General features: G+C 46.8%; 2 protein-coding genes across 2 annotated transcripts; one reads left to right on the top strand and one right to left on the bottom strand.

Annotated features, from left to right (window-relative positions):
* Positions 1–3932: 3932 nt before the first annotated feature.
* LOC142566667 (high-affinity choline transporter 1-like) lies at positions 3933–61046 on the bottom strand. Its single transcript, XM_075677500.1, has 10 exons — positions 60915–61046; positions 45686–45789; positions 44477–44584; positions 38737–38892; positions 31666–31814; positions 26155–26304; positions 25156–25285; positions 11623–11840; positions 6227–6428; positions 3933–4733 (listed from the first exon to the last, which is right to left on the bottom strand). Exons 1-10 carry the CDS (start codon positions 61031–61033, stop codon positions 4189–4191), a joined length of 1881 nt encoding a protein of 626 aa, XP_075533615.1. The 5' UTR covers positions 61034–61046; the 3' UTR covers positions 3933–4188.
* Positions 17971–19846, top strand: LOC142566847 (uncharacterized). The gene has a single exon (XM_075677748.1). It carries the CDS (start codon positions 18066–18068, stop codon positions 19674–19676), a length of 1611 nt encoding a protein of 536 aa, XP_075533863.1. The 5' UTR covers positions 17971–18065; the 3' UTR covers positions 19677–19846.
* Positions 61047–64250: the final 3204 nt, after the last annotated feature.

The following is a 64250-nucleotide window of genomic DNA, read 5'->3' as shown; positions in this document are numbered from 1 at the left end:
AACCGTTCCGATTGATCTGCCTTGTATCTTTGAAGTAAATGCTTCGCGCGTATTATGTGTCATATAAAGTGCTTTAAGAGGGCACGGCGGATTCCTATATGTGTGTATGTGTTTGTTTATGGGTGGGGGCTATACACTGCCGTACCAACGTTTCATGTTTATATTACATCTCAGAGAGAGTCTTGTAGATAGTTCTAGAGCATGTGGCCACGCCTGGTGGCAGGTACCTCTTGTAGCAAAGCATTGTCAGCTATATGCGTTGTTAAATTCCTTTATGAATTCCTGATACATCCAGTTGTGAACGCTGCGTGGTGACCTTCGTAACACCCACAAGAGGCGTGCAAATGCGCGCGTATTGTAGCAGGATTTATGGAACTCGCCATAGCTGGCGGGACAACTACTTCACCACCAGGATTGCACCCATTGTTCCAGTTAGCACCGTATTTATTTATTTATTTATTTATTTATTTATGTTGCTGCATGTGTTGTACTGTGCTGGTGGTAGAGCTAGTTGAACGTGTTGGTCCTGATGAGCGAGAGTTCATTCATTCAAATAATTTTATTGAGTGCCCTGCGATTTGGTGGGGTGGGCCTGGACCCTGCCTAGGTTTCGGCCGGGGATTGTTGGCACTTGGCGGCTTCCTCGGCTCGCTGGACAGCCCAGAGTTGGGGCTGCAAGTCTTAGCTGAGCAACGCAGACTTCCAGCGTGCGCGGAGGCTGCCGCTGTTTAAGGCTGCATGACCTCAGTGTGTATTATACCCGTACATTTCCATAGAATATGCTCTAGGGTGGCTCTACAGTCGCAATGTTTGCACTTGTCAGCCGTATATTAACTAGGGTGTATTAGGGTGCATGATAACTGGACTCGGATAGGATCTGGTCTGTAACTGCCACCATTCGACAGACTGATTTTTGCTTAATTTTGGTTGCGGCGGCGGGAATGAGCGCCTCTGAAATCTATGGTCTTGTGCAATTTCGTGAAATCTGGTCATTCGATCTTCCCACTCCCACTCGTCGGTAGTCGGTGAGGCGGGGATAACCGAGGCTCGGTCCATAAGCCCTCGAGACATGTGGTGAGCCGCCTCATTGCTACCGTCTGGTATTGTGTGAGCGGGTCTCCAGATGAGATCGATGGACACTTTTGTCGTGGTTATTAGCTAATTTTAGAAGTCTGAGTGCCTCTGGGGAGATTCGGCCGTTGGCGAAGTTTCGTATCGCCATCTCGGAATCACTGATGATTATGTCAGCTTGTGTTTGTGCTATGGCTAACGCGATATATATTTCATCTGCAGTTTCTACGTGTAGCATGTTGATTGTAGCGCACGTGGTGATTTTTTCCTCATAATTTATCACCACTGTAGTGTAGGCACACTTGTGTCTGTATCTAGCTGCGTCTACAAATGTGGTGACCTTGCTGTTACAGAATTTCTTATGTATGTTGCGTGCTCTGCTTTCCCGTCTATCCTGATGGTGGGTGGGATGCATATTCTAGGGTATTGGAGGGGCGGTTATTATGTCTCTGATGTATCTGTGCATATCTACTTTGACGCCATGTTGGGTATGATACCCTATACCTAGGCGATCCAATATTTGCCTACCTGTTTTATTTTTGGACAGGCGTTCTTACTGTGCTATGAGTTGCGCCTCGATTATATATAGCTCATCCAGTGTATTGTGGAGACCTAGCTCGAGTAGTCTATCGTTGCTGGTGGTGATGGAAAGTCCGATTGCTTGCTTGTAGATTTTTCTGATTAAGCAGCCTAATTTCATTTTTTTCACGAGAACCATTGTAGGTACGATGCCACGTATACTATTCTGCTTTTACAAGGCTTGGACTAGTCTAAGCAGACTGCCGTCTTTCATTCCAATATGTTTGTTGGCTATTCGTTTAAGTAGCCGCACGATTTGAGATATGTCGTCTAATTTGCGTATGGTCTCTCCATTGTAGCCGTTACTTTCAATCATGAGGTCCTATACTCTGACCTTGTCAACCTTTGGTATGAGCGTGCCATCTGCCGTAATTAGGTGCATTTCCGGATTGTTTCGTTCCTCGTAGTTGCGTAGTTTTCGTCCACGTTGCGATGGTACATAAATGAGGAGCTCAGATTTCTCTGCCGAACACGCCAGTCCGGTTGCTGCTAGGTATCGTTCAACTGCTCCCATTGCACGTTTGTAATGTGTTTTCAACCTGTCCATCGTTTCCATCGCTCACCCAGAGGGTGATATATTAGCGTAGATAGTATGATTGAGGACATCGATTTCCCGTAGCTTTGCTAGTAATCCGATCAGAGCCAGATTAAAGAGCATCGGTAATATTAGTGAGCTTTGGGGCGTACTTGCGCTTCCGATCTGCGTTCTTCGGAGTTAAGTTCTCCTATCTTAATGTGCGCTTTTCTGTTAGTAAGTCTCGTATATAATTGTATAATCTCTGGTCTAGGCCCAGCTCGTTTATTCTGTTAAATACTGTTTCGTGGGTAACAGTCAAAACCTTTCTTTAGGTCGAATCCTAGGATAGCTTGGGTGTTCCGACTTGTGTTAGCTATACTTTGATGCTTAAGTAGGAGCATTGCATCCTGTGTAGACAAATTTCTCTGAAAACAAAACATTGTAAGCGGGAGAACGTCGTTGTCCTCGAGATAGTTGGTCTCGTTAGGACAACGTGCTCCATGAGTTTGCCCACACAGGATTTGAGTGAAATATGATTCAGGTTCTCCAACAGTAGCCGCTTGCCTGGTTTAGGTATTAGAATAATCTGGGCCGTTTTCCATTGTTGTGATATTGTACCGGTTTGCCAGCATTCGTTCATATACTTGGAAAGTTATTCAAGTTGCTTGGATTTTATTACGTCCTTCCAATTCATTGACACGAATCCCTTTTATAATAGTTGGCTTTGAAGTGTATGTAACTTTGTAGATCTGAAGTCTAAAAACGCAAGTGCGCCGTAATTATCCGGTGCGTTGGTATATTTTGAAACCCTTATATGCGCTTTCCAAGAGCTAAACCTCTAGCGGTGAAACAGATAAAAAAAGAGGCATTCAAATAGGACCGTGTAGGTTCCACAGACCAGTTATTATTCATACATCATCTTTTCGGGCGAGGTAAGTTCCCTCCGTCGGAACGGAAGCCTGACATGCTCGAGCAGTGTAGCAGACAACACGAAGCCACGCCTTCAGGCGCCACTGCATGCACCAGCGCAAGTTTGCTTCGATGGGTGGCCGTACTGACGAGCCTGTACTGCCTGTATTTCATAACGGAGGACCGGGGTGGTATCTGCAGTGTAACTAAGGAATGCGTCTAATTAACGGTCATTCTTTCACAGGCGGCGCTTAGTATATAGTTTGACAAATGTGAGCCATGTTTCATTGTGGATTATACTTTGATTTTGCGGTTCGTGGAAACCGGAAAGCAGGAAGTAGGAAAGAGGAACCGGAAGCAGGTCGGGTCGAGAAGCTGTCGTACAGGATCGACTCAACATTTTTTTCACAATCACTTATGCTGCCTGGACGGTGTCAGGACACGGGTTCCACTTTTTTTATTAGTGTTGGCGTTATGGCTTGTGAAAATTTTAATTTCACCACTCGACAATTCTTAAATGGTCCCACTCAAGCGCGTCCGTACGTACGTCCGTACATACGTACGTGCTCCCATGAGCAACAATACACGGACCAGGGATTCCATCAGAAAGCTGATTTTCTTCTTAGTTCAATATGGAATAAAGACTGCAGTTAAAAGTTGTCATTGAGAAATTTCCAGTGCTCTCGTCGATTCCACGTTGTGCCTCTTAAGTTGGAGAAATTGAGTTTCGGGTGAGTCTGTAGTTCGCATAGTTTTGCTAACGGGTAGCGTGAGTATATTTATGCATGAGTGCAATATATATACATTTCGCTTTCTTTAAATGAAAGGACGTTGAATTTCTATTGCCTCTGATCACAGCAACTTCTACAGGTGTAGCCTTGACTGAGAGGCATGTGCATGCTTTGATACTTCTCGCTGTTAGCTGACAAAGGTTTAGCAGTGCTAGTCCGAAAAAGGCACGTGAAACGCAATTTCCGTGACGGTCCGAGTTTAATAATTTGCGTCAATACGTATCCCGCCGCCTCAGTGAGCGCCGACATTGAAGCGCGTGCGCGCGGGGTGCACGGTGGGGCCCAACTGTCTTAGTGGAGAGATACAAAGTAATTAAGCGGCTACTTCCGCTTCTTCTTCGACTTCTGACCCTTGCCCTTTCTGTGGTTTGCGTGGTTGGCGATCACGCTGCTGGCGTGACATTCTCCCGTCGGAGACTTCACCGCTGTTTGCTGTGCCGCTGCCGATTGCTTCCGCCTCGATACCTCTTCGGGTGCCGTGGTAGCCGCGCCCGAGGTGGTGGGCCCGGAAGGTACATCGCTCGACGGGCTCAGGACCGTCGAACGCGGGGAGGCGACGGAGGCGGAGTCTGGGACGGCGTCTGTGGCTGGAGCAGCAGCGGCCGGGGCGATGGAGCTTTCTTCCCGTTGCTGCTTATCGGGCTCGACGAAAGAGCGGCACACGTCGAGCAAGACCCCCGCGCGAAAGAGGGCCTTGGCGATCGCCGAGCCCAGCAGGAGGCTTACAAGGCTCAGCAGCATGCACAGGGTGCGGAACGGGAACTGCTGGCCTCGTTCGGCGTCGTACAAGGGCAGCTGGATGAGCGCCGGCAGCTGCAGCAAGGGCTCCCCGCACAGGGCCCGCGAGATCCCGCCCACCACGAAACCTGCGCGAGCGCCGCGTGAACGAATAAGATGCAAAACGCTCCTGCGAAGAGGCGGGAGCCGATGCTTCTCCGACAAATACCCCGAGTTGTTACACTGAATAGCAAGGCCGTGCGCTGTATTCGTCATACCGGTTACCATTAGAAATCGGAAGCGGCAGCGACGCTGTATCCATTGCGGGGTCATTAGCTTAGAGGCCCCTCACATCTCTAACGAACAGATTTCTGCCCCCTTGTGCTTATATGCCCCTATCATTCGCAGTCATCAGTTCCGTTAATTTCTTCAGCTTCTTGTCGGTTCCGCGCGTCTCACGTGCAGCCGCAGGCCACATACTATTTTCGGATGAAGCTACAGAATACTCTTGATACGAAACGCGCCCGTATACCACCAAGCTTTACGTTACATCAGCAATTTGAATAAATGAAGTTTATTTAGGCCAAACATGATGTCGCACACTCACAACATACGTTGTTACACCGAAAGACTTACGATGTTGTATAATATCAACGTGCAAAATTATCTCCAGGATTTGAAGTCCTTCTAAACTGAAAAACGGTCTTTATATTTTCTCGCGTCTATCTCTTCCGCTGAATATCAGCGGTGACACCGCGCCGCAACCCAACTACCTGCATTCATGTCGATTTCTGCCTGGAAACATCATCTCAGTGCGTACTGCCCTCTGATACTTTTTTCCCGTCGTGCGATAATCTGTGGGTCAGCCAGAATGTTAGACTAGATCTGTACGAGGACTCCCAAAGTTCCAAACGCGCTCGTCATGAACACCATTTTTTTTATAAGGCGCTAACCAGACATGCTGACTCTCCGGTGCGTTTCCCTTCTGCGAAAAACGATCAATATTTTCTCCTCTGAATAGAATTACGAGGTTCCTAAGCGTACATTGACGCGCATACTTCTTTACCTTTCTCCGCTGACCGCTTTTCATGGGCTAACAAACGTGAAACGTTATCGCTCTATGCGGGACGCGCCTATGCATGTATCAGAAGTTTCTCGAATGTTACTGATAGTTCAATCCGTTCTCTTGTCACCGAACCTTTTGTAATCTGACCGTATGTGTGACGCCACTTGTGTGGTATGTTCTGGAAGGCACCCCTTGCGATTACGCTGGAACCTTCGACGAGTCATGTATAAAAGCCGACGCGCTCAACCCATTGATTAGGTTTCGACGATCGCCGACTGTACTCGCATCTACCGTTGTACTTTGAGTGCTACTTGTTTTGCTGGACACAGGCATGCCAACAAAGACTTAACGTCTTCAAGTCACGCCTTTGGCAGTGTCTTATTCTACGCCGTCACAACAACGTAAGAATATGCACCAGCGTCCTAAGGTATAGTATAGGCACTGCAAACGTCCAAGCTTTTTAAAGGCATCGCGAACTAACAGAACCGCGCATTCGCAGTTTGGCGAGGCGTCATTATTGCGGGCAAAAAAAAAAAAAAGAAGCAACAACAACAAAAATAAGGCGAATGAACTGACCGAGTACAGCGCCGTATGCATTGCTGCGTTTCCGTAGGTAGAAGAGCGCGACGAACTGTGGGAACAGGAGCACGTAGACCATGTCCGAGGAAAGCGACCACAGCCCGAGTACCGAGCGCGCGCTGATGGCCGTGGCCGTCGCTATCACGCCCACTACCCAAATCATGCCGCGCAGCACCAGCGAGATCTCCGTGTCGGAAGCCTGCAAGATCGGGCGCGGGCGGAAAGGCTTTGACAGAGGGCCGAGAACGTAGACAGAATGCGCGTGGTTCAGCTGAGTTATCCTTCTCAAACTCTCTCAACTCTCTCTCTCTTACACGCACGCAACACACTAGACAACACAGTACGCGCAGAAATATAGAGCACACGAAGGCCACCGACAGCGCCGGAGGGGTCTGCTTCGGAGGATCTATAACGAACATTTCACGGTGGCATCGAGGCGCCCGTTCTTCACTTTTGTGCCATTTGACCGCCCACTTTGTATCACATCTCAGTGAATGACGTTGCACTTTTTTTTTTTTCGGCAGAACAGTGGCCTGCCGATCGAGCATGCGTTTTCTTTCTCTTAGCGCTAAATCAGAGCTGTAGTCCCACGTATACGCATTGAGACGTCTTGCATGTGCTTTCTCAACCCGGCTCTGCGTCATCCTCCGTAAATGAAAACTCAAACTGAATCAGCGAATCCTGACAGGTGCCCTTTGACAACCAATGATGTGTTTCAGTACGCGCGATTTCCCGACGTCTCTCTTGTGTCACGTTGCGCACAAGCATTGCAGGTGAAAGGAACTTTGATGTATTTTTTTTTTGAATAAGGGAATATAAGAAGTTTATTGAGCGGATATGAAGGCGAAGAGTGATTGCACGACCGGCAGAGTATCGCGAGTGGTCTGATTCAGAGCGTCTGCAATGGGTAGAAGATGTGCAAAGATTATGGATGTGCGTAAATACTAATATTGCAAGTGGAATAAAGGTGACTAAAAGTCGAATATTTTCTCGCAGTTCTTCAGAAGCTTTTGCATATCTTGTGGCCAGTTCTTGAACACCGAACTTTTTGGCACTAGATGCCTGAACCCACGAATTTATTTTTACTTTAATGCAGTTCCTTTGAGTTCATGAATGTGTTGGAGAAAATAAAGAGAAACCTCACAGTTCCCATTTGACTTTGTTTTGTTTGTGTGTGTGTGTGTTTTTTTTTACTGTTTCGTCAAAGCCATCGTGCTCGCTTTTTGATATCAATGTGTTCTTTTGGCTTTCAGTTATCCCCGCAGAGAAAGGTAGGAGTGCCTACTTGCCATCGCGCCATACATATGGCACGTCCAGCTATAACGATTCCGGGGATGCGATCCGCCAGCCTTCTGCACTGTCTCTCTTGTGCCGTTAACCTCCTCTCCTCTCCGCGCCTTGCAAACGCACTTGCCTGTTTCTTTATCCACTAGGTGTTGGCACGAAATATGTGCACCGACGAACGGGCCCGGCAGCAAGGGGAAAATCGTGCAGATCGGACGCACTGTGGGAATCGATGCAAGTATAAAGCTTTGGCAAACCAGCAGTGCGAAAAAGCACGTCCGCATAAGAGACGCGAAGTGGAAGTTGCGCGAGAGTAGTCGCTCAACACTTGTTTCGCATTTCGCGGGTATTTATTTCAGGCTTGGAAAACACTTTTATGTATCGCGTGTTAGGCAGCAGAAAGGTGCATGGGAAATTTTTCAACATGGCCTACAATTTTCTGCTTGACGCGTTTGCTCCCAATCCAACACTTCAGCAGATTATTACTTAGTAATAATTAAATTATTAGTAATTAGACGAAACACACAAATAGTCTGGCTCGCTCCAAGCGACGGCAAAGTGCATTACCTGGGTTTTGCCCAGCTACGTGGTACTTGTATATTTTAAAGTATTGCCACAAGTGATGTGTACATATAGGGGGACGGTTTCTATAGAACTGTCATTCGATCCGACGAGCATCGACTGCGCGCGCTTCACACGTCGCTGCCTTAATTCAGCTGGCACAACTTTGAACTAAGTGTTAGCTTTTTTCGTGTTGCACGCAGTCCCGCCTTGCGTACACCCTTCCGTCCCACGTGAAATTATATCATGACATTCTCCACAATGCATGAAATTGCTGGTATGAACGGCTCACCAGAGGGAAATGTGTAGATGATAAGAGTTCCAAAATACTTCCACAGGGCAACATTAAGCTTCACTGTGCAATATTGACAAAAAGAAAAAGGATTAGGGGTCTCCATAGCTCGTGAGTTCCCAATGTCTTTTGTTTGCCACTCAGCATGAAATACAGGAATGTTCCATTCCTCTATGCCAACTTCCAGACTACATAAATTTGACTTAGTAATTATGAAATACCAAAAAATTAAATGCAGCACGTCTGTTGGTTTCGGTTATGAAACAGAACATCGCGATATTTTATTCGTTAGCTTTCAAAAAATCTTTAGCAGGTTTGTACAAACTGTTAGGCATGCATCAATAACTGTGCCAGCTGAGTACATACGCAAAAATGTCTGCCGTGATTTCGATATGCAATCTCGAGCTGGTGCCGAAGTTTTCACGGAGATTGATCAACTGCAGAATTTTGCTTGAAGGCTGAAGCTACAACTGCAGCGATATAGGAGGTAATGGTGGTAGTAGTGGTATTGCCTGGTAATTAAACACCAGAAAAAACAGTGTCTTGGCAGCGCGTAACAAAAAACCACTCGAGTTCAGATTGATCCAGCCCGCGACCCACGGCCGGCATTTTTGTTTTTACTGCGCGTGCCATCTGTACTGGTGGCGATATTTTCTGTTTTTTCATCTTAAAACCTTTTGTGCGCAAAAAAACAGGGGACGAAGAATAGGAGCAACACAAGGACGAGCGCTAACAACTAGTTTTATTTTTGAAGAACCAGCTGCTTAAATACCCACAGATCTGCGCGATCTAGTTAACAGAGCACGCCTATAGCGCATATAATACCCACAGATCTGCGCGATCTAGTCAAGAGAGCACGTCTGTAGTACATATAAAACTTGTAATAAAAAGACGTGGACCAAAGCAACCCGGTCAACATAAAAACAGTAAGGTGCATGAAACATTTTCCGAGCACGTTTCCGTAAATGCCGGAGTGTAACGTGGGCTACGAGGAACGCCGCAGTGCTGGGATCCGGATTGCTTTATTCAACTGAAAGTGTTTTAGCATGCATCAAGTATAGAACGCAGATGTTTGTTTTAAATTCCCTTCCCACCTGCCGTAGCGACACAGTGGCTATGGCATTCTCTCATTGAGCACGAGCTCACAGGTTTAGTGCCCACCTGCGGTGGTGGCATTTTGGCGCAGATGAAAAATCAAGAATGCTTACGTGTGCGTACATTGAAGTGCGTCTTTAAGAATTCCCGGTAGTCAAATTTAATCCCCAGTCTTCCTCTAAACCCTCCTCTACGCACACTACTCACACATTTTTCTACGGCGTCTACGCAGTTTACGTATTGCTTTGGGACATTATACCGCACCAGCTTAATATCTCTCCCAAAGGAATTGGACCTGCGCGGCTGCTACAGAATCCCACCCGCTCGTACAGCTATCCACACTGTTTTCTAGAGCACGCCAGTGGCTTGTTCTGGTCTACCTTGGTGGTGTACGTCTATATACCATTGGCATGGTTTCGAGAGAAATAGCTGATCACTTGGCATGCACGGCCATACATGCGTGCATGACTGCCCATTTTCATTGTTATGTAACAAATAATAATAATAATAATAATAATAATAATAATAATAATAATAATAATAATAATAATAATAATAATAATAATAATAATAATAATAATAATAATAACAATAATAATAATAATAATAATAATAATAATAATTGTGGGCGCTAGCTCTTGTCGGTTGTTGGCCGTCGTGGCCGCTTTTGCTGGTTGCGGGCAGTTGAGAAATTATCATGCGCCACATCGTCACCTTTTCTGTTGTGGGCCCATAAGCAAATGAGCAGTCAAGATAAAAAGAACGAGATAGAGAAAAAGAATAGAGCCATGCACGCATGTGCAGTGCTCAGCGATTGAAACGCGATAATCAGACCCAGTGGTGGCCGGCGTATTTTGCATTAAAGGTTAGCGCTGAGGAACCGAACGCAGGTCACAATACATCGTAAACAGTCTCCCTTTCATTCGACACATCAGCTCAGTGTCCCCAGATCCCACCGATGGCGAAAAAAAGAAAAAAAAACAAGCCAGGTAGCTATGTGCTCCGAGTATCGCGTTTCAATCACTGAGCACTGTACAGTCAGTGCGTGCCCAGTTATAATGTATACCGAAATTGGTGGCGAAGTGATAGTAGTCGTTGACAAACTGCGAGCATGCCAATCACGCGCTCTATATAGCTGTGGGGACATCTGTACTGATCAGCAGGGGTGCGATCGGAGATGGTTGTTCGGCGCGTTCGTTCGGTTACCGGCGCGCGCGATTGGCCTACACCGCGGCGACGTCGCCAGCCGCGGGGCGCGGCCACGTTTTTGGTGACGTCAAAATGACAACACGCTCCTGTCAATCATCCTCCCACCGAGCATTTCGTCAGCTACGAACCCGACAGTAGTTGGGAAGTTTGGAGCGATCATACGGCTTCGCATGGCGTGTCTGGTGGATCGGATTGGATCCAACCGGCGGCTGCGGCCTGGCACGTTTGGATCCAATCGATAGTTTAATTCGAGAAAATGGCGCTTCCGTTGGGAACTTAGCTTGCTAAGCTGGCGTTTCTAGAGGAAGGAGGAGAGCGGGTGGCGGTGCGAAACGCGTTTGAAGAAATGGCAGAAAGTGAATTCCGGCGTCGTTTTTGTTTCTCGAAACAAATAATTCGTTGGTTGTACAGCGAAATCGACCCCATCATCGGTGCCAGCAAGCCTCTGGAATGTCGTCACTGCCTCTTGAAAAGTGCGCCACTCTTCCCGTCGTTTCTTCTTTTTTTCTAGCTGTGCGCGACACCACCTTGGGACGACGCAAAGAAACTAATAGTTATAAATTGCAGTAGTCACACGTACTACTATTTGAAAACGTGTTTGGGCTTGAGAAGAAAAAATACATTTTTTTTAGATATAGATTTCACTCATTTGGAACACAAGAAACATTTCGTTTTGTAGTATAAGACGACAAACGACGGAAGTAAACTTCCAGGGAGGTCAGCGCTTCCTGATTGGCTGCTCGCTCCGCCCCGTTGTCACAAATTTTGCATACTGCCATTTAGTGACGTTGCAGCAACCGAACAGAACGCGTATCGAACAAAATATCTCCGATCGCGCCCCAAAACAACCGAGCCACTGATCAACGCCAACCTGTCCTCTTTGAGGTGGCTGACTTAATGTTGTCAGTGTGCAAACAAGGCGGGCGGGCTTCTTTTTTAGCTTGACGCGCACCGTGGGCCTGATGATGAAATGGTAGACGTTTCTTGTGATGAGCGACGAAGCACTGAGCATGGACGAGTCCATCGAAGACATCACAGAGGCGGTGATGGCCAGCTGTCCCAGGATGCCTACCACGGATGGCGTCATGTAGTGCATCGCTTGCGGCAGGATGTCCTTGCTGAGTTCCCTGGACAGGTTGTGCGCGCCGCCGTAGCCCAAGGCCGTGAAATCTGCGTGCGCAAGTAGCCAAGGTTGCCGATTACTTGCTCGCCGACCCAAATGCTTGGGTCATGTGCTCGAGACGCGAGCGGAAACAAGCAATGCGGTTGATATGAATATGTCCAACACCCTTAAGCGCAATCAAAGAACAAAAGTTGATTCGTGACTGTGCTACTTTAAACAGCATTTCCCAATTGATGAAGAACATTCCTCTTGAGAATGACAATTGACGATCTGCGCAAAAGCATTTGGGGACAAAATGAAGCGGTGATAAACGAGTAACGTCCTATGATGTCGCGCAGTTTATATTTTCCGCGGCAAATACGTTTCAAGTTTTCCAGGTGGCCGCGACGATGCTTGAACGACATGGCTGATATTAGCAAATATGTTAGTGTTTTTATCATGCAACAATTTAGTTGCACCCGCGAGCAGCAGACACGCGCCGCCGTTGAGATTTTAATTTTAAAGAATGTACTGCCATATAATTCAAGCAAGTTAATGAAAATCCTAAATGTCAACATGAAATTTATTTATTGTTATTTACAATACTGTAAGCCCTTGCGGGTTGTTACAGCAGCGGGGAAAACGTTATACAATACTATATATAAAGCAGCTCTAAACGTCGCTGAAAGGCTTCAGGTGATTGGCAGTCCACAAGCACACCACAGGCGAGTTTACTCCATTGGGAAATTTTACGTGGCAGAACAGAAAAGTTGAAATTATCCACTCTTGAAGTCTAGGGTAAAATAGCATAAGGATGTTAAATACAAACTAGGTGACAATCGTCCCGGAGGTCGCAAATACAAACTAGGATCTAAATTGTGTTTTATTGTACACCTGGTACAAAAATGTTAAACGTGCAATCTGTCTACTTGTAGACAGTTTTTGAAAGTTAGCCCTGTGGAGTAACGTGGTCACTGACCGAGTCCTGTGATAACATGAGTAAATAAACCTGGCTGCTAATCGTTGGATCCGTTCCAACTCGTCAACTTGCTTTTGACTGCGCGGATCCCAGATTATGCTAGCATATAAGGTTACACGTACTATTGTTCCATAAGCCATCAGCTTTGTTTCAGGCATGGCATCTCTTAATTTTCGCCTTAAAACGCCCAGCTTGCGTTTAGCTGAACCACAAATATTTTCAATGTGCTTGTTCTAATTCAAATTCGGAGTAATTGTAACACTGAGATATTTTAACTGACAGGATCGTCTAACTGCGTTATTTTTGACTTAATATGCAAGCACCAGTGGCTCTTTCCTATTTGATACAGACATACATGCGGTTTTATCAAAATTAGTTTTCATATCCCATTTTTTACACCACTCCTCAAAAGCTCTCAAGGAGGCATTTGGCAAGGCCCGGCCAGTGACGCTTTTCACGCGAGTAAATTGCCCACAGTGGTCCGCGAACAGTCTCACACCAACAGAAGAATGAACACATTTTGCAACATCATTAATATACAGCAGAAACAAAATAGGTCCTTAGACCGAATCATGTGGTACTCCGGACGTCACAGGCGACGTATGTGAACCTGCACCAGAAATCTCTACAAAGTGTTGCGCAAATAGCCTTCAACCCAATTAATCATCTCCAAATCAACACCAAGCTTTCACATCTTTTCAATAAGTTTGACATGGCACACCGTGTCAAATGCTCTTGACAAGTCTACTGCGATTATATCGATTTGTTCTCCACAATTAATTGCAATGGCGAAGATGTGTATTGTTTCAATAAATCTGGGTGACAGTTGACAAGCGTTCCCGAAAACCGTGTCGCTTCGCCTAGAAGAGATTGTTGTCTTCAATATATTGGACCAATTGTTTGGAAATTATGTTTTCCAATATTTTACACGTGCTGCATCTGATTGAGATCGGGCGGTACTTAGCAACCTCCAGTTTATCTCCCGATTTTAATACTGACACAACTATTGCCATCAGCCAGTCACCCGGCACTGTTCCTTCCCGTAGTGAGGCGCTCAAAATTCTTAAGAGAAAATGCGTAAACCATTCCCTGTATCGTCTTAAAAACTCGTTAGGCAACATATCAGGACCCGCTGACTTCTTAGTGTGTAATTGTAACAACAGAAACAAAATACACTCTCTAGAGATAACAATGCGCTTGATACTCTGTTTGTCGCGCGGCAGTGGAAGCGGAGCATTAAGTGATTTTCGAGTAAATACTGAGCTGAAGTAATTATTTAATTCTTGGGCAACTAAGGTGGAATCATTTCATGTGGCTCCATTTATGTTACCTCCGCTTATAACTGGTTTGGAACCTCACAAGTATCTCGAGAACTTCCAGAGTTATCTCCAGAACTTGAAATGGAGAGTTATCATAGAAAATTACTCATCATTTACAATAAACATCCACAAATATGTGAAATTATGCGAGAAATTAAACAGAAAGGGCGCAGGCGGCGTCATAAAAACCTTTTTTACGAGCCCCTGTGTTTAGCAGTGGCAAGTTACTTCCGGCTTGTAACGAAGCACGCTAGCTTTTTCATTCCACAAGCATAACTTTGCAGATGGAAACTGGTTCTGCAAAGCGTGCTGAATAATTCCTAAAACAGCAATCTACTTAAACCGAACAATTACACTCAAGTCACCTGTACGACACCAAGCTGAGCGCGAGAAACTCTAAACAGAGCTTCAGTGCACGTGGCCGCGTGAACAGACATGCATGACATGCCAAAAGAGCAACCATCGTGCGTTACGGCCTCAGCCGGGCCTGTAGCTGGAAAAGGGGGGTATGGTAACTAAATAATTATAAAAGATACGACAAGCTGCGAGTTCGCTAGAAAAATATACCACAACTACACATGTCGCATGAGTACTATGATTTCTTTAAACCATAGTACTCATGGTGTAGGCAAAGAAAGTGAAGCTTTCTTTGCCTGCCTTCCCTGGGTTAGCCGTGAGTGTTTCTCGCCGAGTAGACAACGGAGTGTTCGCGAGGTGGGCGAGTCGGCTCACACAGGCATCTGCACTACTCTCACGGATGTGTCGGCGAGCTGCTCAGTTCACTAAAGGCTCATTCACACTAGGCCAACACGACGATGCTTTTGGTCTGACTACTGTTGGTGACAGCGTTTTTTTCCTTCGTGTAGGCCCCTCTGTCACATTGTATACCGACGCCGACAATCTGCCGACCGTCGGCAGATTTTTTGACAGAGGCGCTGACACAAAGGAAAAAAAGCTGTCGCCAACAGTAGGCAGACCAAAAGCATTGTCGTGTTGGCCTAGTGTGAATAAGCCTTAAACGCAATTATGAAGTGAAACAACAAACGATACCTAAATATCCCTACTGCAATAAATATCCGCTTTCAAGAACGTTATTCTCTTTTATAAAAGCAACCCTTTCTTTGCTCTCCTCCTCTATGCTTGGCGTGTCTCCTTGGTCTCTTTCACACTAAGTAAACTAGGTCAATGCCGCAGACAGTGAAACAGTAATCTTAGACGATCCCTGTCGCTGTCGCGTGAGTCACGCCGATCGTATGGTGGATGGTCTCCGCGGTCGCGCGGTCACGTGGGAGTTTGGGTGGAAGAGCGTGGGCCGAGCAATCGCATTGTGGAAGTGCGTGGTATTTGTGTCTGTGTGATGGGACAGAAAGTACATTCTCAAAGCCAACAAGAAGTGCCTTGTCGGGCAGGCTATTCGCTATTCGCTTTGCTACAACGCGTGCTGCGGAACACCTACAGTTACATCTGGGTTACTAGGAAGATAAACAAAGAAAAGCTTCTGCGATGGGAGCAGAGTCCCTCGCGCGTATAGTTGGAAGCAACAAAACAATTGTACGCATCATGTGTCCTATTGTGTAGCATTCAGTTGAAACGTTTGCACAAGCTTCGCTTAATGCCGGTTACAAGTGCGTTGGTTCTGTGCAGCTGTTTTTTTTTTTAGTCTGTGCTAACTCACCACGACGTTTGGCGTATAGAAAATTGATTTCTGAAACTCTGTGCATTTGAGTGTGCCCATTCCTACTTGGACTTGCTAAAGTCCGCAGTATAATATACGCATTTAAAAAATAAATACGAATGATATCATGCGGTTTAGTAACAACATTATACTCTAACTTCAGCTCGTTGAAAAAGCGAGAATTGAAACGGCTATGATGTCTTTAAACACTGTGGTCATACATAAAGAAATTGAGACACCGAAGTATATACACATGGAAATGCTCGTGAGACAAACCTCTCAATCAGGCTATGGCTGAGCGATTTTGGCGAGCGCAGACGAAATTCTGAAACAGTGCACATGTGTGAAGTGCTTAATTACGATGCAGGATATATATATATATATATATATATATATATATATATGGGCATGTTCAGATAAGAACGGTAATCGAGGTCCCATGACCATTTTTTGTTTTCAATGAAATTTTTATATCTGATGGGCAAATGTGTCCACACAAAGGAATGAACCTTAGTTTTGCAAGAAGCTTCGTAGTTCTCTCAGAAAAAAATCGTATGTCACAAGAGGTGGAGAACGTCGTTCTTGCGACTTCGCAAAGTTGCAAGTTTGGAGCCTCACTGCATGCACAATAAATTTTTCCCGCACATAAGTATTTTTTCGTTACTTTTTCGTAACATGTACTATACGAACAAATAAAAAAACAATTTTTCGCTGCGTCAATCTTCTAAATAAAAAATTGCAAACTTCGCTTCCGGAGCTATTCGGTGCAAAAAAGGCACTTTTCAGGGCAGCCTGAGGGCAAGATGCGTAAATATCTCCACACTTAATCTTTTTCTCAATATTTTCCAGCTACTTTTACTCACTTTAGGCATGTTTTGTAGTTTTACACTTGACAGATATTTTTCAATATGGCCTCAAATTTGGCCAAAGATCAAAAAGGTCAAAAAAGTGACAATTTTGCCTTCGATTTAAAAAAAATCATCATCATCGAATTTCATTAAAATTTGCCTGAATAATCCTCAATACTCGATAATATTAGTGTACCAAAAAAGTGTTGCATTATATTGTTTTAAAGTATGAAAATTAATACAAAACTGACTTCATAATTTCAATCCCTCCGATTGCTCAGTATTTTCTCTTAGGATGCGCTATCGTGAGAAGCTGGATTTAGTATTGTTTTTTTTTTTTGTGGGTAAATTTTAAACGTTACAGTTGCTGAGTTCATAAATGTAATTTTTAAGTTTTTTTTTTCTCTTACAATCAAAGTTCTAAAGCTCCTATTCGCTTTCGTACTCTTCTAACAGTGGGACTTAAATTACTGTAAGCATATTTGAGAACGTTATCTTCTAGTGACGTGTGGTTAGTGGTCGTTTATGCAAACATTTATTGCACCCGTCGCTACTCTCAAGATGCCTTTAACGAGCTGCCGCCGCTCCATGGATGAACCGCGCTTGGCAGCCGCTCCTATAGTTATATAACGCCAGGCGCGACCCCGAATTTCATAGCACCATATGTGCCGCCACCGCACCGAGGCTTTAGCCGCCGTTATCATCTTTCCATCGCAACGCACCGAACGCCTGGCAGTTATACCTTAGCCTTGGACCTTCGACCGAGACAGGCCCGATGAGCGGATGTTGTCCGGATCTCGAGTTTCGCGTGTCGTTTTGCAGGCATGGTAGACGGTGGGTTCGTTTTCTGTTTTCACGTGGTTTCTCTGCGCTCGAAGGCTCCCACGACAAGCATACTTGGTATCCCAGTCTCAGCTCGTACGCCAGACCGAACCAGCGTCAGTGTCGACGGCGGGCAGCCTGTGTTAAAAATCCATCCATCTGCCCATCTCCTTTTTTTGGAAAAGCAGCCCTGGGCCCTGCATCCGTCACCTGCTCTTCTGTCCTACGACAATCTTCGGAAGCGGTGAGCTTTTGCATTCATGAAGAGATCTCCTCGGCGAACGTTTTGTGCCGACTACTCAAAAAGGCACAAACAGAGAATTGAAAAAGGACGTAATTTTCGCAGTGTAAAGACCCTCAATGCCGCTGCTCTCAAAAATGTCCTACTTCCCAAAGAAGCTCTCCGAGTACGAGAAAGTGACTTCATCTGTCAGAATTGTTACCGTTGGTTCAAGGAAGACATAGATAACATGCAGGCAGAGTCAACCGAAACATTCGAAGAATTCCGCCCTGGACAAGAAATCGTAGAAAATTTAAACTCCAGTGTCAGCCTTACCTCCAAAATCTCGCCCCTAAAGCCACCGAGCGCTCTAAAAAAACGCCTCAGACTTTCCTATGCAAAGCGAAAGCAGGAAGAGGTGGCAAGAGCTATGGTGACGAAAATACGATCAGGGATACAGGCAGCATATAATATCCCAGAGACGTCGCGTGCGTCACAAGAAAAGTGTGCGCAATGCAGCAGCTGGGAAGACAACTTACATGCTGCCTACAATAGGTGTACGTCCTTTCAAGAGCGTTGCCAGCTGCTGACACTGCTACCACGCAACCTAACCGTGAAATATGTGCAGGAAGTTATTCCAGAGGCAACGAGGTACGTTATTCAAAAATCGAAGAAGATGGTGGATGGAGAAGGCGTATGGTCAACACAGGAGCGATATACAAGATGTAAGCTACAACACGAAGACATTACCACCGTTTTAGAATATTACACCATGGATGAACTCGATTGCTCTAGACAGACACCGAACAAAAAGGATGTTGTGAGAATCGAAAAGGAGGGAGAGAAGGAATGGGTACCTAAACGGTTCATGACGCGGTCCTTGCGAGAATCATTCCGCCTCTACAAGCAAGCTCACCCTGCCTCCCAGGTTGGCCTCACAAAATTCATATCCTTGCGTCCTAAGTGGGTGAAATGCTCGCCACAGTGGCAAGTGTGTGTTTGCGTGTGCTGTGCAAACTTTCAGTTGTGCCTCCTGGGACTGCAGAACGCCTCCGGAAGGTCGCTTTCTCCCGATGATATGCAGAGTCTCTGCGTATGCCAGGAACCTACTGCGTCATGTTTCCTCAGGAATTGTGAGCACTGTCCACAAGATGACATTTTCACTTTGGAAAATTTTGATATGAGCAGCGAGGACGAGGTGTTGATTGCTTCATGGGAATACGGTGAGCTAGTTAAAAAAACTCTGACCGCTTCATCATTTATGAGAGAATTTCAAAGAATGACCATGAAATGGATTCCCCACAACTATATCAGATCTGTGCAAGCAAAAGCAATACATGAAGAAAAACAGAGCTGCGGGAGAGGTGCAATTGTATTGCATTTTGATTTCGCCGAAAACTGGACAGTTGTGCTTCCAGACGCAGTACAAGCGTACCATTGGCAGAAGAAGCAGGTCACCGTGTTTACCTGCGTTGTCACGTCAAGAAAATCGACTCGGAGCTACGCCGTTATTTCCGACGATATGTCTCATGATTCAGCTCATGCATGTTTGGCTCTGTCGAAAATCAAAGCACATCTCGAAGACAACGCACCAATCTACACTAAGGTAACACATGTGAGCGACGGGGCTCCCGCTCACTTCAAGAATAAATATCAGTTTCAAGAGCTAGAACGCAGTGAATGTCAAGAGACGAAATGGATGTTTTCGGCCACTGGACACGGCAAAAATGCTTGCGACGGCGTTGGTGGGCTTGTGAAACATCGAGCATCACACCACAACTTGCGGAAGCCTGCAAGTGAGGCCATACAAACAGCCAGCGGGTTCGTGGACGCAATTCAAGGAACGCTAAAGAACATCAACATTCTGGAGCTCCGACAGAGGGAGCTTGCAGACTTTCGCGAAATGAAGAAGGAAGAATGGAAAACGGGAAAGAAAGTGCCGGGAGTTCAGACGCTCCACATGTGGAAGTACGTTCAATCAAATGAAGGCAGTGCATCCTACGTGGCATCCACCGCTGCTTCGGAATGGAAGAGACTGTGATCTGGTTTGTGCTTCGGGCTGGACAATATACTGTGCGCATACCGAAGTCAACTGCTGCCATTTATTTCTTGTTACGATTTTCTGAATTGCACTCTGCAGATAAAGCGGCATACCATTTGTAAATTGTGTCCCGATTAAAACCCCTGCTGATTAAAAACCTTGCAGATAAATTGTCCCCCTCAGAAGACGACGTTTCGTCTCCTGACAGCGCTTTTAGAACCATTGAACACAGAGGTAAACAGATGCAGGTCCGGACACGTCGGCTTCAGAAACACATTAATATTCATTTTTATATATAAAAACTTTTCTTAGCACCGATAAATGATCTAATATTTTTAAAGAATTGATTACATACCAATGTAGCTTAGGATGATAAATTAGGCAATACAAAAAACGTTTGACCGCCGCCAACCCGTTCTTGAGACATCAGGTGAAATCGCGAATTTATTCCCATTTTGACGCATCAAGAACGCCGCTAACAAGCGAGTAGAAGCTCTACAAACATTGAGGATCATTCGGATATTGTGGTAAATAAAATGTAACCAAGTTCAGTGAGTGCTAAAACAAATTTCTGAGAGTTACTATTTCTAAGAGGCAGTAAAAACAATTCTAGATAACAAAAACATGGACTCAGTTTTGTATTCATTTTTATACTTTAAAACAATATAATGCAACACTTTTTTGGTACCTTAGAATTAACGATTATTGAGGATTATTCAGGCAAATTTTAATGAAATTCGACGATGATGTTTTTTTTTAAATAGAAGTCAAAGTTGTCACTTTTTTGACGTTTTTGATCTTTGGCCAAATTTGAGGCCATATGGAAAAATATATGTTAATTGTAAAACTACAAAACTTGCCTAAAGTGAGTAAAAGTAGCTGGAAAATACTGAGAAAAAGATGAAGTGTGGAGATATTTACGCATCTTGCCCTGAGGCTGCCCTGAAAAGTGCCTTTTTTGCACCGAATAGCTCCAGAAGCGAAGTTTGCGATTTTTTATTTAGAATATTGACACAGCGAAAAATTGTTTTTTTATTTGTTCGTATAGTAAATGTTACGAAAAAGTAACGAAGAAATACTTATGTGCGGGAAAAATTTATTGTGCATGCAGTGAGGCTCCAAACATGCAACTTCGCGAAGTGACAAAAACGACGTTGTCCACCTCTTGTGACATACGATTTTTTTCCGAGAAAACTACGAAGTTTCTTGCAAAACTAAGGTTGATTCCTTTGTGTGGACACATTTGCCCATCAGATATAAAAATTTCAATAAAAACAAAAAATGGTCATGGGACCTCGATTACCGTTCTTATCTGAACATGCCCATATATATATATATATATATATATATATATATATATATATATATATATATACAGGGCATCCCAAATAACGTTAGCCAGCTGTTTAAAAAATTTGGGAATCATATGGTTGATAAGCCCTACCCGAGTTCGGTCGTCAGTCCTGTTCGACCCCGAGGAAAACTTTTGTTTACTAACTGCCCGGCTAACTCTAGAACAATATTATTGATTTTTTGAACTTTGAATTAAGCGATAACGTTGCAGCTTGCTATAGGAGAGCTCTTACTGGGTTCTAAGGCTGTTTCATTTAGCTGTTTTCAGTGCCCGTTATGCCCTACGTATTTATGTTTTCCGCGCTTTACTCGTAAGCCACAACAGAGAAGTATTGCGCCATTACGCGCTGCTTGCGCGCCGCGACACCAGTGGCCCCAGAAGTTACTTGAAGCAACTAACTGCACTCGTTGCCCGACTCAGCGACCACTTTGTCATCGCGCAAAAGCTTCGATCTACCGGTGGAACGCGCTGCTCGTGGTCTAGGGAAGGCAACACCGGGAGCTTGCAGGTGGTTGCCGAGTCTGACAATGAGCGCAATTAGTTGTTTCGAGGCACTTCTTGGGGGAACTGGCGTCTGGACATGTAATCACGCGGCATTTTGGAGCGCAGCTCTTCGTCGCCCGTTGCTGCCTTGAGCGCCGGCGTCCCTCGGCGTCCTCGATGTAACCGATTGAACGAGCACAGCGACGCATGAAAGACCGAACGCGGAGCGCAGCGGGAGATTAAATACGGCGAGAGCGAAGGGATGGCGAGGAGGAAAGCGGAGGAGGAGGAGAAGGGTATGGCGAAAGTGCCGCACGAGACATGCTCCACGGCGGCGCCTAGGCATCGGGCGAGCGCGTCCACCGATACCATAAATGGAAACAAAGCGCTGGCGCGGCATTCGTACCCACTGCGCATGCGCTACTTCGCCTGCGCTGCTGCTGCTACTGCTGCTGCTGCTGCTAGAGAATGCGCTCCGCGCGAGCCACGCGTTCCCGTGTTCACGGTTTGTTTCTGAGCAGTGAGCGACGCAACCGGTGGAAATAGCTTCGTCTGCCGCTGCTGCTAAACGAGCTGGCAGAGCAGAGGCTCAGCGCCGCCGCCGAGAGGACCCTGTAGTTCAGTATCAAATTATTTGCCACAATATACATTGAATTGAAAACACAGACAGCTGCGCTCAAAATTTGCATTACGGAGTGTCATTAGCGCCGGTGATTTTTGTTTTCCAGAATTCGCTCGACGTACGAGTAAAGCGCGAAAATAATAGCACTTACGCAGAACACACCATGGTAAGAATGACTGAATAGGACGTTTTAGGGTGGAATACCAGCCTTCCTCTTCGAAGTCACGCCCTTAAAGGGACCCTAAAGGCAAATATTGATAGATAGTGATAGATTAGTGCTCGTGAATCTCTAAGGAGTCAATTTTATGGCGAACAGAGCCTTAATAACCAAGAAGTTGAGGTAAACGCAGGTCGTGATTAGAGACTCCCCTAGGACATTCAAGTACTTGCCTGATGACGAAAGCCCTCCTCAGTTAAATTCTGTCACTAGTGCTCAACCACTCTTTGCAAAAAACATCTTTGTAATACAATAAGAAGAAATAAAATACTACTTGTTCAGTTCTATTTCATTTTAAAAAAAAGGAGCTCAGTGAAATTACATTTGACAATGACGTGGGCGGTCGACAGGTTTCGTTTTCGCTCGAGTCCACGCCGCCCACGCTTTCGCGTTCCAGTCGTTATCGCGTAGCGCTGCGCTGGTTTTACTGGCTGGCGAAACGCGCAGAAACCGCAAGTAGCAGAGAATTCAACTTCCATGTGATGTCGCGGGATGTCCGAACGGTCTACGCCACCTGACCGAAAAGCAGCTGCAGCAGCTGCAGCGGCGAATACATCGCTCTGTCTTGGCTCGGTACCACCGTCTGTCGGGCGCCGTTATACCCACCGACAAAAGCAAAGGGGCGTGATGGCGTATGCAACGTCACAACTCCTCCGGGTAGGTGGCGGGAGATTTGAAATTCGAAAAAGGTATTCGTACCCTTCAGATACACCTTCCTCGTAAATGAAGTCTTTTCTTGGCACGAAACAAGCGTTTCAAGGTTTCAGAAATGGTATTTAAACAGACCACGTCGAGTTAGTATTTGCCTTTAGTGTCCCTTTAAGAGGGAGCTTTAGCTCGGACCCAACTCCGACGCGGCCTATTCAAATACATGTAAAACGAAAAAAAAAACATTTTTCTGCGATAACCCTTGAACCGTGTTTAATGAAATTAGTTGAATTTGAGAGAGAAAGTTACATTGCAGTGACTGGTGGAAGCGTAATTCCGAGTGATGACCTGAATTTTGTTTCAAGAATGTTCAAAAATTAGAAAGCTTGAAAAAAAAAATAGAATCACGAAATTTACACATTAATACCTCTGCATGAAGAACAAATATCGCGGTTCTGTAAACGGCATCTATTAGATCATTGAAAGCGCACAACTTCGATGTCATCCTGTATCTTACGTGAATTTTTACGTTGTGTACAAGGGTTCTGCAAAAGCTGTATTCCCCTATTGTTAATTTTTTTAATATTCATATGTCACATATGAATTTTGTCCGGTTTAGATGTACTATCAGAAGCAATTAACAATTGTGGTATCATTTTTCACTGCCGAGTTACAGAGTTGTAATCTTGATAGTTTCGTTATCTCAAAATTTTCTATATTTGAAAATTTTTAATAATAATTTACAAGCTAACTCAAAAATTTGAAACAAATGGTCCCCAGATTCTTAAGTTTTTCTTTTATATGCAACAAACCTCGCCAAATGTAGTGCAGTGGTTGCCAAGAAAAACGAATTCTCCTTTTACATTTATTTAGATAGGAGCACCCGAGCGAAAGCTTTCTCTTAGTGAACAATTAAAATGCTGATTATTTAGTCTTCCATAACTAGCTAGGTAATTAGTACAAAAAATTATGCTGGGTCCATAAGATGTCCACACACATACATACACACAAGCACGGCGCTGATTGCTCTTCATCATTGCTATTTTCATAGTTACTGTTTTCTTAACACCCTTACGTTTGCACACTCCACCTACCCGCAGTGGTTGCTTAGTGGCTTTGCTGCTGGGCTGCTAAGCACGAAGTCGCAGGATCAAATCCCGGCCACGGCGGCCGCATTTCGATGGAGCCGAAATTGAATAACACCCGTGCATACTTAGATCACGGAGCAAGAAATGTTTAGGAGTGGAAACTCCGCTGTTTGCGGCGATCAGAAAAGGTCACAAGCCCGCGGAGCCGTTATCGTGCTGGCGGCGCCTGGCGGCCTGGAAAGAAATTACCGCCGTTGAGAGCGCGCCGGAGTGGCCGGAGCCGCCTGCCCGGGCGCTGCATTTTTTTTTTCGCTGCAGCTTCTACGACGCGCCGCATGGCGCCGCCACTGTATATGGCCCCGTCGGCGCATACACCAGTTGTGACTATCTGGTCGCCCGCGCTCGCTCGCGCTGACGGGAGTTTCACCTCCTATATGTCTTACTCCGTGACTTGGATATAGGTGCACGTTAGATATCTCCATGTTATTTAATACAGGTGGCCGAAATTAATCCGGAGTGCTCCACTACGGCGTGTCTCATAATCAGATCATGGTTTTGCCACGTAAAGCGCATTAATTTAATTTCAATTTCTTTGCACACGTTACTATAGCTTTCATGATTCACAGAAAGAATATAGAAGAAAAAAAACGACGTAATTAGTTTACATGGCTGAGAGAGGGTGCATGTCAAAATATGCTACGCAGTGAAATACGGACAGTCTGCTACGGCGTGTCGCCAGCAATTAGTTGTCCAAATTCAGCCTGAATATTATTTGAATTCCATTGGTTGTCGCAAACTGGCGGAATAAATTTATTATTTCTAGGTCCGAAGCTACGGCGGAACCACTCATTATTTTATCTTGTTGGACGGATGTTTTACCCGCCGTCTCTGCTAGCGACACACGATAACCGGAATTCCTCTGCCCAATTGTGCAGCTAGAAGTACGGTAAGGTACATTGTGACACTCATCAAAAAAAGTCTCTCTTCTGGAATAGATGTCTTGTCGCAGGAAATACTGCAACGGCTGCGAACACAGATAAAAACAAAAGAATGCACAGGCGTCGTACTCGTAGTCTTGGCAACAGCTCCGACGACGATCGACGGAATGGCGACGAAAAGGCAGCACATGGCAGAGAGGTATGAAAGCATCTTGGCACCAAATATGGAGTCTGTGCTCAGCACACGTTGAAAGTACGCCTGCGTTGCAAAAAAAACTTTTCTTGTAGGCATATGTTTTGCTTCAAGGACGCGTGTGTGCAGGAATCGGACGAACGTTTTAGGACTCCCAACATCGTTTAGAACCCTCGCACGTCCGGTCTGCCACCCAAGGTAAGAAAAGCATCCCAACGCGTTCGCGTGTTTCAGGTAGAGATACCGCGACCTCATCGCTACCACATCACGGATAACGAAGTCCACAGCGGTGAGCTCACATTGGAGGTAGAGTCTGGCAGTATTCATACCGTCTGGGTGTACCAGTATAATGAGCGACGTATGCCTGTCATTCAAAGCGAAAGCTCGTTTGCAGCACGCTATCTGTGCGAATATTGCTGCTGTTTAATTAGAAACGCATTTAATATACCCGAAAGAAGAGCTAACGCTTTCCAACAGGAAGAATCAAGCTAGAAATTAAGAATTGTCTACCGATTACCTAGTGTGCGGAAAAACAAAAAACGAACGTTATTCACAATCCTATGCAGGACGTTCCAGCCGCCTAACTTCAGTTTCAGTTTTAGTTTATTTCTTTATTAAGGAGGAGACATACATGTTTACACAAGTATACAGAAGGTGGTCCCAGAGCATGTGGGACTTCTGCCAAGGATCCTTCGCTAACCTGCTGAAGTAATACTCATGGACGGCTTTGTGTTTAAATTGGAACGTTAAGCCTTAGGTCACCTGTATTTGTTGATTATTCGAATAACACCAGTCACCTTACAGAGACTACATAGAAAAATACTTTTTCAGCACTGTATTCAAATATCAATGACAAATGCGATCGAAGCACGGGCTGCTCAGTGCTGAACAATGGCCACGCTGCGATCGCCACGCTTAGCATGAAGGTGGCGCACCTGCCATGGAATTCCTCCAAAGATGTTCATAAACAGCGAGTCGATGACTTGGCTCGCGTCCTTAGCCTCGATCGTCCCAATCCAGTCGTTGTCGGGTGGACCAATCTTCCCGGTCGCCTTGTTCATCACCACGTACGGCAAGCATGTCCACTGCGAGCGGCACCATTTCTCGCTGACAGCAACTAAGCAGCGCGGTATGGTCCGACAAAGGGCGCTAGCAGTCAATTTTAGCACATCGATATATGCAAAACCCGTGCGTGCATTATACTGTACTCTTTTTCAGTTCCATTCTCTTCGCCTTTCCTTTACATGTTAAAGGAAAGAACATTCACTCAAAGCTACTACATTCAATAATTTGGCGATACGAATGCTCCCTCGACAGCACGGCAGCGTACCATTAGGTACATAAAGCGATAATTAAAAATTAAGGTGCAAATTGGTGGAAAGGAACAGGTTAAAAAAAGTAAACAAAATTACGGTAACGTACGAATAATACGGACAGCTTTTTTACGTAACGTTGGGAATTGGTTAGTAGTATGGAACGCTTTACTCTCATCGAGGACATGCGAACGGCGTAGCCTTAGGCGTTTTGCGAGCGTGCATACGTAAATAGCCGAAACGCTGTGCTAGTACTAAAACTCTCGAGTAAGGAATGGCTGGGAACTTTGGCAATGTTTTGGCTTTTCTATAAGTATGAGGAGCCGCTTACGAGCTGTCACATTTCTTTTTTTTTTCAGTCAGCATCTACAGCTTCCAGGCAAAATGTAGGCACTTTTCTCCTTAGGTACAAAAAAGGCGCTCTCATGCCAAAGTGCAGTTCAGTCTGTCTGTGAATTTAAGTCTTAGGAAAGGCTAACTAAGCATAGCTTGGGAAAACACGGGGAATGCGGGAGATGTAAATTCAAGACGATGAGCAAAACGACAACAAGATGAAAGCAGGAGCCAACGTTTCGGCAAGTGGACTTGTCTTCTTCAAGGCGACGTATTCTTTCCTCGCCACGGTATATATAGGTGGGGTTCTTAAATCGAGGTCTGGGCACTGTTCGATTTCCAGAGTCCACGTGCTAGGTGGTCTAAGAGAGTCTCTATCTTCTTTTCCTACATCTCGTCTATCGAAAAAGAACTCCTTGATGCGCATGCGTCGTGAAAACTCTGTTATATCTTAGTGGAGTTTGTATTCGTTTACTGCGCTGTTCATCGGACAAACCGTTAGACCGCGTTTGAGGAGATCAACTTCTTCGGGGCTTAAACTCTTGGATATGTCTACTACATTGCTGCAGTGCTCTGGATGCTCGCCTGTAGGACTGTCGGTGGAGCTACGTGCTGCAGGGGTTACATTAGTTTCTTTGGGTGGATCTGCAGCTCTAATATCTTTGCGCTGGTATTTATCTAGTAATTTTTCCTCCTTAGTTTGGAAGAATTGTTTAAGTTCACTTCTTTCCGGCTCAGATAACTTTATGCTGTCGAATCGATCAGCAATTATCATAAGTTGTTCCTTGCAGTGTTCTTCGAGGATGTTAATAAGGGAGAGCGATGCATTTTCTAGGACAGCATTCCACTTTAATAATAGCCTAGCTCGGTCTAATAATAGCCTAGTCTAGCATAGCTTGGTCTCATATCAGCTAATGCAATTGTCGCCCTAAAGCCGCGCAGAAAAATAATTAACGAACGCACGGTTTCTCACGCATGACATATGAAGCATTAAGTTATCTGTTCTTCACAAAGTAGAGCAAAATGCCCCACAAAGAGCAAGCGACCTCGACATATGCCAATTATCTCGTTAACAAAATGGCATAAGGGGTGACTTGGTTGAGTGTTGACTGAGTATGTCTTTATCCGTAGAAAGTGTGCAACTGAAGGCAAGAGCGAAAACAAGAAAGAGGAAACGCCGATGCCTGGATATAACGGAAGAATAACAGCACACACTGTTACTCGACTGGGTCTACTCACTGGGTCTACTCAACACACACTGGTTAGATACTGGGTCTACTCGACAAGCTTCATAAATAGTTTAAAGGTGCACCGAAATTGATACAAACAGGCATATGTGTTATATTGCAGCACTAAATAAAGGCGCCTGAAGCACATGCCGCACCTGCATCTTTGATAACAGATCAGCCGGCGGTGGCCCCAGAATCGCGACTATAGCCTGGTCTAAAACTCACGAAGGCAGGACAGACAGATCTTGTGGTGTACTGTATCCATACGTAGCTTTCTGAGTACCAAGCTACTGCCGCCCCCCCCCTTATTTTCCTTTTTCGGGAATGTTTTGTTGTTAACGTAAAAAGTAAAGGATAAATTGTTCACTTTTACTCCGGACTCTCAGGGCAGGTACGAAGCCATGAGGTCGCCGATTTATGCGCACTATATGATGTTTGGTCAGCTTTTATTCGACAAAAGTTATTAACTCTTGTAATAATTACTTTAACGTACGGTTTTAAATATATGATATTTAAAGCAAACATTTCTTTTTTCAATAAACGCACTTATAAGTACAGCGCCGTGTGTGTTCCCACACTCTTTCTTTGTCCCGTGTCTGTGACACTGGTTTTAAGCAATACGGAAAACCGCAACCCACCGAATCTGTCGTTCTTCTCCCTGTAAGCTCGGTGTTTGGTTACAATAGAACGCAATCTAATTCTCCGGTAGTGATAATCTATAAACTAGTTCTCAGTAGGCGATGTCCAAATCTCACGACGTGTCACTGCGAGCTAGGCCGGGAGACTTCTAGCCCGTCTCATCGTTTCTAGGCGTTTTTTCCTGGCTTACCAACACTCCGCTCCCGATGCAAGACAAAGCCATTCAAAATCGCCCGGTACGTTTCGTGACTGGGAAGTATTTTCTACCAAGCAGAATTACTGACTTTAAATGTCGCTCGAGTTAGTCTGAGCTCTCTGCAAGTCGACATTTTTTCGCGTAGAATTTCTTTTAAAGTATTTTGCCGAATCGTTCTGTGCACGATAAAAATCTGCCGCTTCCAATTTACTTGCAATCACGCCACGACAATGCTTCAAAAAACAAAAACGAGATTATTTTGCTCGCCCCCATCACTACATATACCGGCACTTTTTTTTTTTTTTCACGCACTATCAGATCGCACAATTAACGGCCAACCGACGTTGTGCAGCTTGTATTCTGTGTTTGTTGTGTTGAAGACGACACATTCGCGGATCTCTTGCCTCCCCATTTGTAGATTGTAGTTTGGCCTTTAGATTATCTCTTTTTTTTCGACTGCCCTTGATTCCAAGATATATGTTACGCATAATTATTTATTTCTTTGTGTACGAAAATCGGCTTATATGTGTTGTGCAATTTACCCGTGCTCGTGTTTGAACCACGTGCTCCTACTTTGGTTTGGCACCTCTTGAAGATTCTTCACACCTCATTTACTTGTTTATACCAGTCATTGAATTGCAAAAAAAAAAAAAAGAAAGAAGAAAGCCTTGTTGACAGTTCAAAACCACAGTATGATTATGAGGCACGCCGTATAGCTGGAAAACTCCGGAATAATTTGACCATTTAGTGTTCTGTAACTTATATCCAATGCACGGTGCACGGGCGCTTCGGCATTCTGACCCCCCATGAAAGTGCGGCCGCCGCGACCGGGATTCGATCCCGCGACCTCGTGTTTAGCTGCGCAACGCTATAGCCACTACGCCAGCACCGCCGGAGTCGTTGAATCAGATCTGGTTTCCTCGTTTTACTTGACACAATTATGATGCCGAAAATTTTCTTTCTCTTTTTTTGCAGTTGCCAATGTTCACCCGTGTGTGAGGTGCGCATACTCCTCGTCACTTCGTTATGTAACTAACCTCTCTCCCCCTTTTACCATTCATTGCCATAGGTATACTAATAAATTATTTAATTAATGGATTGATTATATTTATTAATTAGTTCTTTAATCGCCCAATAAGACTGAAGTTTCTACTATACCGGAGGAGTAATTTTCTGGTCCTGCTTGACTTGACATTTCTCCTTCATCAGTGTCCCACCAAAACGAGAAAAACAAAATAAGCTAGGTTGCTTGATTCGACTTGGCTGCCAGATGGGCGATTGTCATCTTGGTCTTAGGCATCGCTAGCTAGACAGGACGAAAAAAAACAAAACAGAAGACAGATGTCGACGCCCAGCTTCAGAATCCTGTACCGTACCCACGATTCGCGGGTTTCGACAGCGCTTGCCGAGGATTACTTCTCCAAAGAAATTAAGGAGACATTGCGTTGGAAAGGACGCAAGTATTAAACCTGGGAACATTTGCGATGTTTCACCTTATAAAACGAAAAACGTTCAAAATATGCGAAAATATTGAATTCCTGAAGTCACCCTCACGCCATCAGTGCCCTAGGTTAGAGAACGAAATTAAAAAAAAAAGGAGTTCTGTCCTTGTTCTATACCTATATAATAACGTATTTTCCTCTTCCGTCTAATTATAAAAAGAGCAACAAAATAGCGTTGTACGTTATTTTACAAAACTAATAACGTTGTACGAAGCTGAACTGACAGTCTACTGCTCTGCTATCCCTTTATTTGTCATTAAGCCAGGCTCGTTTCGCAGGCCCATTGTTGCACTCTTGCGAAGATTCGTACTACCCGCCACGCTAGCTTAGTGGCTATGGCGTTGCGTTGTTACGCTCGAGGTTGCGGGTTCGATCCCAGCAGCTGCTATCGCGCGTCAATGTGGGGGAAATGAAAAAAAAAAAAAAAAAAAAAAACGTTCGTCTACTTCGATTTAAGTGCACTGTGAAGAACCCTGAGGGGTTGGAAATTAATCAGGACTGTTCCACTGCGGTGGGCCTCATAATGAGGTTGTGTTTTTGTCACCTAAAACCCCATAATTTAGGTTTTTTAATTGACCTTCAGGTGAATGGGTATACGGCAGGAGCACGAATACGTACCTAGAATGTTATTGTGTAAGAAAGAACCTATATTGTGGTACTTTCGCTTTATTTGAGCCCAGAAGCAATGTGAAATAACAATATAGAACGCAATTGAGCCAGTCTCGTTTGCATTGACCTATGCTTTACCCACCTGCGTGGGCAAGAACTAAGAGACCCCTACCATTCGCTTGCGCTTCCACTTACAGCCCAGATGAGCTCAATTGTTCATGACATATTGGTCGCCAGTTTTCGGCCTTTTCATTGCTATTATGATTCGGCGATATACCTTAATTATCAGTCGTTAAGTGGGATAAATGGTAAACTAAAGAAAAATGCCAGAAATACGAAATAAAGTTTACGACCCCTTGCCGTACCAACGCATATAATGGGAGACCACACCTGACATTAAAAAACTAAAAACCAATGTCGGCGCCTCCAAGCCATCGACAAACGCTGTCAGGATTGTGTACTGGTGCACTCTGTAGCGCCATCCCGTCAAGCACCAGGTCATCATCTCTGGTACCTTGAGGAAACAATGTGATTGCAGATGTACACGGTGCACGCTCTGTTGTGAGACGGTTGTAGCAACGCCTGTCAAGGGCTCAATGGCAGCAGCACTTGACCCTACACTCACCAGGCCGATCACTGTACTGAACATCTGGAACAAGTCTGTGTAGATGACCGAGTACAGGCCGCCCAGTGCCGTGTAGAAGAGGATAACCAGGGCAGACGCGATGATGATCAAGTGACTGTTCAGGTGCACAATGGTCTCCACAGTGTCACCTGCAACGGCGGGTTCCAATGAGTAACATAGAGCCACACTTAAGTCAATACGTCTCAACACAATAACGGTGCTGCTCCTTAAAGAAACCCTTAAGCTTATGAACTGTTTGTTTGTTGGTTTGTTCGCTTGTTTGTTTGTCTCACGTTTTCACAGGGATTTGTCGCTTTAGCTTGGTCAGAATGCCCTCCTTTGCGTCATGGTGGACCAAAACCGCGCCATTGATCGCCATTCTTTCATCTTTTAGAGGTCTTGATGTCCGCCGACAAGAAATGACAGGCACAAGAGAGATTGTAAAGACTGGTCGAGCAACGTAGCGGTTGAGACCGGTATCACATAGAATCCAAAGCATAGTCTGTCCACTGTCGATAGGAAATCAAAGCACCAGCGAGAAAGAAATTGGGGTTTGTACAAAACCTATTATCTATGGCTTTAATGAAATCGCAAGCGGGTACACTCTCCGTTGATAACAAAATGTGCGACTAAATAAGCTTTGTCAGTCTCTTTTGATAGCCGTTGCTCACTGACCGGATAGGCTATTCAGCTAATCGATTGTAGCTTCGCATGATTTAGCGAAACCACCACCCCAAGTCATCCGGCAAGCAAGTTAATTGAGTAGGACGTTCTTGCTGGCTAGTTCGTTGATACTTGAAGGAAGGTTGAAACTTGCGCAAAAACTGAGGACAAACGCAGGGAACACACAATTTACCACTGCGCTCGTAGTGTATGGTGTGTTTCTACCGCTTGTCGTCGTCTTTTTTTTTGCGCAGTTTTAACCTTGCTTCAAGTTAATTGAATTGGCAGCCGAATCCTCTAATTTGGGATAGTGCAAATGGTGCCTTTCCCCAGTTAGACACAGGCTCTTCACATTTTGCATGCTCTCGAATGCTATATTGAAGACGCTAGCGAACTTCACTGGGCATGCCACGAAACTGAGTAGTATGTGGGTAACGCAAACTCTTTTAAAGCTGCGTCAAATAAATTCATCATGGAAGAAAGCTTGAACCTATCGCTCCGTGTGTACGGCGGGCCACTAGGCATATCACTGTCGTCCACCGCTAGCGTGATGCGCACGTGGAGGCTACTCTCCATTCGTTCTACTGAATCTACTCATAATTTGCCACAAGGTTTTCTTTCTTTTCCATTTTTTAATATATTCAAATCTGTAGTCGGGTACAACTTAAGAAGGCAGGAGAGGCACCGCCCAGATGACGGAAGCGCAGCAGCCGATTGCCTCCTCGACTAAAGAAATAGTCCCGTTGACGCGACTGGGGCCAGTTCGAAGCTCGGGCTGCCGTGTTCGCCGTAGGCGGGGTAACCGGCCGTCCGGCTCATGACGTCAGTCTACAGTGCGCGCCCATTGGTGGAGGCTCGTGTGCATCCGCCTTTTAGGGGCAAAAACCGCTGCCGCCTAAAGTTGTACCTGACTATAGTTAAATCATCATTTCGCCAATTCGGCTACACGTTTTCGTTCAACTGATATTTAATATAACCAAACCTATACAGGCGTTGTCCCGGTTTTGTTTTCATCATCCAACTTTAGTTATTGCACAGGATAAATCATTAAGTAATAGGAGTCCGACGCAGACTAGGGGAGGAGATAGCGGACGCGTTTATTGGTTGCAGGGGCCGATGGTGTTAACAGTGTTCATAGGTAGGAAGAACACATGTACAGAGTAAAAATAGACAGCTTGCGTGACATCCAAGGAGGTGTCGAAACTACATGGAACTGGGAGCGCATGCGCCGCGCAGACGTCGCCATCCGCTTTTGATCCTTAACACACGGCATAAAAGAAGAACCTAGCTCATGCCTCAACTTATCTGATTCCGGAATTGGGGATTCAGTCTTTGGTACCTGGAACCAATGCAAGTTTTGCGATGCACTGCCAATGGGAGACGCATAAGAAGGGTTGATTTGCCGAATAATCAATTCGTTCTTGTTACAGTAATGTCACCCTAAAGTACACCGCGAAGACGAGTGCGTCCGTGGTGTGCAGCTCGGCTGATGCTGGTACACGAAAAGTTGCTGCAGTAGCTTATTCGCAGTTCCTCTCGTCACCTATAAATGTGACAAGACATTCTTTTTTTAAATTCTTGCTATCACTTTGGAACAGAGCGTGAACATTTTAATGCGAATAGTCTTCTATGGCATTTTCAGACCAGATTCTTTTGGTCATCTAACCTAACCAAAAATATGGGCCGATCCGAAAGAACGTTGAGCTTAAATATATGCCACAATGGCGAAAGCAGTCAGCTCCAAGAATGTGGGCAGTTGGTTTGAGTATGTGCAGCGGGATGTGTGCCCCTCTTCAACAAATTTCTGCGACAGTAACTCGGCTACGTGCCACTGGCAGGGGCGTAGTCAGGGGGGGGGGTTATGGGGTTTCAGCCCCCCCCCCCCGAAATTTTTTCATGCTGTCCATGCCCCGCCGACCAAAGCAACCCCCGGCGCCGGAAATCCTTCTCTATTTCGTCTACGATGTCTTTTTCACGCTCGAAAAGGCATTTCACCGGGAACATTGTGAATTAGGGCTGGATTTCGCGGCAACGCCCATGCACCGGGAGTCACATAACGCAAGCAGCCCCATCCCAGCACAAAGTTTCAAGGGCGTTTTGATGGCGAATGGGCTCGCCGCGGCTTCTCGCGCAGGCCGCGGAATCTACGGAGCGCATGGATGTCAATTCCGTTACGTTATGGGTATAAAGTTCCCATAAACTTTTGATGTGAAAGGTGCATTCAGATTTCCAACGCTGGGCTTTAGATTTTCAATTGAGGAACTTCGTGGATTTAATGTTGTTTTAAACATTCAACACCAAAGGTGCATTGACTTTTTTAAATCATACATCGGAACTTATAACGAGACAAGCCAAATCAACACACTATCAAGCAAGTTGATAAAGCACGCAACGAGGTCCGATGAGACGAAATGTTGTGGTTGTTCATTTGTGCCGTCATATCACATAAAAAAGTCAACTTTTTCTTTTTAACCTATGCCAAAGCATCTATGTCAAGCCACTAAACCCAGCCAAGGTAACTACGTTCTTATTTATTTTTCTACTTTGACTTTTATTTGCGAGGACACATTGAGCCTCTTCATTTTTTTTTTGTTCTCGCTACCCTACCCGCGGGCTGCCAGAGCCAGCCAGAGCGCATGCATTTTTCTGGTGTTGCCTCGACCACCGCGCGGCGCAATTCGGTGCGCGTTCGGTTTTCTCTGGCCGAGTGGCCTTTCGCCTGGCAGAGTTTTGGACGCTTTCTGGCTAACAGACTAAAAAAAGAAACAATGGTCGCTCGCCGCCATCACTGTGGGGACTCGACGGATTGCGCCGCGTTGGCTTGAGCGCAACCTCTCCGGAAAGTCTTGTCTCCCCGGTGTAGGATACCGAGAAATTTGCGCATGGGCTCACGTTTTCTTCGATATTCCTAAGGTAGCCACATTAGCTGCACAAAGTAGGCATTCAATTGTGGCCGACATACTTTCCTTTGCGTTGTTTATTTCGGTGGCCTTGCCCCTCAAAAGAAAAAAAAAACATACATCACTGCGGCACAGCGAATTGCCGCATGGTGAAAGTTCGATTTTGTTACTTTTTCTTTTGCAGAAAGTAATGGGCCACGGGGCGCTTCAGTTGCCGCATACTCTTATTATATTATTGCGATAGCAATTATATGGACACTCCAGGTCCATTCCTGCCGTCGCCGTGGCCCCCATGTTTCGTATAAAGTCCAAGGGCGAAAACGTCGTGACCGCGCGCCGCATGCTGTATGTGAGAGTGAAAGCGTAGGAGGCGTAGGGAGGTTGGAATGGGTGAGCCGGCGATGGTGGCTCAGTCTTGTGTGCGCAAAGGAGAAAAGCAGGGAGCCTTCCATCGCGCGCATCGGGGGGAGTGGATTGAATGGGGGCGGGATCTATGATTCTGTGAATCTGTGGGTGCGTAACATGTTTATTTGCCTTGTATGATGCATTATATACAGTGACTTTTTCTTGGATACGTATATTTATTGAAGACTTATACGTGTACTTAAATATCTGGTTACGAGGTTTTGTGTATACGTGCAGTGAGCTTCGTTTCCAGTGACACTTTCTTGACCTTTATCAAGCTGTGCCTTCGCATTTGTATATTCCATTGTATCTTCGCATTTCTAATGAACGAGGGCGAGTTAAATGAAAGTGAGCCTACTCACCCTGGGCAATTATGGTTCCGTTCATTATCTGAGAGGCATGCGCGTAGCACACAGGCATCTCTCATTTACAAAAGTAACACGCAGCTCTGAGCATAAATGTTCTTTAATGATGTCATACACTGGGTTGAACGTGGTTGCGTGACATAATGGACGCACCAGAAGTTGAGCAGCGTGGTGTTGTAAGGTTTTTGACAGCTGAAGGTGTTTCCTTAAAAGAAATTAGTCGCCGTATGGCTGCCGCGTACGTTGAACATTGCATTTCATTGACCACTGTGAAGCGTTTGAGTAAACGGTTGAAAGAAGGACGCGAAAGTTGCAAAGACGATCCAAGACCGGGCCAAAGCCACCCTGCAATCACCCCCAACACAATTCCAAAGGTTGGTGAGCTGATTAGACAAGAACGGGGGATAAGCGTCGATGAACTGGCAAAGAGTGGGAACATCAGACACAATTCGGTTCACACCATAATTCATGGACATCTCGGTTATCGGCTCTTGTGTGCGCAATGGATGCCCAAGATTTTGAACCACCACCAGAAGACGGATAATTTCGGCTCTGCTTTGACTCATCTGATCTGGTATGACAATGAGGGCGACGACTTCTTGTCTGCAATTGTGATCGGGACCGAACCGTGGTGCCAGTATTACGAGCCTGAAACACGACGGCAAAGCCTACAGTGGGAACATTCGAATTCGCCACCCCCAAAGAAAGCAAAGACCGTCATTTCCGCCGGAAAGGTGATGTTGACTTTTTTTTAGATCGTCAGGGGCCATTACTGATATAATTTGACAAATATTGAGAGTCTGTCAATTGTTTCTGATGTTGTGAAACGCCTGATCGGCTGCGCGTCAAAATCAAAAACAAACGACGTGGAAAATTGATTAATGGAGTCATCTTGTTCCACGACAATGCCCGTCCCCACGTCGCTGATATGCACGGTTAACACAAAACTGGAATAGTTCAAGTGGCAAACGCTGCAATATCCGCCATACAGCTCAGACCTGTCGCCTTGCCATTTCCACATTTTGGGGCAACTGAAAAAACAGCTCAAGGGAACCAGATTCGTGATGGACGATGACGTGAAAGAGTCAGTTGTAGACTTTTTGTAGAAGCAACCCAAGGAGTTTATGAGACGGGGTTCATGCGACTCGTTAGTCAATAGGACAAATGTCTAGACTACGTTTAAATAAAGTACTCCGTTTGTCATAGGGTCGCATTGGCTCACTTTCATTTGACTGGCCCTCGTATATTTTGCAGAACTCCTGCTTTTTATACGTGCTCTCTGTTGCGACTATAATATCGATGCAATTACTCACGATACACGACCGGTGACAACTACTCATGCGTAATACGTTGGAACAAATGACAGCGTAATTGAGATTTTTCACTGGCTGTTGCATATGTACAAGAATGTACACAAGGTTCTTGAATGAGAAAGTTTCATTAACATATTTGTCCTCACCTTGTTCATTTCATAGCCTTTACATTTTTCATATCAACAGAATCCACTGTTTTGCTGGTTTTGAACTGATATAGTTCTAAGGTTCGTGTGATATTTTCTTTGCTTATTAAATAGACAAAAATATGGAAGCATTGATATCAGTTATTTTGGGCGCAATTTCGGGCAATAGTTCTGGCACATACGAGTATATTCTTTTATGAAAAAATACATATTTTCCTTCTATTGACAGTGCGTAGCATTCAAGAAATCGTTTGCAGCATCTTTGGCAATGGCACTGTAGTGTGTATTTAATCCATGAATTCATCTATTTGAACCCTCGGCAAATTGTTGAAGTGGATCCTTTACTAGGGCCCAACTCCGACGCGGCCTATTCAAATACATGTAAAACGCAGAAGCGCTTTTCTGAGATAACCCCTGGATCGCTTTTAATGAAATTTGTTGCATTTGAAAGAGAAAGTTAAGTTCTAATGTCTGCTGAAACGGAATTTAGATTTAGGGCGTGAATTTTGTTTAAAATGTCTTGAAAAAATTCGAAAGTTTGAAAAGATACAGAAGCACGACGTTTACAAACGAATAGCTCGGCATCAAAAATATATATTGCGGTTCCTTAAGCGGCATCTATTGTAACAGTCAAAGCGGACAAATTTAATACGTCAATTGGTATCTTACGTGAATTGGTTACGTTGTGTACAAGGGTTCTGCAAAAGACGTATTTCCGGAGTAATAAATTGTTTTATAATCATCTATAACATAACAATTTTGTCCGCTGTAGTGTACTATTAGACGCAATTCACATAATTTTGATATCATTCTTGTTGTTGAGTTACAGAGCCTTAAACTTGATAGTTTCGTTTTCTGAAAATTTGCGATTTATGCCAAATCTTAATAAAGAATTGACAACCTAAGTGAAAAATTCAAAACATGCAGTCACTAAATTTAAGTTTTTCTTTTAAATGCAACAAACCACATCACATTTGGTGCAGTCGTTGCCGACAAAAACGAATTTTCATTCTACATATATTTAGATACGAGCACCCGAGCTAAAGCTTCCTCTTAAGGAGGAGGCCGAGCTGCAACGTGAGCCCCCTCCGAACGAAATTTCTGGCTATGCCACTGGCCACTGGGTATGCGCTGACTTGGCGGCGGCGCGAGAGTGGAACCCGGCTGCAGTAGGTGCCTCATACGTGACGCGTTTCGGCTATTCGCATACTTGGGCAGTCATCGCAAATGAGTTCTGCCCAATGTTTCTTTTTTTTCTTCACTCACGCGTTGCGCTTACCTAGAGCGATAAGCACGGAGGCGGACCAGAAGACCTCAGAAAAGACGGCGGGCACAGTGAGAAGGATGGAGATCCACTTGCCGTAGTGCTGCTGGAAAGGGTCCAGCATCGTCAGCGCCTTGGTGACTCGCATCTTGCCCGCGAAAAACCAGCCGCCTGCATGCACGCATCTTTTTTGTTAGTGTGATCTAAAAGCCACGGTGCGCCATCGGGAATAGACGATGGTTATACGCGCTGGTAAGCGTACGGCCACCTCGACCGAGACTCTTGAACTTATGAACACAGCCGTGCCAGTTGCGTTCCGCCGCAGAATCGCCGTTTCTGTCGAAGCTTCCACTTGGGCATTTAGGCCAGCTTGCTACTCTTCCAAGTTAGATCGTGAAAGCGCACGGAGTGCAAAAAGAAAGGCGGTTTCATATAGGAGAGAAAACGGAAAAACCAACTAGTACATCAGCACTGCTTCTTCTGAGTTTGACATTATTACACTGTGGTCGCTAAATGAATGCCGTCACCTTCTCACTGCGTGGTACCAACAGCTCTAAGCGGCACGGGAAATGTGCTTTTGATGCGTGTCGTTCTTCCATGCACATTTGGCGCCTCCAAGAGTACAATGCTCTTAGCTTTCTCAGAATCTTTCCCTGGGCACAATATGCTTGATTTCTACTTGTTAACAGCGCTTAGTGAGCGCAAGAGATGTAGATGAGTAAAAAAAATTGCCGCGGTGTTTAGCACAAACTGTATTTGTTCATGGTATAGTAGCCCCAATGTCCTCACCTGTTTTTATTTAAGAAAGGAGCAGAAAACTCAGAAAGATGCCACTTGCTGGCTTCTTCCTTCGCTAAAGGCTAAACGTGTAGAGTTCTTTTCAAGTAATACAATGTGATTTTGCGCTGTATCATATGCCATCGTTTGGTCACCATCTGTTCAGCAGTAATTAGATCCAGCCGAACAAAAATATCTGATTATGCTGCTGTCAAGGCGTGGAGACTAAGCGTCCTCCCCCCCCCCCCCCTCCCTGGCCCTTGCAGATACAGGTATTCTCACTAATTAGCTCTGTCTTTGATACGTACATCAACATTTCTCCGAATTTGCGCAAAGTATTCGTAAACTACCCGTTGTTGAGAAAACGTCGTCACTCATTCTTGTCAAGGTGTAGCTGGCTCTGCTGCCTTTCAATAGCTCATTTTCGCTAGCGCTATTGCTAGAATCGCGGTGATGGCTGCTTTGCGAAAAGCTTATCTGAGCGGCCTGAGCAGCGTGCATTGTGCCACCAACGAGAGTACAAAGAGGAAATATAGGTCCCAACGCGGAAAAACGCAGCCGCTGCTAGCGTTGACGGCAACTCAACACGCACCCCGATCTACCCTGCATCCTCAAGACCAACGCAATCTGACGTTTACGAAGAAGCGCTATGATAATTCGGTTGTGACCGTGAGAATTTGCGCTTACACATCGACGCGCTTACACGTCTCGGAATACTACTATATTTTACTAGGTGTGTGTGCGCGTGTGTGTGTACGTGCTCAAAATTTTGAATACTAATGGTAAGACGAGCATGACACACAAACGGCACCCGTTGGCGTCGCCTATACTCCTCTTGCGCTCTTGTGCACCGAGCGCCCCAAGAAACCAAACCAGAGAAACACTTCAAATGCTTCAACAGAGGTACATCGAAAAGGCACAGAGCTGCAAACGAGTTTTCGAGTGTCTTGAGTGGTTCTAAGTGGAGAAATGAGCGTTCAAAAACCATCCTCATTTCGGCCGTGTCGTACCGAGAAAATCGTCAAAATGGTTCGAAAAAAAAATTAACCAGAATAATCGCTACACATATAAAAAAATTTCAGGAGCTGCTGACATAAATTGGGTTGTCCATCTTGGGTCATGAGTTGTATGTCTTTGTAAGTTTGTGTGTTGTAGTTCTTGGGAGGTCTCCCCTTTAGCGTTGATCTGTACAGTTAACAGCTCAGATTTTTCGGCCGAGCATGTTAGACCGGCGCCTTCTAGGTATTTCTCGACTGTTACCCAAAGTCGAGAAGATAAGGGTGTTGGGAATGATCATAGAAGCCAAGGGCACCAACGGAGAAACTAGTCGTAAAATCGAAGCCAAAGCTTCGCATACGATGTGATTGATCAAGAGAATCACCAACAGGCACCAGGGAATGAAAGAAGCAAGCGTCATGAGCAAGCGTCACCCAGGCGTTCGTCATAAGTCAGATCATGTATGTGGCTGCATGTACCACAGATAGTGCGCCGCAGAAAAGAAGAAGCTAGACGGCCTGATTAGGAAGACATACAAACAAGCGGTTGGACTCATGCTAAGCAAGAGCACAGCGAAACTCCTAGAGCTGGGACAGCACAACACGCTAGAGGAGCTAATAGAAGCGCAACGTATAGGGCAATACGAACGCCTCTCCAAGACGACGGTGGGCAGACATATCCTAGATAAATTAGGGATCCGCTACCACACACAACACGGAGACAAACGGGACATACCCAAGGAAATAAGGGCCAAACTCACGGTACCCCCCTTACCAAAGAATATGCATCCTGTACACCACGAGGGCAGGAGGAAAATCAGGGCAAAGACCATGGCAAAGAACTACGGAAGGAACAAGGACGCGGACTTTGTAGACGCTGCACGTTGCAAACACAAACGTAGCTTTGTCGCAGCAGTACTTAACCACAACAGGCAATGCTACACAAGCTTGACGATAAACACGACACGCATCGAAACGGCGGAGAAAGCGGCTATAGCGTGAGCCATAGCCCAAACCAACGCATACTATATAATCAGCGATTCCCAGACGGCAGTACGCAACTTCGCGAACGGCCGGATTTCAGCTGAGGCGCTAAACATATTCAGAAAAGGCAAACCAACAAGGGAAGACAGATACCTCCAAACCCTATGGATACCAGCCCACACCACCGACTCAACGGGAGAGGACAACCCTAACGCGGCGGCACACAACGTAGCTCGAGGACTGACTTTCCGAGCTGCGACGAACGTAGACCCCTCGACATCGCCCTCCGAAGTATGTGAATGGGAAGATAGAATGACCAGGTTTAACGACATCACCAACCATTACAGCATGCAAAAGATGCACTTATGCACCACCCCATCCATAACTCACCAGACTGCGAGCTGTCCGGTGGCGACAACTACAAGCCAAATCATACAAGAGCCCCATACTAATGCACGCTATTTATCCAGACATATACACAACAGATAGATGCAAAGTGTGTGGCACCAGAGCCACGCTAGAACACATGCTATGGGAATGCCAGGAACTAATACAGGACAAAGCGAGCGAAGCCTCCATCGACAGCCTCCGCGCGCGATGGCAGGCCGCGCTGCTCGGCTCGAACCTGGAAGACCAACTCTGGGCAGTCCAGCGGGCCAAGGAAGCCGCCGAGAGGCAAGAACTCTTGGCCGTAACCTCGGCGGGTGCCCCAGCCCACTAACTCGCCGGCTGCGAATCGTTCTGATTCGAAATAAAGTTTTCTCACTCACTCACTGGCATAAATTGTAGCTCTTGTGAGTGAATTTTGAGTGCGTAATTAGGCATGAGAGGCGTTGCTGTAATGTTTATTGCCCGCCTGCTGACGCAGAAGACATCACCAATAAAACAAAGAACACTTGATTCAATTTCTACCATGGTTTAAAAATCACATAGTGGCCCACACCACCTTCCAAAGATCATGATGAGTGACGAAAACTGTGCTACGGTATGAACGAGAAATCGAGCAAGTTTCGAACCGTTTCGAGTCACCTGCACCAAGGCCGAAAAAAAAAAAAATAGAAAGGCGCTCGTTTGAAGCCAATATTCATCGTAGTTTATTTTTCTTTTGATCCGCGTTTGTGCAAACCTGCAGCAGGAATTTTCTCGTCGTGGACAGATGGTCTATCAGCTATCTTATTCCAAAGTATTGGAGCGTTTAAGAAAATGTGAGCGATAGAAACACGCAATATTGTGGCACTAGTGTCATTGGTTTCTCCATCGCGACAGTTGCGTTGCTCACGCTGCATTTGGCTATGACGCGGTAGTGAGTATCGCAGGGATGGGCTGGCGTTCCCCACGCACCTTGTTAATCGGACCCTGCTTCTTGTGATATTTATTTATTTTAGAAAAAAAAAGATTTATTGAGGTAAGGAAATTTACCCTAGTGCCTGCGGTGAAGACGACTTCGTGAGGCCTGGAGGAGCTCTAGAGTTGCTTCGAGTAGAGGGTTGAAGAGGTTGTAGACGTGTGCTGACTCCGTGGGAGATTATTTTGAAGTTAATTAGATTATTTTTGTCCTAAATGAAAGTGATGTTTTCGTATAGGAACAGTCCACGTCTTTTGTGTGTCCCCCACTTCATATATAGATTATAGTCCGTTGGTATACTGCGCTTAATTCTTGACAAAGCATGTCATGGAATGGTATTTGTGCTATATATCTCACCTAGTTTTATTATTTGAATTAAACAGTGCCTTATTATAGTCAAATGCTTCTTATATTTCTGTGTTACGTAGACGTTGACTGTCAAATCTACAACCCTGAACGTTGGCCTTTAGCAGCGCTTGTCTCCTTTTCTCGCATATCCCAGCCATGTTCAAAGGAACCCGAATACACGATGTATGTATGTATGTATGTATGTATGTATGTATGTATGTATGTATGTATGTATGTATGTATGTATGTATGTATGTATGTATGTATGTATGTATGTATGTATGTATGTATGTATGTATGTATGTATGTATGTATGTATGTATGTATGTATGTATGTATGTATGTATGTATGTATGTATGTATGTATGTATGTATGTATGTATGTATGTATGTATGTATGTATGTATGTATGTATGTATGTATGTATGTATGTATGTATGTATGTATGTATGTATGTGCTTACGTGTGTGCGCTGCATTGCGCTGTGTCTGTAAGGTATAAATAGCAAACGAGTTCCAGCCATATATTGCCATTGCTAGAGAGAGAAAGTTGCTGCAATATTTATGGCCTCGTGGACTGCCACTGCGAATACTCTGCCAGGTGGACAAGTGTCTTATTCTTGGCCGTGCCCAGTCGTCTAGATCTTCTAGTGGCCCGTGAAGCTTACCCCCCCCCCCCCCCCCCCCCCAAAAAAAAAGTTGTCAGGTGCTCAACCAAAAATTACCTGGTGAAGAACGAGAATATCAGAAAACAGAATAAGGCACCCGTACTGGAGGACAAAACGTCAATCGATGTCTTTTTTTTTCTTGCAATAGCCAGCTTATGGTTTTTTTTTCTACTAAACCCTAAAAAGAAATCTACAGTATTACTGCGGTGGGGCTGGCAATACGCAAGGATGGCAGAAAAGCTTTATCTAACGACGACCAACGCTGTCGATTAGGACAGAAATTTAGGGGCACCTTCTTGGATGCACTATAGTTTAAGTATACCAGAAGACCACATATCTCAGCCCATATTGGTATTACTCTTACGTAAGAGCTTTTCATGATTGATCATCGATCCGCCACTTAGTATAGCGACCGTTTGACAATCACACGGCAGCCGTTGTTGGCAGCCGATCGCGGACGGATTTCGCGTAAAGGAAGCACTGGGAATACGGACCCACGTGCAGGCTGTGCCGTCAGTGTTCGGAAGGGCAACGCTCCAGAGCGAAGCGCTAAGGAACTCCATGCCACTTATGAGCCAACCACGCTTTCTAATGAACCACTCGAAGAGAGAACACCGCATCGGTGGCTGTATAACTCACCGACCATGAGGCTGAGAGCGTAGCCGAAAGGAGCCTGGCACCATACGATGCCGTTTGTGAAGACTGCTTCCGCCGTCGTGTTGAGGAAAGCGCCTCCAACCCAGGTCCCTACACGACAGGTAGAAAGAGCAGCTAGCTTTCTTAGCGTGAATGGTTTACATGGAGATACGTTAACGGTAAATTCTGAGCGGGGGTCTACGGCACATATTCAAAAGTCATGATGTTGACTTCATTCGGTATGTTTGTCCTTCTGTACATCATCATCATCATCATCATCATCATCATCATCATCCTTAGTAGTAGTAGTAGTAGTAGTAGTAGTAGTAGTAGTAGTAGTAGTAGTAGTAGTAGTAGTAGTAGTAGTCTAAAGAAACCATATCTCGTCCATCCCCCTTTTAATTAAAGAAACGCGCAAGTTACGACCGGCCGCGAAACCGCTCTTAGTGGACATTGCAACCAAAGGAGGTGAACGCGGATGCACGCACTTTTTAAGTCCAGCTACTGAAGTCGAAATAATTACCATTAGAGGTGGCTTGCAATATATACATGACTTTGCGAAATGTCGCCTCGTCAAATGAATTGTGACCGGATAAGAGTTTCGTAAAGGGCGTGTGCACTGCACCTGAGCCAGTTCACGAGCAGGTAAGCCGCATGAGTGGTTACCGTACGCAACAACTGCGTGAGTACTTGGTGCGTGCACACTTACAAAAACACATTCATAATTTGTGCACGAAAGTTTCACAGGTGGTGCAGTGCGATTACATTGTGTGTGTGTTTTTTCTTTTCTTTGAACCCTCACCTTCCTTACGCGTCGTGTTCACACCTTCGTAACTTCCTGCTGAATCAAAGTCGATTAAGTACAGAAAGTTACTGCGTTAGTAAAATTTCTCAGAGCCAAAGCCACCAATGACCCCGCCTTTCTGCCTGAAAGGAGACCATATGGACGAATGTGGCCAAGCGAGAAGTTGTGCTCTATACCGACCGGACTTCACGGATTGAGCAGCAGTTAAGTCCGATCCGCGCGCCTATCCTGTGGTGGTCGACGGTACCGCCGCGATGGTTAATGTGGACGCGTCGGAGAGTGCTTGCGAGAACCATGGAGGCACATCGACAGAGAAAGTCACAGGACGACCGCTGAACTCTGAAGTTCATTAAAAAATGGGCGCTGTCGATCGAGTGACACCACGCAGTCAAGGAGGAGGGGCGTACCTGTCATGGAGACGACGCCCAGCACCAGGGGCACGCTGCGATTGGCGAGGAACAGGCGCAGCAGGTAATCGTTGTCGCTAGCCTTGATGTTCTCTTTGGCTTTCCTGTGGGATAGACAAGGGACTGTGCTTGGTGACTGCGCAGTTACCGAACAGTCGGAAGCACAGTTGTCTACGGAGCGGTCAGAGTGGCCGGCCGCAGGCCGCGTGACCGTCCGGGGCAGCTATCTGGGTTTCACATCTGTTTGTTCAATAGCGCATGCACCGAGCCTGTGGCATTACCACGCGCGGTCTAGTGGCGGCGTCAGTGAGTACATTGTTTTTTTGCAAGAAATTTTGACAAAATCGGCCGGTTCACATGAGTGAGATTCACACTGTGCGAGCCTTACAGGGGTCAACGTTTCGCATAGCACATAGGTCCGAACCCACTGAAGCAGATCTCAGACGATGACGACAGAATGCACCCTTTGTCGTATAGCTTGGTCCTCTTGGTAGGTTCTCTGAACGTTGCTTCAGCCATTTACGAAGGCAGTAACTGATCCTTGAGGGTGCACGTGTGTTTTAACATGCACGCAATGCACGTGCAACTATAAGGTAAATTTTTAATTCAGTGAAACTTCTCAAGGTTGGCAACCTGCGCCTTAACCGCGGATCGGCGGGAAGGCGCCCCATTGGCTGCATGGTGGGGTGTCCCAGGAGCTCGCGTTGAAAGTCATTGCGCAAAAGCAAAAATAACGCGAAACCAATGCAGCCGTCTACATTAGCAGTACGAAGAGTACAAATGTATCTGTATTAAACACTCTTATGCGACAGGAGTAGAGTTTTCGAAGCGACATTGTCAAATAAGTCCATTGGAAGCGAAAATAACGTGCGTGTGCCGGGATGACGAAACAGTTCTATTTCGATACTTTTCACGCTTCGACAGCGGTTAGAGCGGCGCTCCACCCACGTTCTGAATTGAATTTCAAGGACGGTCTTGACGCCTTCGAACATTGCTCATAGCTTTCCCGATGACTGGGTTACGAAGCGTGCAGCGAGCTCCGTGTTACACTACTACTTTCCACTGACCTGCTGCGAGGCTTGGAAGTGTGTTTAGCTCTACGCGTCAATGCTGCTCGCGTAAGCAGCGACGACAAAAAATGTGGTGGCAGTGTTTTCAGCTGTAGCTTGTACTCGTACAAGGAAGGCGCCGAGGGGCACGCTCTGCTAGACTACCACGCGCAACTCTACTAGGGAAGCATTGGGCGTCAGTATAAAAACCTCCGTAGTGATATGAGCTGTAACAATATTATTGTTATCTGCGTTAAGCCTCGTGACGAAGCATTTAAACACGCGAAATGAGTTTCTGGAGAAACACACGGGACGCATAACTAGCTTTAAGAAAGGAAACCTGGGGCGCGATCGGAGGTCGTTGTTCAAAGGCACGTTCAGTCTCCGTTCCGTTTTACCTCACGCGGTCAACCTAGTCCGCGCCGACGGGTGCGGCTGACGAGTATACTTCAACCTAAATTGATCCACTTTTGTTCCAGCAGTCTATCCTGATTTTGGTGTCATCTCACGGGCAGTAGAACAAGGCTACGCGTAACATCCTTGCTAAGGGCATGCGGGCACAGTCAACAACAGCAATTTATGTGGGTCGCTAAGCTGTCCAGACTACATGCCTTTTCATCGGACGAGGAGAAAATTGCAAGCGGTGAGCCTTTCTTCCTCTCTCGATAGTGCAGGCCGGCGCGGCGCTGCTTGAATGCGTTGCAGTGCGGTCGCATGCTGCGGAACGATTTGAATATATTTTAACGCGTTCGGCGCGAAATGTACGTGATGCCAGTTGAATTGTATTCTGCGGTTTTGCGCGCCAGAACAGCGATATGATCATGAGACATGACGCAGTGGGGGACTCCGGATTAATTTTGACCCCCAGCGGATGTTTAACGTGGCCCCAATGCACGGAACGGGCGAGTCTTTGCATTTCGCCCCCATCGAAATACGGCGGGAGCGAGTGGGATTCGATCCCGTGACCACGTGCTTAGCAGCCCAACACCGTAGCTGCCAAGCCATCGCGGCGTGTCGTCAGTTCACACGAGGTCGTCGAAACAGCGGCAGCGGCAGTTTACAGAAATTTATCTTGGCCGTGCAAACATGTGACGCGCATTATCAGCCGGGGTGTGTGTGTGCGGGTTAAATATTTTGGGCGTATCGGCTTTTACTCGATGAAGCGCTGCCGCGTATGTGAATTGCCAGCGTGAATTGGAACATCTTCTGACCATCTGATCAGTAAGTATGGGAACTAAAACATAGAGTACTCGTGCACGGCCAAAGTCATGGATCCCCGAAACTTCTAAGCGCCAGTCGGTACATAATGTTTGCGTCAGCCACCGGCAACGTTCTCACGAATTTCTACTCTATAGTAGACTTGAAATCACTACCTTATGTGTATGTTAACGTGCTATATGAGGCCGATGGCATTGCTCAACGCAGCGATCACTGCGGTTGGCAAACCAGCATGATACATATAAACTTTGTGGTTTCGCATTGGCTTCCTGCCCTGTAAACCAGTAATATCGGAAGGGGGCCATGGCATAAAAAAAATATCCAGCGGTTGTTCGTGAAGTCGCAATTTCCGTAAAATGGGTGAGTGCATCACAGAGGACGGGACGAACAAGACCGAAGAGAAAAAAAATGTCGGTGTTCGTCCTCTCTTCTCGCGAAAAAAAAAAAAAACACACGCTGGATATCGCCGCAATAAGACCTTTCATGGTCAGGCAACACACACGCGCACACGTACGGCACACACACAGAGAGACCTTGCATGACCTTGAATGACCTTGCATGACCTTGCGAGGCATCGAGGCATAATGGCATAATGCCGCATGCTTGGACCGTCCACTATATAGAACAAACATGTCTGTATCCCAGCATATGCTCCACTGCTTCGGACGCTTGCGCATCCCGCAGCCGGTTGCACGGCAGAGGTGATTCACACTGTACGGTGTGCCGTTACTGCTAAAAAAAACCATTTTGTTCGTGCACGGAAACCTCGACTAGGGAACGCGATAGCCGCGCAATGTATCAGCAGGTAACATTTTTAACGCTTGTTAAAGTAGGCAGCACAACTTATTCCGCAGCAGAACGGTACCCACGCTGTTAGAATCGTCGTGTACGTTTTGTGACTACTCATTGCCCATTTACCACCACTTAGAGATACAGCGAGAATGCCACACTAAAGTCACATTCGTGAAACAAATTTTCGGGCATATGCAACATATCTCCGAGGCTGTTTGCAGGCTCAAACACGCACGCAGACTTCGCGCTGGATGCTCCGTCCACCTAGGCGCCAGCGGAAACTCCGGTCATGCCGACATAAATCCATTCAGTACGTCTCAACCGTTTCCTGCGCAGCAGATGCCATGCTATGCCAGATAGACCGGGCGAGGGTGTTAAAAAAGAAAAGAAACATTAGCAACTGCCGCCGATCGTATACTTGCATGGCCTGCAACGCGGAGAGCTCACCCAAGCCAGCAAGCGGACTGCTCACAGATGGTGCCACAGCCAACCAATGTGGCGGCGCTCACGAAAAAAAAAAAAAAAAAAAAATAGGAGGTTTATAGTTAGAGCTCTGTACACAATAAAATTGCGGTCCACTTCGTTATCGCATATTATATTTCTTGAGTTTGGATTTGATATTTCGGGGGGGAGAAAAATCGGGCGTTATTTTTGAAGCGTAAAACCGGGGAGAAAACTGGTTTAATTATTCGGTGACAGGGAAAGGGCGGAGAAATCGGGGGTATTATCGTTTGGTAGGTCAAACTTGGGGATCGTTCAGGTAAATTTTTACAAACGATTAACACACGCAGTGTAATTCTCACTGCAATTCTAAACAGTTGTAAATCCGCAATCAATAGTCACAATTCTAACGATTCTAACCGCGGGGTTACCGTTCTGCTGCGGAATAAGTTGTGCTGCTTACCTTGAGAAGCGTTAAATATGTTACCTGCAGATACATTACACGACTACCTCATTCGCTAGTCGTGGTTTCCGTCCACGAATGAAATCGTTTTTGTTAGCAATAACAGCATACCCTACAGTGGGAATCACCTTTACCGAGCTCGTTTTGGACAGAAATGATCTATTTAAGTGAAATCTCACACCAGAGCATGGGATGGCAATAAACGCTGCTCTAAAATCACGTGATTAACTCACCTCTACAAGTCCTTGTTGGTAGGCGTTAATAACACATTCAAAAGAAAAACAAAAATAACAAATAGAGACTTTTCGCGATTCCATTTTCATTTTGTTCTAAGATCTTTTTTTTAACTAAAGGAAAAAAAAGTACGAGATGTAGCGCACCGTTCACTGGAGGTACAGTGGCTTTTATTATACTACAAGGCTTTGTAATTGTTGACTTACATTATCATATGAGTTGGAAACATTTGTGTGTCTATCACAGACCTGTCCAGCTTTTATGCCTTGTCTGATGAAAGAAAATTATTGGAACACCAACTAGACGAACGAGTCACCCTTACTTCAAAGTAGTTACGGTGAAGTAAGGGTCCCAACATCACAGCTATTTTCGCACTGTACAGCAACGTTGGTACTGCGCCAATTCGCTTTCAGTGCATTATCACCCTACAGGGTGGTAATATGCAATGGTGGTAATGCGCCGCATACCCTGTAGGTGTATGCGGCGTGCGGGAAGTACGATGCAATGCGCCATTGTCGCATGCATGTAAAGCGGCTACTAAAAAAAAAGCAACAACCTTTCATTCACTTAAGGCGAGTATAGGCACTGAAAATATTACATTTTTACATATGCCGGTTTTCGCCTAAGTGTTAGGCGAAAACAAGGCATATAATATATTCATATATTAATAATATTAGTATCCTGATATTTCCATGAACACTTGCTCACAAAGAGCGAGTGGCGTTCCTAAGTTTTGTGACACCTGCATTTATTACCATCCTTTACGAAAACTCAAACTTCGGGTAGAAATCGGGTCTAAACAGATTTGAATCAATGTTGTACGGGGTGAAACAATGGGGAGTTACCTAGTTTAAGCAGAGAACGAAGGACCCTGATTACAAGCTGTGTAGGCATGAGTTCGAAGATATCGCATCGTATTTCGTTCCGCATCCGCCTGATTCATTGCACAAGCGTTTATATGCAGCCCATCCCCCATGTAGCGACTGCGTCCGAATCTAGCTGGCGCCTGTACTTAGTGAGCACGCCTACCTGCCTTTGAGTAGAGGGGAGCCAATGTAAAGTATGCCGCTTTCGTTCTAACGCGATAGCGTTAATTAAGGACCCCGTGTCACAGATCATCCGGCGCCCCGCGTCCGGCGTCGTACGTTGTTTCGGGCAAAAATATTTTCGAACCAGCCATACCCAGGCCCTCCATGTGGCGCAAGGAAGCTATTGAACTAATTGACTTTCTCGAGCTAAAATAAACAGAAAAATTGTAAAGTACGACTTACACACAATATACAGATAGCGTGGGATTGTAATTTGACGATACGATAAAACGTAATTCTGTGACGCGAAAACTCAAAGAAACCCTTTTTTCAGCGTTTCTACCATCCATAGACCGGCCACGGCGTGCGCCATTTGCGCGTGCCGACGCGTGAATATCTCGGAGGCCACGGAGCGGCGCGCGCGTTTCCTTGAAACACTTCCAGAGGGCGCTCACCTCCGTTGCATCGCGGGCAACGCAAAAGGCCGCGTTTCTACCAGAAAGCCCGCCTTCGTGCATAGCGTTCGCGGCCAGAGTTTCCCGGCAAACATTACTGTTACATAGGCTGCAGTTGCCGGGAAGCGTGAGAAGCAGTCGGCGATCGCTGGATGCTACCGCGTTCCACTCTTAAAGGCGAAGCTGAAGCGTCCTCCATTTTTTATTTTCCTTGATGTGACGCGCTAGCCGTTTACATAGCGCCGCTAGTGGCGACGTCGCCCATTATGGAGCACCCTCCGGCTGGCAAATTCAGGTGATATATCTTCCAACGCAGTAAGGAAAATTGCACCCCTTAAGAGAGCTTTCTTGTGTATATAAGTCATCGCCTAACATCTACACTCTGGAAAACGTTTACACCCCTTGGGGCTTGTGTTGGCCCACAGCGATAATCGTCATTTACCTTGCTTCCGTCTACTTTCTTCAAAACGCTGCACTCGCTACTTTCCTGTCGACAGTGCGATGTCATGCTGATAACGCTGAGTCACGAACGGCATGCGCGTGATCAGTGTGACAGAGCATTCTCGACAGGAAAGTAACGAGCGCAGCGTTTTCAAGAAAGGAAAAGCGGGCAAGACAGATGACGATTATCGTGGTGTGACAAATATACACCCCAAAGGGTGCAAACTTTTCTTAGAGTGTACTCCCATATGAAAATCACACACATGAATGGGTAATGTTTCGGGTCGCACCCTTTCCCCCTAATGAATGTTTTGCCGAAATGCATAGTACGTTTTAGTTTTACAGCGATATCTTTTATGCTATTACTGTCCTTGTCTTTCGGGTGTTCACTGAAGCATTCCCGAAGTGTTATCCGAGACGTTTTTAAAAGAATAAAGCGAATAATAATAATAATAAATAATAAATAATAATAATAATAATAATAATAATAATAATAATAAAGCCGCGCAGCAGTCCACTGTGGATCTACCCATTCACAGTCGGAAATATTACATCGCGGTCACTCTGGCCGCCATTGCCACACAGAATAATACGAGAGCCTAAACAGTGCGTTAGCTCCTCTAGCGGCTATGATAGCCTGAGACCACGCTCTTCAGTTTACCTATACACCAGCAGCAAGGTGAAATAATTTAGGCGGAACTCTAGCAGTAACATCTGAAAAAGAGCAAACAAAATAGGACAAAATAATGTTGTCTGAACCCTTTACGAACGAGGCGCGCTAACCACAATAAATGATGTGGACTTATCCGGATAGTATATAGATTGCGCCGCATGCCCCTGCTCATGTTTATCCCAACTGATGCTGCGTAAATACATGACTTACTGCTGATAATATCGCATAGTAAGTCGTAGTATTTTGCGCATAATATTTCGCAATATTATGAGCAGTATTATCCGTTCTATGCAATATTACGCGCATAATATTGCACCTATTATATTGCGCAGGACGTGAAATATCCTGTGCGTGCTTCTAAAGTTGGAGGGTACTAAGCTACAGAAATTACGTAATCAAACGCACACGTACCATTTATCCACGCATTACAACGCTTACGGGCCTAACCTATGATAGATCTACCTGGGGTCCTAAAGTTAAATCTTGTAATCGTGCTCAGTCCCTTTTCGTAGTAGGCCCGCCATGGTCAAATGTGGCGGGTGCGAACCACCATCACTCTGTCTTGCTGCCCGTATCTCTCCGCTCCATTTCTAGACCGCACGCGCCGAACGCGGGGGCGCGTCATAGCCGAGCAATCGTCAAATTTCTGCAAGAAGTTGCACACTCGTGAGCTACATAACTCCCGATGAGCTGAGGCTTGAGTTTGATGGAGCACACCTGCTATATGGCTGAGTGAAGTCTCTCAAGGGCGACCACTCCCGCTCAGATCGACAGCCGTATAGTGCCGAGCTATGCCTTTCCGAACGCCAAGTGTTTGGATCGCACCGCTGGTACGATCTGTTGGGAACTCGGCGCTGACGCCCGTGGTTGTACCTGGGTCGCAAGCCCCAAGGGTAGCGTTGGCCTGGCGGCCTGGGGTACAACTGGAAGCATCCGAAGGTCCCGGCAAAGCATGAGTCGACTGGTAACAACGAAACAACTTGTTTATTTTAACATCGCAAAGAGTTGGCGGTCAGGTTTGACCGAAGTAGAGAGACGGGAGAGCACTTCACTCAACAGAAGAAATCGGAGCCCTCCTTTTGGCGTCCGGGGGCAGCTGTTTTTATACTCTCGCAGTTGAGGGCAAGAAGGAACCCCTCAAAAGACGAGCACGTGAATGTACAATGGGCTAATGGTGACGCACACTGTCGTAGCGCTGCCGTAGCACCATGTCGAGCACGATCTCGTAGCACCCTGTCGTAGCGCTGCCGTAGCACCATGTCGAGCACGATCTCGTAGCACCCTGTCGTAGCGCTGCCGGTCGGGCACAATGACTGGAATGAGAGGGTGATCCTTTGCGGTCGCATCGCCGCAGTCGCGCCTGGAAACACCTGCCGATGAGCGTTGCGGCGACGACGATCGGGCCAAAATGTCTGCCGCCCCGCCGCAGTCGCGCCGGCAAAACCACGTGTCGCAGGCGAAGCGCAACAGACCGCCCCGCCGGGGGAAGGAGATCCCGATGGACAGGGGACTGCATCCGCTGTCCGGAGGGATGTCGCTCGATGATGCTCATAACCGAAGTCGGGCGTCCCTCGACGTTTCTTGAGCGCAGCGCACAGAGAAGGCCTCGTTCTCTCGTTCAGGTTCGCACGGGACACTGCAAAGTGACTTCGGGAGAGTTCACATTTTTGTTCTCGTTCCCGGCAAGCGTTAGAACTACGCTGAAACTCAACCGCTCAGTCAGCAAGCACGGCACAACCCTCACTAAGCCCTGCCAGGCTCTTTCCCCTTTTTATACCACTGCCTAGTTCCTTACAGTAGTCTAGCATCACTCAGAACGCGTCCACAAATTGAAAAATTGCACTAGAAAGCATATCATCACTTTGAAACACTAAACAAAAGCAATATGTTAAAAAAAATCCTGCCTCAGGAAGAAAAACATCAGTAACAAACAATTTTGAGGCTGATTCCTACGTTAGGGGCTTCGACTTAAGCCATCGGCGTTACCGTTGAGACTCCCCTTTTTGTAACGCACCTCAAAGGAATATTGTTGTAAAGCGAGGCTCCAGCGCAGGAGGCGGCCATTTTTGGGAGAGATGGTCTGCAGCCATTGGAGAGGGCAGTGATCCGTCTCAATGATAAACCTCGAGCCGGCTAGATAGCATGACAATTTCTGAACGGCCCACACGAGACACGCACACTCTTTCTCGGTGGCGCTATACGCCTGCTCACGACTGGACAGCTTACGACTAGCATACAGGACGGGGTGTTCTACTTCTCCATTTTCCCGTTGGCACAGTACAACGCCCATGCCTCGCTCACTAGCATCGCACTGAACAACGAACCCTTTTGTATAGTCTGGCGATCGTAGCACAGGCTGGTTTGTTAGGGCACTCTTTAGGGCGCTAAAAGCTCTTTCCTTTGTCTCGTCCCAGACGACTGTTTGAGGCTCTGTTTTTCTTAGAGCATCCGTCAGGGGAGCCGCGATATCAGAGTACCTAGGGATGTACCTCTGATAGTAGCCGGCGACACCCAAGAACGACCGAATATCGGTCTTGGTGCGCGGTTGCGGAAAGTCTCGCACAGCGGCCACTTTTATTTCAGAGGGGCGGCGACGACCCTGACCAATCACGTGACCGAGGTAGACAACCTCGGCCTGTGCTAACTGGCACTTAGGAGCCTTGACTGTCAAGCCCGCTTCGCGCAGGCGGGTTAGCACTGCCCGCAAGTGTGCCATATGCTCAGACCAGGATGCGGAGAATATCGCTACGTCGTCTAGATACGGTAAAGCGAATTCTTGCTGTCCCCGCAACACTTTATCCATGAGACTTGAAAAACAGTATGGCGCGTTCTTCAAACCAAAACTCAACACTTTAGGACGGAATGTTCCCATTGGTGAAATGAACGCCGCATACCTACTAGCCTCTTCTGTAAGTGGAACCTGCCAATAACCCCTGACAAGATCTAGGGTGGAAATAAACTGAGCGCTACTAACTTTCTCAAGGCGCTCCTCGATGTTAGGGATCGGATAAATTTGATCCTTAGTGATGGAATTAAGCCTGCGGTAGTCGACGCAAGGACGAGGTTCCTTGCCCGGTACCTCAACTAAAATCAAAGGGGAGGTATAATCACTCTCACCTGCCTCAATAACACCGAGCTGTAGCATTTTCTTTACCTCAGCCTCCATAATATCGCTCTGGCGGGGTGACACCCGATACGCCTTGGATCGTACTGGCTCTGTGGAGGTAAGTTCTATATCATGAGTAAGTACAGAAGTCCTACCAGGCCTCTCAGAGAACAGACCTTGAAACTCTTGTAATAGCTGGTGTAGTTCGGTTTTCTGCTCGGGCGACAGCGGTGCTTTACTGATAAGGTCACTAATGACTTGACCGGTGTCTTCCCTGTTCGTCACTGAGCCTAGTCCCGGAAGCTCGACCGGAAGCTCTTCAGGAACGTTTACCATCATGCACACCACTGCTTCCCTTTGTCTATAAGGTTTGAGCAGATTACAGTGGTAAACTTGCTGTGCTTTCCGCTTTCCTGGCAGACTTACCACGTAGTTAACGTCCGACAGTTTCTGAACAATTCGTGCTGGGCCCTCCCACTGCACGTCTAGTTTGTTGTTTAGCGATGTGCGCAATATCATGACCTCATCGCCAACCTCAAAACGACGGGCCCTGGCTGTCCGATCGTAATAAACCTTGGCCCTCTGCTGGGCCTTTGTCATTGCTTCACCTGACAACTCCTGTGCCCTTCTTAAGCGTTCGAGGAGCTTAAGCACGTACTCCACCACGACTGGGTCGTCGCCCCTACCTTCCCACGATTCTCGAAGCATGCGAAGCGGAGATCGAAGCGAGCGACCGTACACCAGTTCAGCTGGCGAAAACCCCGTAGCCGCATGCGGCGCGGTCCTTAAAGCAAACATCACCCCAGGCAGACACAGCTCCCAGTCAGTTCGATGTTCAAAACACAACGCTCTCAACACGCGCTTCATGACGGAGTGGAGCTTCTCAACGGAATTCGACTGTGGGTGGTACACTGAGCTGTGTAACAGCTTTACCCCACACCTTTCGAGAAAAGTTGTCGTCAAAGCGCTAGTAAACACTGTGCCCTGATCTGATTGGATTTCCGCAGGGAAACCAACTCGCGCAAATATGGACAGTAGTGCATTAACTATCTCAACTGAGCTGAGTTCTTTAAGCGGCACTGCTTCAGGGAACTTTGTCGCTGGGCAGATCACAGTCAAAATGTGTCTGTACCCCGTGGCTGTTACCGGCAGAGGTCCCACAGTATCAATAACGAGCCGTCTAAAAGGCTCCGTAATGATAGGTACCAATTTCAACGGCGCCCTCGATTTGTCCCCTGGTTTGCCCACCCGCTGACAAGTGTCACATGTCCTCACGAAATGGTCTGCGTCCCGAAAACACCCTGGCCAATAGTACTCTTGCAAGAGACGGTCCTTAGTTTTCTTAACTCCAAGGTGTCCGGACCACGAACCCCCGTGTGACAAGCGCAACAGATCCTGACGATAGCATTGAGGCACGATCAGCTGATCGAACTCCACTCCTCTGCGGTCTAGATACTTCCGGTACAGGACTCCACCTCTTTCCACAAAACGCGCAGTTTTCCTGGCGATACCTTCTTTGACATTGCAGCGCACGTTTTCCAGGCTGCCATCCTTTTTTTGCTCGGCTATCAAAGCCGTCCGGCTGACTTTTAGCAACCTATCAAGTCCGTCTGACGTAGGCGCGATGAGCAAATCAGTAGATAGCTCTTCTAACTTTCCCGCGTCGGGCGTTTCCTCTCCAGTATCTGGCGCCTTTAACGTTACAGACTCAAGTTTATTCAGTTCGGGCGTGCTCGGAATATCAGCTTGCTGCGCCTCTGACCCTTTTTCGTTGTTTGATAACGTCGGCCCCGCAACTACCGCCTTTGCAGCGAGCTCCCGAACCTTCGATCTGGTTAAGGCCTGAACACTAGCTTCACCAAACAAAAGCCCCTTCTCGCGCAGGAGGTGATCGGACCTGTTTGAAAATAGGTACGGGTACTGGGGGGGCAGCATAGATGACACTGCCGCCTCCGTCTCAAGCGCTCCGAAAGGTCCTTCAATAAGCACTTTTGCTACCGGCAGACACACGCTATGAGCTTCCACGGCTTGCTTGATCCATGCGCACTCGCCCGTGAACATATGGGGTTCTACGTAAGACGGGTGAACTACATCCATCGTAGCTGCGGAATCGCGAAGCACTCGGCACTCTTTCCCGTTCACGAGGAGGTCTCGCATGTAAGGCTCGAGAAGCTTCATGTTCTCGTCAGTGCTGCCTATTGAAAAAAACACAACTTTTGGTGTTGTTTCCGGACACTGCGCCGAAAAGTGACCCGGCTTCTGGCACGTATAACAAACGCGCGCTTGCCTCATCTCGAACCGCTTTCTGCGTTCGGCTTCGGCTGCTGCCGTCTCCTTAGGTTCGGTCGCACTGCTTCCACTCGCATCCGCACTACGCGTGTTCCCCTTTGCTCTCATGGGTGTGAACTTCGGCCTCTCAAACTTCGAGCCAAATTCACCCTTTTGACCGTCCTTAGCTCCGCGAGCCCGACGCGTCACAAACTCCTCGGCTAGCTCAGCGGCTTTAGCCACCGTACAAACGTCTGGCCTATCCAAGACCCAGTATCGCACGTTCTCCGGTAACCGACTATAAAACTGTTCTAGCCCGAAACACTGCAGAACTTTATCGTGGTCACCAAACGCTTTCTCTTCTTTGAGCCACTCCTGCATGTTCGACATAAGCCTATACGCAAACTCTGTATATGACTCACTTCTGCCTTTCTCATTTTCCCGAAACTTCCGACGGAACGCCTCCGCAGACAGCCGGTACTTTTTTTGCAGACTCGATTTTACTTTGTCGAAATCCTCTGCTTCCTCTCTATCCAAGCGAGCGACTACGTCGGCCGCCTCGCCGGGTAACAAAGTGAGCAAGCGCTGTGGCCACGTTTCCCGAGAGAACCCCTGCTTCTCGCACGTTCGCTCAAAGTTAACCAGGAACAAACCAATGTCCTCTCCAAGCTTAAACGGCCGCATCAGGTCAGTCATTTTGAACAATACTCGTTCTCCTGCACCGTGTGCCTGACTTCCATTACGAGCGCGTTCCATCTCTACCTCGAGACGCTTCATTTCCAAAGCGTGTTCGCGCTCTTCTTTTTTCTCTTGTTGCTCTCGCTCTTTCTGTTCTTTACGTTCACGCTCTTCTTTTTCTTTCTGTTCTTTAAGTTCACGCTCTTCTTTTTATTTCTGTTCTTTAAGTTCGCGCTCCTGTCTCTCTTTTTGCTCTTTAAGTTCGCGCTCCTGTTTCTCTTTTTGCTCTTTAAGTTCGCGCTCCTGTCTTTTTGACCTCTCCTCAATAGTCTCAAGGCATTCCGACAGCTCGTCATCCTCAGCCTCCAACTCAAGAATAGCCTTTAGCAGTTCAGGTTTTCTTAGTTTGTCTGAGACATCCAGACCCAACTCTCTTGCAAGCTCCAACAATTTCGGTTTGCGCAACGACTTCAAATCCATGGCTGCTCTGAATGCTGCTTTCTCTACTGCTTACTATTGTCTTGCCGCAAACTAACCCGGCAGCAACGACAACCACAATTACCAGCTCTGTTTCTGACACTAACAAAAAGCCTGGCAAAGCTCAGAAGAAGAAAGTCCCGCACTCACCAAACCTCGCAGCCAAGAGTCCAGCGCAGTCGTTCCGCTGCAGGCAACCAGTCATCACACAGGGCTCGTTGCACTGCTCCCGGATCGTCGATGAGCTGCTCAGCATACAGTCAACTGCATCTCTTCGCTGCTGGCCTCCGTTGTCGCGATCTCACCGCTGGCAGACAGTTGTTTGGATCGGAGGCGATCTCACCGCTGCCAACCAGATGTTTGGATCGCACCGCTGGTACGATCTGTTGGGAACTCGGCGCTGACGCCCGTGGTTGTACCTGGGTCGCAAGCCCCAAGGGTAGCGTTGGCCTGGCGGCCTGGGGTACAACTGGAAGCATCCGAAGGTCCCGGCAAAGCATGAGTCGACTGGTAACAACGAAACAACTTGTTTATTTTAACATCGCAAAGAGTTGGCGGTCAGGTTTGACCGAAGTAGAGAGACGGGAGAGCACTTCACTCAACAGAAGAAATCGGAGCCCTCCTTTTGGCGTCCGGGGGCAGCTGTTTTTATACTCTCGCAGTTGAGGGCAAGAAGGAACCCCTCAAAAGACGAGCACGTGAATGTACAATGGGCTAATGGTGACGCACACTGTCGTAGCGCTGCCGTAGCACCATGTCGAGCACGATCTCGTAGCACCCTGTCGTAGCGCTGCCGTAGCACCATGTCGAGCACGATCTCGTAGCACCCTGTCGTAGCGCTGCCGGTCGGGCACAATGACTGGAATGAGAGGGTGATCCTTTGCGGTCGCATCGCCGCAGTCGCGCCTGGAAACACCTGCCGATGAGCGTTGCGGCGACGACGATCGGGCCAAAATGTCTGCCGCCCCGCCGCAGTCGCGCCGGCAAAACCACGTGTCGCAGGCGAAGCGCAACACAAGCGAGAGAATAAATTTAACTCCGACTGCGCCACGCGCGGCGCGACAACGGCGTTATCTGGGCACGCGACAAACGCATGATTAACTACTTCTACACAACCATACCGAAGTAAGGGGCGCTGCTGGTGCGGTCGCAAAGAGAATAAGCGCCAATCGGGAGGTTTACAACAGGGGTCTAGATATTGGGGCGCCCCAACAAGAGACCACTTTGCGTTCGTGGCCAGCTCCGCCGGGAAGGGGCTTTAGAATAGTGTTCCCGGCTTGCCTTAGCGTTAGGCGATTGCAGCGCCCTTTCTGCACGCGGAAGAAAAATGAAAACGTAATGCAAGAGAAAAAATATATAAATAATACAATCTGTTATCTTTTACAGGATGAAAAGTATGCGTGGGAGTTTATTATTTTCAATGAGGAGGCGTTGACGCGTTTTAGAAATGTTCGCGGCGACGTTGAGACGACGTAAAGCATGTGGGGCACCCACGCTATTTTTTTGGAAATTTAGAGGCGTGCGAAACATACCGCTGGGATTTGGCGCAGGCGCACTGGCGAGGCGCTATATAATCGTTAGGAGGAGTGGGGGCAGGGCTACTTTTGGGTGTCTCTCTTGTAAAACTGCCTAATACTACTACATGTTTTCGTTACATGCAGTTTTAGCAAAAGCCACCCCTGAACTGAAAGACCTTCCACGTCAAAAGCAAACCTTTCTGTTGTCGCTAATAAATTCTCTATATACCGCACCAGGCCTGCTCTTATAGTAATTAAAAAAAAAAAAAAACGCTCCGGTGGTCTATTGCAGTGATGACGCGGCGCCTCGCTATAGCCGCAAGCGATCCCGTGTGGCGCCATGCACCGGCAGCGCGGTTGACGCAGCGGCGTCCCAGCAGTATACGCACCCGCTGCTGTAGGACTGCAACTGCTCTCCGTGCACCTTGCGGCCCGACCACACGCCCACAGAGACGACGGCGATGTAGTACAGGATGATGATGAGCGCGCCCAGGATGCTCACCGCCATGGCCGTTGATACAGGCGACTTGTGGGCGATGACACGCGCTTCGCTCGCGCGCCACCCGTCGTCTTCGTTTTCGAATGCGGACGCGCTTGTTAACGCGTCACTAGCGCTACTCGTGCGCACCGTCGGAGGCCGCGAAAGTGAATGAAAACTACCTGAGAAATTGAATTGCAGTTTGCCAAACACTAGCATTCGGAAAATCAACCACCGCGAGAAAGGCTTTTGTTACGCGTTGACCGAAGGAAACGGAGGCCAACGGAACCGTTCGAGTGATACATCTTAGATGCATCGCGTACGAGGCCAGGATGAGAGAGAATCCAGGATGCAGCGTGGCGCCACTGTCGTAAGTGCACATCGAGATGGCTACCGGCTCGTGCTGTAGCCCCATTACACAGCTACATTGCATGTTACAGGTAAAAAAACAAGGCGATGAGCAAAGCGAGAACAAGGTGAAAGCAGGAGCCAACGTTTCAACAAGTGGACTTGTCTTAAAGGGAAGCTGAAGAGTCTGTCGAATTCAAGAAGACGCTCATATACGGATGCGGGAACCTTATAAACCATGTAGGTAAAATTTGGGGTTTTCTTTTCAATTAGGAGTGACGTAATCGTCAGTTAAAATTGCGCTGTAGCTCCGCCCCCCGTCGAATGCCGCGCGCTGTTGCTGACGCTGACGATGCGAGGGGAGACCGGAAACCGCGGTGTTGTGACGCCAACACTAGTGTTCCGTTCCTTCGCAGCCTCCGCGACCGTGCCTGAACGTGCTTGTTTCTGCGTGCGTGCCATCCTAATCTGCTTCGATCGACCCTGCATTCCTTTGTTGGTGCGTCTGCGTGTATGTAGAGTGGCAGTATACGGGCAGCCCTGCAATTCGGCCTGCGCAGTTGCAGTATATGGCCACAGAATGAGAGAGGACTACTTGCCACTAGCAGGCTTTCTAAACGCAGCGCGAAAAGATCGGAGCAACGAAAACAAAGACGGCACGAGTGCGGACTGACTGATGATAACTGGTGTTGGAAGGCCTTATGAATACACGAACTCGCCCAAATCTGGATCTTGATTTACTGCGAGCTCCTTCGTGTTAGCACGCTGAACGGAAGGTGCATGTTTATCTCCCGCCCTTGACGCTGGTTTCATCGCAAAGCGCCGCGAATTTTCTTTTTGCACGTGTGTTGTAAAACAGCCTGCATGCAGCTACCATAACGCAGTGCAAATGTAGAGTTTGCATGTGCTGGAAAGCCAGCGCACACCAGTACGCTACGCTCTCCCCTTCTCTCGCGCACAGCGAGAAACCGACCGTCTCACGTTGCTGACGGAATTCGCCGCCTTTACGACTTCGGTTACGAGTAGTGTGCGGATGGCGCACAGACGAAGGTCACTACACGTACTGCATGAACCGGGAAGCTTTTCACGCGTTTAAACCGTCTTTGTAGATTGCCGACAGCTTTGGACAGCGCACAAATGCCGACGATTGCATCCCCGCTTACGTTCCACGAGGAGGCATTCAGGAACACAACACTATAGTTGTTTGACCGGAAACGAGCTCACTAGATCGGCGAAAGATCGGCGAGATCACTAGATCGCTTTTCAAAAAACATACTCACCAAAAAGCATTTCCAACACGAGGAGATCCCAAGACTTCGCTTTCGTTCGCGTCGAAAGCACTGCTCGCACCAGCATCCTTTGCTTCTTCGAGAGGCCGGCTCTTCGCAATCGGCTCGTACATGTAGGGAGTAACGCCGAACTCCTCAGAAAAACGCAGTCTCTCTAAATTTTCCATTACCGTCTCAGAAAAACAGCACCAAACTACCTGGCACCGCGCTTCATGTGTAGCGGCAGCGGTCGGTTCGGACGAACACTAGTGTTGACGTCACGAGGCGCCCGACCAATCACAGGCGGAAACGAGACGCGCGAGCTGGGCGTGTCCGCTGCTGCACTTTTTGTCGAAATAAAATATATTTGCGCTTTCTTTCGCTCAATTCAGATACGATATTCGAATTCGGAGGGTTGAAAACCATTATGTGCAGATGTTCACTCATTTTTTCTGGAAAACCTTTCAGCTTCCCTTTAAAGGGAAGCTGAAGAGTCTGTCGAATTCAATAAGACGCTCATATACGGATGCGGGAACCTTATAAACCATGCAGGTAGATTTTTTTCGGAGGGGGGGATTTTTCACTTAGGAGCGACGCAATCGTCGGTTAAAATTGCGCTGTAGCTCCGCCCCCGTCGAGCCCCGCGCGCTGCTGCTGACCCTGACGATGCGAGCGGAGACCGGAGACCGCGGCGTAGTGACGTCGACACTGGTGTTCCGTTCCTTCGCAGTCTCTGCGACCGCGCCCGACCGGGCTTATTTCTGCGTGCGTGCCGTGCTAATCTGCTTCGCTCGACCCCACATTCCTTTGTTTGTGTGTATATAGGGGTGGTAGTTGACGTGCGCAGCATCAATTGAACTTGTAGGCCGATCATGCCGGCGTTCTGTGCAGCCTACGCTTGCACGAACACCAGCGGCCGCGACAATGTTCCGATGTTCCATTAGTTCCAACAAGACAAGAAGCTTTCAGCTAAGTGGGAGGCTGCTGTGAAGCGAAACAACTTCAAGCGCTCAAGAACAACAGTGTTGTGTTCTAACCACTTCCGTGACGACTACTACCGGAGTTTATAATGCGTGCTTTGGGTTCTCCTTCGTGTTAGTACGCTGAACGGAAGATGCATGTTTATCTCCCACCCTTGACGCAGGTTTCATCGCCAAGCGCCGCGAATTTTCAATTCGCACGTGTGTTGTGAAACAGCCTGCATGCAGCTACCATAACGCAGTGCAAGCGTAAAGTTTGCATGTGTTGGAAAGCCTGCTCACGCCAAGACGCTGCGCTCCCCCTTCTCTCGCACACATAGAGAACCCGACCATCTCACGTAGCCGACGGAATGCGCCGGTTACGAGTAGCGTGAGGATGGCGCGGTGATGAAGATTCTATACTACACGTGCTACAACAGCCGGTAAGCTTTTCCCGCGTTTAAACCGTCTGTGTAGATTGCCGACAGCTTTGGGGCAGCGCACAAATGCCGAAGATCGCATCACCGCTTACGCCCTACGAGGAGGCACGCAGGAATATAACACTACAGTTGTTTGCCCGGAAACGTACTCACTGGAACGCTGAATGCAGCTTAGCAAAAAACATAATCGCCAAAGAACATTTCTTACACAAGGAGTTGCTAACACATCGCC

Source organism: Dermacentor variabilis, unplaced genomic scaffold (genome assembly GCF_050947875.1).
Source record: "Dermacentor variabilis isolate Ectoservices unplaced genomic scaffold, ASM5094787v1 scaffold_13, whole genome shotgun sequence".
Classification (NCBI taxonomy): domain Eukaryota; kingdom Metazoa; phylum Arthropoda; class Arachnida; order Ixodida; family Ixodidae; genus Dermacentor; species Dermacentor variabilis.
Note: the sequence above shows the minus strand (reverse complement) of the source record. Positions and strands in the feature narration are given on the sequence as shown.

Bases quoted from the DNA above. Each gene is read 5' to 3' on its own strand.
- LOC142566667 (XM_075677500.1), bottom strand. From the start codon at position 61,033: ATGGCGGTGAGCATCCTGGGCGCGCTCATCATCATCCTGTACTACATC. The intron at 38,893-44,476 runs GTGAGTTATACA...GCGTGCATGCAG, and splicing joins CGCTCTCAGCCTCATGGTCG to GCGGCTGGTTTTTCGCGGGC. The intron at 25,286-26,154 runs GTGCGCCACCTT...TTTGCAACGCAG, and splicing joins TTGGAGGAATTCCATGGCAG to GCGTACTTTCAACGTGTGCT.
- LOC142566847 (XM_075677748.1), top strand. From the start codon at position 18,066: ATGGTGACGAAAATACGATCAGGGATACAGGCAGCATATAATATCCCA.